The sequence below is a fragment of the Sciurus carolinensis genome, chromosome 3 (assembly GCF_902686445.1).
Source record: "Sciurus carolinensis chromosome 3, mSciCar1.2, whole genome shotgun sequence".
NCBI classification, from domain to species: domain Eukaryota; kingdom Metazoa; phylum Chordata; class Mammalia; order Rodentia; family Sciuridae; genus Sciurus; species Sciurus carolinensis.
Genome location: NC_062215.1, coordinates 21,622,839 through 21,694,927, shown reverse-complemented (window position 1 = coordinate 21,694,927; position 72,089 = coordinate 21,622,839). Strand labels below are relative to the sequence as shown.

At 40.1% G+C, this 72,089-nt stretch overlaps 2 protein-coding genes across 2 annotated transcripts; both read right to left on the bottom strand.

The window, feature by feature from the left end:
* Positions 1-23,140: 23,140 nt before the first annotated feature.
* Positions 23,141-37,081, bottom strand: Krt23 (keratin 23). Its single transcript, XM_047542885.1, has 8 exons — positions 36,638-37,081; positions 31,803-31,885; positions 30,862-31,018; positions 29,606-29,767; positions 29,398-29,520; positions 26,444-26,664; positions 25,233-25,264; positions 23,141-23,528 (listed from the first exon to the last, which is right to left on the bottom strand). The coding sequence occupies exons 1-8, from the start codon at positions 37,031-37,033 to the stop codon at positions 23,434-23,436; spliced, it is 1,269 nt and encodes a 422-aa protein (XP_047398841.1). The 5' UTR covers positions 37,034-37,081; the 3' UTR covers positions 23,141-23,433.
* A 21,544-nt stretch (positions 37,082-58,625) lies between these two features.
* Krt39 (keratin 39) lies at positions 58,626-65,977 on the bottom strand. Its single transcript, XM_047543789.1, is given in 8 exon segments — positions 58,626-58,884; positions 60,590-60,810; positions 62,293-62,418; positions 62,524-62,685; positions 63,320-63,476; positions 64,136-64,218; positions 65,237-65,736; positions 65,974-65,977. Coding segments are annotated over 8 exon segments (1,512 nt in total).
* Positions 65,978-72,089: the final 6,112 nt, after the last annotated feature.

Genomic DNA, 72,089 nt, shown 5'->3' with positions numbered 1-72,089 from the left:
ACTTTTTTTGGATGGTATGTGAAGGGAGCAAATGATTAGCTATTCAGTTTTATAATGTACTTCTATATTATTTGAACAACCCAAACTGATTATTTTTGAAAAAGACTAAGCCAGCGGCAATGACTGTGTATTTTTATTTTTCATTGGGCCCATTTTAAAATACAGAGAATTTTATTGGCTCTCATATCTGGAAAAGACCTTGAAAATCTCACAGGTCATTCTTCTTATTTTGTAAATGAGAAGGCTGGGGCATTCATGGGTTAATGACTTGCCTTTGGCAACAAAACAAATATAGAAAGTTGAGATTAAGCAACATATTTGCTCTCTAAATTGATTTTCACTGTTTACTTGACTCAGGAAAACGCTCTTGCAAACACCACCCTGATATAGAAGCAAAACTCTCATCAATTAAATTACTGCTTAATAGGCTAATATAAGGTATATGCTGTATGCATTCTATTTCCACCTGCCTCTAGAGGCCTACTCTTTGGACATCTTCCTTGATTTGTTCCTAATAGCACAAAATTGAAATGGAAGTGCTAAGATGCACAGTGATCATTGTCCCAGAATCCTCCCAAGGCAAGGTACAATGTACTCAAATACATCAAAGGAGATGAAGACATGTATTATTAATTAGTTTTTCAGAACACAAATGGCAGATGTGTTCATATTTCAGCTTGGTGGGATGCCATGTCATTACTTTTTAATGTGCACATGTGGAAGTAAAAAAAAAAATGCTATACAAAGCACCACAGTGAGTAGAAGAAGTTTATATTGAAAATTTGTTACAAAGAATGGGATGGAGGTTGAAATGAGAAAGAAAGGGAGGGAGAGAGAGATAGGGATAAGGAAAGGGAGAGGGAGGAGAGAGAGGTAGAGGGAAGGCGAGAGGGAGGGAGGGAGAGGGAAAAATAAGCTCTCCCTAGAAGTTGTAGACAGGTGTTAGGAAAACTGCTCACGAAAATCAATGCTATGGTTTGAATGTGATTTGTCTTCTGTGAAACTCATGTTAAACTTAATCTCTATCATGAGATTTTAAGAGACAGGGCCAAGGCAGACCTTTAAGAGGTAATTAGAACTCTGCCCTTATGGTGGGTTGATCCATTCATTCAATTTATGGACTCATGGGTTAATGAGCTATCTGCAGAGGGATCTGCTATAAAAGCTAGTTTGGCTAGGTCTCTCTCACTCCCTGTCTCTCACTCTGTGATATCCTGTCCACCTTGGGACTCTGCCAGCAGGAAAGACATCATCAGATGTGGCCCCTCAACCTTAGACCAGATCCATGAACCAATATAAATCTCCTTTCTTTATAACCTATCCAGGTTGTGGTGCTATATTACGAGTAACAGAAAACAGACTAAGACAATCAATACCTTCTGGACCATGCAGTTGGTAAAACATGAAAGGACTTTCTGACAAGTGGCTTTTAAAGACAGAAAAATAGAAGAGGAGTTTATCCTTCAACAAGCATTTGCTGAGTGCTTCCTGGGTGGCCCATGTCTGGAGGAGATTGTGGTGCAGCAGAGGAAATACTGATGTGGGCATATACAAAAGGAGGAGGCAAGAGTCCTGAGAAAGTGCTGCAGAAACTCAGAGCACGAAGCCTTTCAGCTGAAGAAATCAGAGAAGGCTTTGTGGAGGGCTAGGATCTGGGGCAAGACGTGAAATATGAATAGGATTTGAAATCCTGGAGAGTGTGGGGAAGAGCAGGGCACTTACCCACCCGAGACCATGACCGACTGTCAAGAAGGGAAGGACCAGCATGGGCAGGGGCCTGGGGAAAGGAAAACAAGCTGAGTGGACTGGAAAGGAAACGATGAGTGGAAAAGGGATGAAATGAGGCTAAGAAGTCACCTTGATGAATCTCTTAATATCCTAACATCATCATCATCATCATCATCATCATCATTATTAGGTAACAGGGATTGAACCCAGGGGCGCTTAACCACTGATCCACATCCCCAGCCCTTTTTTTTTTTTCACTTTTATTTTGAGACAGGGTCATGCTAAGTTGCTGAGACTGGCTTTGGACAGGGGATCCTCTGCCTCAACCTCCTGAGCCGCTGGGATTACAGGTGTGCACAATCGTGCCTGGCCTAGCAACCTCATTTTAGTGTGAGTGGCTAAGAACAATGAAGAAGTGTGGGATGTGGGAACAGAACATTGAGACCAAGTCACCCTGAAGATAAAGAATTGGTGAGTCCCATAGTCTACCGGCTCTGCGGCCCAGTTATGCTCTCACTGCACACAGTGAAAGCTAGCCTAGAATGCAGCATCCTTTGATGATCCAGCTCCTGCATCAGAGGGGAAGGAGGAAGAGCTCTGTTGTCAGGAGCCTCTGAATTAAATTTAGAAAAGTGAAGTCTGAGAACCAAAACCCCAGAGTTCCCTTGAGACAGCTGCCCTTGCAGATTACACACATTTTTGTGATTGGGGGTTTTTGTTCCGTGATGTGCTTCCCAGTTTTCTAAACCAAGGACTTTACACCTTCCCCGGACTCACTAGGTGTCAGAGGGGGCTTGGGTTATGACTTCTGTTTTCCAGAATGACTTGCTTCTATTCATCTCTCTCAATGTAACTTACATTTTTGATGCCTCATTGCTTGGTGTTTTCCAGTCTTTCTAAGCAACCAAAAGGTGGGAAAGCCGAGGGCAGTTTCTTCTGTGTTAGATGTGTGCTGTTGAGAGATATTAAATAATTACAGCCCAGAGCAAAATGGAGCAGGATTTTATGACCAAGTCTTCCGTTGATAGAGTGAATAGGCTGGTAGCCATGAACCCTTTTTCCAAACAAATACATCCCTGTGAAATGAACTGTCAGGAGAACCACGGGTTTTGGAAGCCTGGAGTAAATAAGGAATAACATATGGGTCCTGAGGAGCTGAAGTTAATGTTGACACATGATGTTTCTGGGCAATTTGATCCATGCCAATAACAGTTTGTTTCCTGCTGCAGGATTCATTTTGTTCCTTAGTCATCGGAAGCTTTATTAAAGATTTACCGGGTGGTCTTTTAAAAGCACAGCACTTTCTGTCATATGTGTTTGGTCACCATTTGTGTTTATTGAACATTAGTCTGACATTGGACCAGAGCTTTTTAAATCTCAACCAGAGGCTTTAAATGTCTAATTCAGATCCTTTTTTCCTCTCCCTAATTACAGTGACATAGTTCTTTAGCAATGTCAAAACTGAAAAACTATATGACAAATTTGACCTAAGGTACAAGTGTCAATTAATCTAAGAATAAAAATGGAAACCAGTTATTTTGGTCTGTCAGGCTCTTATATTAAAATGATAATTCTTCATCTATTTTGTTGTAAAGATTATGACCATTATGTGTCTGTCATGTTGCATCTGAGTCATCCAGAAATTTCATCCAACATTTTTAATGCAGAATAGTGCATGAAACCTCTTTGGTGGAACTACAATAAATCCTTCAAAGAATTTGCTTTCAGCAATTCTATCAAAATGGAATTAGTAAGTAGTTTGGGTATTATTTTAAAGCTTGGTGTTTTAAAATCACACTTCAATATTTATACACAGAGGCGATAATTCCCAAAGTAAAACTGCTGCCATGAAATCTTCCTTTTGGGATGAATTTGCTTTTTTGACGAGGAATGTCATTTAGAAATACAATGCTTCAAACCTGAGCCTGATTAAAAAATTTTAAATCTGTCTTTCAAAGATTATTTCACACTTAATAGCTTTAGCATAAAAAAATTCATTGAAAATTGCTTCTGAATGACTCTTCCACTTTCTTTGTGTGTTCTCCCGTATTATACTGAAATGCAGAGTGCACGCACAGTGTGTGCAGTGTGCACACCTATGTGTATACATGTGTCCTCAGTGTTCTGGCAGAAAGGATATGCCAGATTATGTGTTCTTTGATTTTCTAATTTATTGAGAAATATATGCATTTTTAAAAATAGAAGAAGAAGAAGAAAGAACAGTTCTTTGTGTGGATATTCACTCACTATTCAAAATGGTTCCACTTTCCTTTTGCCTCTCTGCGGCACCGGCACCGATGATCCTGAGTGCTGTGCTACATTGTAGATATTGAAGGTGGAAACACAGACCTTGGAGATCTGCATTTGAATCTACCTCTGCCACTTGTTTGCTGTGTGAACTTGGGCAAGGATCTTCACCTCTACGAGCCTCACTTTTCCCACATATAAGGTGGAGGATGGTGATAATACCCAGCATAGTAGTGTTGTAAGGATGAAATGAAATGCCGTCTTTGAAGTGCATGTCATGACACCTGATATGTAGGAAGCACCTAGTGAACTGCAGCCACTCATAGCAGCTGTGATCATAGGGGAAGTATGGCAGTGTAAGTGTGGTGGCATAAGAAAAGGGCCACTAACATTCACCATTCAATTTGTACCAGGCTGGTAGCTCTGTCATTGGTGTTGGTGGAACTCTTGTAACCAGTATTAGCTAAGCTGGAAGACAGCCTGTTGGGGGCAAATGTAATTGAGTAAATGTGATTACTTTGAAGTACATATATGTAGTGACCCAGAAGTACTGCCAGTGGGAGGAGCTATGAATGATTGACATAAGAGCTGCAACATCAGGTATTTATGGAGCACTTGGACAATGGACTGTGCTGAGCATCGAGGTCAGAGAGATGCATAGACAAGCTCCTGTCCAAAAGTCTACTGGCTCCTGTGTGAGTGTGAGTGTGTGAATGTGTGAGAGTGTGCATGAAAGTGTGTGAGTGTGGTCGGGTGGAGAGAGCCTGAGAAGGAAACTTGGTGTAGTGAGACCTTGAGAGATGATCTCAGCTATCAAATCGTCCTCCCTTGGTGACATCTAGGGGTGGTCCTGTGTTCCCACCCCATGGAGTTTGCAATCCAATGAAGATGGATAAGCAGAGCTCAGATCACCTTCCAGAACAACGGCAGTGAGCCCCATAGGAAAATTGAAATCTCCTACTAAGACACATAAAAAAGTTAAAAAAAAATCAGATGGATCTCATTTTAACTATTTATATATACATATATATATATTTATTTATTTTTTTAACCCCAAACATATAGTCAATATAAAATTCTTAATGAGATTTTTTTTTTTTAAATTTTGGACCAAATCTTCGAAATGGGATGTGCCTTCTGTACTCACAGCATGTCTCCAACTTTTAAGTGTGGTCCTTGGCCTCTCAAAATGGTTATACCCGGCTCCCATCTGTGCCTTCCAAACCCGGAGGATTGAACAGGATCCATGGTGACTCATCCTCCGTGCCATCTGATAACTTTAAAAGCTTGTCGTTTGAGGAGATTGCACACCCTCCCCTCTAATCATATTTGTGTGGTCCGTTTCCTTATCATAGGTTAGATAAACCATCTTATCACAGTCAGGCCAAAGGTACATCTCAGTTTAGCCCTCGTTGGAATCAGTGACCTCTACTGAGGTTTTTCTTAATCACAAGGTTGAGCTACTTAGCAAAAAATGAAGAAAGGCAAGAGCAAGAGGAGACAGGAGCCAGTTTTTTTTTTTTCAACCATGTAAAAAGAATGACCACGACTCTTCTCATCCTAGCTCTTCTTTCCTGACACAAAGGAAATAGGAAAGGGAGAAGGAGAAAGAAGAGAGGAGGAGGAGAGTTTGCAAATTCATGGGTTTTCTCTGTCTGAGCTCCTCACCTCGGGTTGGCCTTATGGACATCTAACCTTAGAGGGGCTGGTTCTTCATTTGATTCTCTGCTGTCACACGGTTGAAGTTCCTAGCAATTTTTTTGGATAAAAAAAAATTTCCATCAGGGCCCCACAAATTATGTAGGTGGTGCCCTCCCCTACAGGTGTAAGAGAGAGTGAGTGGATTAGGTAGGTTTTTGGAGGAGTTTATGCTCTTTTTGATTTCTCCATCACTACAATCTCTAGCCTAAGAAATAGTTAAAAAAAGAAAAGGAAAAAGAGAAGAAAAAGAAAACAGAACACAGGTCTGGGGTAGAACTGGGCTTAATAATACATTAGAAGCAGAGTGTCAGTGGGAGGCTAAATGCTGAATCTATGTAATAAAACACCATTTATCACAGGACAAAGAGCGAGTTCCTCAATCAACACCTATCAACAGCTCCACCCTCCCAGCCGCCCTAGGGTCCTATTCTGTGTTGTTTGAATAGAGCTCCAGTACTTCTGGGCAGTGCCAGTGAGTCAGCTGGCCCACTGATAATGAAAGTTTTATGTGGATGAAAGTTAACATGTTAACTTGTTTCTATTTTGTCAACAATTTAAACAAAGTATAAAAGTATATTCATAGTTTTAGTGCTTAGACTTGAAATCAAATGTTTTGACCCTTCTCAAAGCTTTCAGATCCAAGAAAGTCACTTCGCTGTAGTGCTAATCTACTGGGTACAATCTGTAAAGCTTTCAATTCAGAGTTTGGTCCGAGGACCAGCAGCATTGGCATTACCTGGAAGCTGGCTTCCCCGCCACCTGCCCATAAGCATCTGCGTTTTAGTAGGATCCCCAGGTGGTTTACATGTGCAATGAAGTTTGAGAAGTGGTTTAACCACTGGTTGTCTTGGTGAGGGAAGGGGAGTTTAACCCATTCGCAGGTGCATCTGCTTTAGTGCCTGAGCCTCTTGGAGGGTTATGAGAGAGGAAGGGACCACCTCAGGGTGTGGTCTTAACAGCACCAACACTGTGGTGACTTGTTACAAATGCAGATTCTCAGACCTTTACCTCAAATCCTCTAAATTGGAAATTCTGGGGTGTGGGCAGGGCCCAGCCACCTGCATCTCTGTCCTAACAAGATTCCCAGGTGACCAGGATGCATGGCAAGATTTGAGAACCCTGGCCAGGAGCGGATAGTGGTGGTGGTGTGGGAAGGGGTTGCAAAAGGTTGTACATTTATTTTGTTGGAGCACTGTGAAATCAGGTTTGGTAATGCTGTAATCCAAGCTTTGAAAGAGGTTATGATGCTCTGACTGATATGACTCTTATCTGAAATTTGTTATTTTGAATTTTGAGGAGATAGAAAGAAGCCGAATAGTTGATTAAATAAGGTACATGGGATGACAGGGATTAATTAATTGGAGGAAGTGAAGAGTTAAAGAAAAAGCAAGGGAGCAACTTTATACGTGGTGGTGGTGACTTGCTTTTGGGCTCACCTAGGACAGGAAGAATCCTTTCTCTCTTGCTTTAAAGTGTTATGCAGGACTCCATGTCCTTCATTTGGGCTGCTTGGGTATCTACTGCAATGGGTCTGTTGTGTGGCACAACTTAAGAACAGACCAATCACCACTGAGAAGTCCAAATTTGAGAGTCTTTATTAGCCGGCTGCTGACTGTCTCACACAATGCCGAAAATGGCTCTTGGGAGAACAGTCCTGAGCATGGGGGTGCAGGGGTTTTTATACCATAAGTAAAGCATGTCAGTACATTAATCGTTAGCGGCTGTCGCTATGATTTAAAACTACAGACTAACATCATGAAATCTAAAATCATAAGCAGAAGGGAAAGTGGGTCAAAGCAATCTTAGTCGGGTACAAGTTAAAGAATGGTTGTTAACATCTAGACAGTCTTTCTCTGACAGGTTACATTGTCCAAGAAAAATAGGAGCCAAAAAGAGAGAACCATTTTACATTATATAAGAATTGCCATTTTGTGTTGCCAGACATATTATACTAAGCAACTGTTGGTGGGTACAGAGGTGGGGTGTTCCCACAGGAGAAGCATGATTTGGAGTCTCAGGGTAAAATGGAGTCTGTTTGGTCATTGTGCACATAGCTTGGCCCATAAGAGGTCTGATGCTGTGATAGACAAAGGGGCTCCGGAAATCTCCAAGGCACAGTCAATGATGCCAAAAGGCTGCAGCCTCATGGGAGCTGTTGATTAATAAATCAGTGATTAGAAATCAGTATGTGTTAGTGAAAAGATTGGGGATATAGAGATGGGATCCCCAAATAAAGCTGGGTAAGAGTGAGCCATGGAAGGCTTCCAGAAGGTGGCGATATGTCCGTGCAGTGCTCAAGGAAGAGTGACTAGCCAGGCAGCCAGGAGGAACATGGGGGTAATGCATCCTTGTGGGTAAGTCACGCCATAAACCTGAGAATTCAATCATCCCATAAATATTTACTCAGTGTCTGCTGTGTGCCTGGCACTGTTGTTCAAAGAGCAAAACAGAAAAACCTTCCTGCTCATGGGCTTCATTCTAGCAGAGGGATGTAGACCCAACACACACACACACACACACACACACACACACACAGAGGATAAAGTGATATAATCACACTGGTATGAGGTGAGGTGGTGTAAGAATCTGTATTGTCATCTCCCACATTTAGGCCTTTTGAGTCTTATATTATGAATTGAGAAGTAGCAGAATACATATATTGTTTAGAAATATGCAAACTTATACCAGAAGAAAGAGCTAAAATAGTCTGGAGAGAAAGGTTCAGGAGTGGGAGAACAGGGACTCGTATTTTTCAGGACAAGCTTTGTCAAGCATTTCATGTTTCATTCATTCATTCATTCATTCATTCATTCACAAATATGCATAAATATAAGTGTGTGCCAGGCCCTGATTGCAGGGATACAACAGTGAGAAAACACAAAAGTTTCCACCTGGGCAGAACCTGGCTTCATGGGCCAGAGCTAGAAAGGGTGGAGGTGGAGGGTGTCCTCACATTTAGAGTGAGAGCTGGTTCTCTCTGGGAATGATATTTGAATAAAAACGGAAGAGGAAGAGTCATATAAAAGTCGGGTGGGGGAACTTCCAGGAGCAAAGATCTGGGGCGGTGAATGCGGGTGGAGCCACAGGGCCCTGTGCTGTTGCCCAGGGTTGGGAGGGACATGGGGGTAAAAGAGGGCAGAGGCAAATGTCCACAGGCGGCAGATGGCTGATGTCCTGCAAGGACTCTGTACTCTGTGTGACATGGGAAGCCACTGATCTTTAAAAACAAAACAAACAAAACAAAACAAAACAAAAAAACACATAGACCACCATGATAAACACTGAGTTTAAATTAACGATATAGGCAATGTAACACTTTTTCAAATGTATATTTTTCCTTTCAGTCATTGAGAGGGAAAGTAGTATCAGTGGCAACACACACACACAAATTTGAATGCAATTAAAATTAAAAGTTAAAGAACAAACTAGTGATGATTCAGGGTGCGACCCTAACACTTCCTGAGTGGGGTGGCTGCTTATGGCTCTGGTAACACAGTCTGTATGATTGTAATTTCCTTTCCTACATGTGCCACCCTGCCCAGCTCCCCTTCCACAAGCTGTTCCCAGTCATTAGAAATTCCTAGGGCCTCATAAAGATGCACAGTTATTATGTGTTAATCAAAAATTTAAAAAAACTAGTTTAAGGAGATGGAAATGTTAACTACCCTGATTTGATCATTACACGTTGTGTGCATGTATTAAAAGATCTCATGGTAGCCCATAAATTTGCATGATTCAAATAATAATTAGTAAAAAGGAGGCTAAAAGAAAAAAATGGTTTTTATTTGTTATATGAATTTTACTTCAATAAAAAAAAGTATGAGAGCCTAGAATCATCCAGGTACAAAAATAGATAAGTCTCTCATGGATGTAAATGGGACATGTGGCTAAAGGAGGGACCAGGCAGAGACAGGAGGAGGCAAGAACAGATCCCATCTGGCAGACTTAACATTGTTATCACAGGAGGTTGTTATTTGGTGCTTGAAATGGAAAAGAACCAAAGTAACGCCATTTTGTTCAGACCTGACTCCATTGTATGCTTGCTTGTAATGCTTTCCTTTCAGCCTCCCGAAGCTGTGTCTATGTTGACAGTACAGTAGGACCTTCCCATCTCCCTATGACCCTGATGTATGACAAAAATGACTGAGAAATGTATAATCAAAACTATTTTTTCATGTACCCAAAATATCTGTCTCAACAAGGTCTTTTCTGACCTACGTGTGCCTCAATTGTTCTTGTGGTTTTGCCTTTATGAATCCCTGTTCCGCCATACTCGGGGGGCTGTATGGGCTGTAAATAGCCATTTGGGGCGTTGTGGGACAGTCAGTGGACCGGTTAATAAAGACTCTCAAATTTGGACTTCTCAGCGGTGATCAGACTGTTCTTAAATTGTGCGGAAGTAGCTTTCATATCCCTTAGGAGAATGACTTCCAAGCCTTCTGCCTTATTTGATGCCCGATTTTCTGACATCTAATTCAGTTTGTCCTGAGACAAAAGTGCACTGGATAATGATAACATTAAGGACTGTCAATAGGTGTGTGTTGAGTGAGTAAGCACAGGAAGTGCAGTGACTCAGAAGGCTCATCCCGAAATAGTTCATCCATCTTACCTATGCACAGGTGTGAGACCAGCAGCCACTGCATGAACATAGAGCCACAGCATCCAATGGTGCCTCCTGTGGAATGGGCTCTCAAAGAATGGGTTAAAATATTCCCAACCTCAATAAAGGACTGCAAAGGATCTTAGAGGAGGTCTGGATCCAGAGTCCAACATAGTGAACACACAGTTGATGGTTAATAAGTCAGTAAAAGCAGGAAGGAATGATTCCAATTTATTTGTTTTCAAGGGGAAGAAAATCCTTTTTCCTTAAAAATTCTGTTTTTATGATGTCTGTGATCAATCAGAATATATCTTGACACATTCCTTAATCTAAATAAGAAATTTGCATGTTTTTCTAGGTAAAAGTGAACATAAAAGAATCATATCAACTTTGTCCTGGGGAAAATTTATCACAGGATCTGGCTGGGGTCAAAAGGCACAAGGTAACTGTGACCTTTGGGGAAGTCGTATCAATGAGATAAATGAGTCATTTGGGCTTTCGAGCTTTTTTATCCTACTTTTCTTTTTATTTATTTATTTATTGGAGGATTATAGTTGTAAATACAGGCTCCCAAGTCTTAAGATTCTGTCATGCTAAAAAAAAAAAAAAAAAAAAAGCATTTCTCTTTGGCTCCCTCTGCTGGATGATTTTCTTTCTGCTTTGGCTCTTGTTACTGATACCATACAGCTATGAGGTTCTCACTTTCTCTTCATCCACAAGATTATGTTGAATTATAATTAGATTTAGAAGAAATCCTTCAGCCAATCATTCTCACTCAACTTCAGTTATTGGTGGAAGTTATAATGGCTTTCACTGTGTGCAATGGTTCTGTCTTGGAGGATGGAATTTGGTCACACTGTTTGCAGATCTGAGAAATAAGAAGTCATGATTCTTTGAAGCTTTTAACCTAGGGACCATTGTATCAAACCATCATGGACATTTTAAGGAACATATCAAAGTTTATGTGTCACGTGGAGCAGAGTGGCCCAAATGACAAAATAGATACCATAAACTCTCAGTGTCCACTTTCATCAGACAGAGGAGCTCAGAGGAGGCACCGGGGAGACTCGAGAGGCTGGAGGGTTTGTGTCCTGTATCCCCAGCTTCCAAACACCGAAGCCTGCCACAACTGCACACCTCTGGATTCTCCTGGGTGTCTTTGTCCCTTGTTGATGAACTAATTATGTTCAGGTTGAGCCATAGACAATTTCCATCTTCATGGTTCAAAAGTGGAATATTGGTAACTTCATATGAGTCAATTTATTTTGAACAAAAGCCCTTGGCCAGCATTCTATTTCAAATGAGAAATAAAGTTCTTTGTTCATTGTTAGAAGATTTCATTTGCCATAAGGTGGCATTAAAGGTTGTAGTTAAGATTTTTTTTTTTTAATTGAGCAGGGAGATTAACAGAGGCAAGTGAAAACCCAGTGACCCCTGTTTAGGTGGTAATTCTTGATATGATTCATGTAATACAAATTTCAAACTGTTAGCATCCTTTGGGAATGAATTATGAATGTCTGATACTCCTCTATTCCTCATGAAACTGTGGACGTTGATCTTTGTCCAACATGCTCCTGGATCAGAAAATGTAGAGTCCAGGCCTAGGTTGTCTCTGCAGCCAGCAGGGGGTGCTCTTGCTCTTTATATCTAATAAGGGCCCAAGCATCCCTCCCAGGCTTTTGATGAAATTCAGGTTTGTGACTCATCAGGGTGCGTGTATGTGTGTGTGTGTGTGTGTATGTGTGTGTGTGTGTGCGCTTGTTTTAACTCAGTTCAAATTGGCGATTTTGCAAAGGACAGCATGACATATTTCTTAGTGAACAACAATTGATCATTATCTGAAAACTATTTGAGAAACAATTCAGTGTTTAAAGTAAAAAGCAAAATATTTCTTTTGTCTTACTTTTAATATTTGCCATAAACATGAATTACCTGAGGGGAAACAAACAGTTTTCAATCATTTAAATGATTACACTGATCCTAAACTATCCAGTTCAAATTATCCATGTTCAAGATTAGTAGCAAGTGAAGGAATCAAGACCCCCTCCCTCTACTGAAGATTTAATCGTCTGTCCACTTTTTTGAGGCAGATATTAATGGATAGTTTCTACTGTAATTTTCATTTTCTTTCTTTCTTTCTACTACTGGAATTTAACCTGGGAGTGCTTTACCACTGAGTCACATCCCCAGCTCTTTTTATTGTTTTATTTTGAGACAGGGTCTTGCTAAATTGCTGAGGCTGGTCTTGCACTCTCGATCCTCCTGCCTCAGCCTCCTGAGTTGCTGGGATTACAGGATTATAGGCATGCACCCTGGTGCCTGGCTGTAATTTTCATTTTTCTCCTGCTCTGTCATCTGTAGCAGAGGTTGGAAATCTTTTTTTCTGTAAAGGCCAGATGATAAATATGTACAGGTTCTGTGTGTCAGAGAGACACTGTTAGCTAAGCCCAGTCATAGGAATGTGAAGACCGGAGGGTGTGGCTGTGTCCTATTGAAACGCTCTGTGTAATCTGGCTACCTCTTGACCCATAGACATCCGTGGAGATTGAAAGCACAGTGAGTATCTTCCATCTACCTAGTATTAGAGACTCGTTGTAAACGCAAACTCTTTTCTAATGAAGAAGAAAATAATCCAATCAGAAAATCCTTCTGGTTCGACTCCTTTTACCATGCCCTGTTTCTCTTACAACATCCCTGACAGGCACCTTTGCCCTCTGCTTGGAAATCTCATATTTCTGTCTAACTCTGTAAAGAAGGCAGAGGCATGGGCAAGCAGCACAACAGTTGAGAAACCAGGGCTGCTGACATTGTAGACTTTTAATCTTTTCATTCGACACATGATTTACTCCATAGTTTTGAAGAAAGAGGTCAGTATAAAGTAACAGGCATGACTGGCCTGAAATATCCCAGGAGAATCTGGTTGAAGATTTTTCTAGGAGTTGATCCAAGAACAATTTTATTTTTCTCTTTTGTTCTGTTGGGTGATACACAAGGTGTGTTTCTCAAATGCCTTGGAGACACAAATGCCAAGATGGAAATAAATCCTGACAAGTTGTCCTGGAAAGCACTTAGGGAAGGAATGATTGTTAGGGTAGAAACTGGGACATTTTGTCCACCGCTTGACCTTGAGATGGATTGTTTCCTTCGAGTTTGAGTGGGAGGCGGGGATCCAGATGGCTGAGTTTCACTGCAACCAGATGGCTGAGTTTCACTGCAACTTCCCTTGTTGATGGTAGCAGTTTAGATAGCCCTTTTCCTCCCTTATTAGGAACATTGTTCTGGGACTGAACATGGAGGAGAAAAAATGACAAGTGATCAAGAAAAGGAAAATCCTGGAGGTAGAGGAGATATATCTTTCTCCCTTTTAGGGTGAGATGGTTTTATGTACATGTCAGAAGTTACTGCAGGCACCAGAAAAATGCTGGAGGTTGGTGAGGAAGTGAGTGTCTTCCCTTTTCTGTTGGGGGACCCAAATGAGCACATAGGCCCCTTCCAGATATCATTGGATTGGATTGTTTAAGAGTAGCAGAGACCACATAAAAAGTTTTATTTCTTTTTTATAAAATATTTTTTTAGTTGTTGATGGACCTTTATTCATTTTTTTTTACTTTTTTATTGTAAACAAATGGGATACATCTTGTTTCTCTGTACATGAAGTAGAGGCATACCATTTGTGTAATCATACATTTACATAGGGTAATAGTTTTTGACTCATTCTGTTATTTTTTTCCTTCCCCCCACCCCTCCCACCCCTCTTTTCCCTCTATACAGTCCCTCCTTCCTCCATTCTTGCCCCGCTCCCTCCTCCATTATGTATCATCATCTGCTTATCAGCGAGCTCATTTGTCCTTTGGTTTTTTAAGATGGGCTTATCTCACTTAGCATGATATAAAATTATGGCATTTGCAGGCAAATGGATGAAATTGGATCTTTATTTTTATTTATTTATATGTGGTGCTGAGAATCAAGCCCAATGCCTCACACGTGCAAGGCAAATGCTCTACCATTGAGCCACAATCCCAGCTTCCAAAAAGGTTTATTTCTATAGGATCATTGAGTCGGCTCTGCATTCTTCCCTTTACACACTTATGGTGGGGCAAAGGAGGGAGGATCAGATTCCTGGCCCTACCAGGAAGACACTGGAAATGGACCAAAACCCTGGACTCCCAGCCCCAGACTCCATTGGCACAACTCCCCTACTTCAGGTGTCTGGGTCCCTCCTGTTCAGACTGCCCAGTCTGCCTAGTCTTTGGACCCTGAGATGGATCTCTAGCTTGCCCAGAGCTGTGTGTCCCCAGCATCCCTTGTCCAGCTTCTTGAAGACTCAACAGAGCCTTTCTGGAAGGTGTGACTTTAACCCTTTGCATTGAAGAAATAGTTAGTAGACCAATGCTGAGATAGAGAAGGAAACTGACTCTGCACGTCTGCTATCCTAAGGCAGCCCCAGTGTGAACTGAGACAGAACTGGGTCTTGGTCACGTTGGCCTCTTAGTGACTGAGAGATCATGGGGGGTGGGGTGAAAGAGGGAGCACTTGAGTGCCAGCATCTTCTCCCTTGGGCTGTATTGATTTTGTTGTATTTACACTTGATGTGGGGACAGAGGAGGGACCCAGAAAATGCTTTGCCTCCTGGAGCAGGGCTTCTTCTGGAACCTTCTAACCACCTAACACTGTAGGGAGAAGAGTGGGAGACTGAGTGAGAAAGGTAATAATTTTTGTACCCACAAAGCATCTCTTGCCCTTGGCTCAGCCTCCTGTGGTGCAGGGGTAGAGAGAGACCCCTTCCTGCTGCAGGGCTGCCAACCTGTAAGTGTGCCCCTCCCCCATTCTCAGCACTGCAGCCCCGTGCAGTCCAAGACTGTTGATGACTATCATTCTCATGCACTGTGTACAAATAACCTTTTCTTTAGCCAAAAAAAAAAAAAAAAAAAAAAAAAGATTTTCCATGGCCTCCCCTAACATTTGTAATAATGCATTTTCTTGGAATGTCCTTCATTGGTCTGTCAGCTGATTACTGTTTTCAGAGGACACTAATGACAACCCGGATGTGATGTCTACAAAGCCCCACATTAAGGCAGCTTGCTTGGCAAACCTGCCATTCAGGTAATGACTGCTGCTCTCTGGAAAAACAAGCTGATCCTCGTGAGGGGAAGGCCAGGTGTCGATGCCTGGATGCTGGAGAAGCGGGTGAGGCCAGTCACAGGCACTGACGAGGTGGAACTGGGCATGGGGTCACGAACAGCTTTATGCAGTTTTTGTCGAGGGTGGAAGAAAGCCTCCAGTGGGTGAAAAGAGCTTTGCTGAAGAGACATGTTTTCTTTCTGCTTCCCAACTCAAATCAATTTCCTTATCATAACAAGTGAAGGTCGTAATTATCAAGATGGCATGTCATGATCGCAGGTGACAGCAATTGTGGCTGGGCAAAGGGACTATTTTGCATACCTTAGTTTCCTTCTCTGAAGCTCTCTGACTTCCACCTTCCCTATTTTTGTCTCCCTAGTGGCGACTGGCTCCATAGTAGGCACAGGTAGGTGTTTAATAACTACTCCTTCACTGCTTCTTTACTCCGACTCCATCCATTCCCATGTGGATTTCTGGAAAACAAAGAAAAATGATATTGATAACAATCATCAGTGCGATCCAGAGCTGATTTAGTTTAGTGTGGAACAAGACACCATTTCACAGCTTTATTTATTTATTATTTATTTTTAATTTTTTACAGACTGCATTTTGATTCATTGTACACAAATGGGGTGCATCGTTTTGTTTCTATGGTTGTACACAATGTAGATTCACACCATTCTTGTAATCATACGTGTACATAGGGTAATGAGGTCTGTCTCATTCCACCATTGTTCATACCATTTCCTTCTATATAATCTAAAGTTCCCCCATTCTTCTCTCACTCTCCACCCCCCCACCCCCATTATATATCATTCTCCACTTATTTTTTTGGACTTGTTTTTTTCTTAAAACTTCAGCCTTTGTTTGGCTCACTGAATAAAGAAATTGTTCTTGAAGATAATTTGGGATGATTGTTATAAGTGAATCCTCCTTCAGATGGGAAACAGAAACACACTTTTTTTTGGTGCTGTGCTACTAACACAATAGATGACCTTAGACTGTTTTTCATTCTCTCTAAGGGAACTGATTTCTGGTGTGCTTCTGATGGCTTGTGCTGTGCACGGAGTCTAGGAATAATTTTGAATAGGGTGATAAATCTCCTTAATTTTCAAAGTACACTGTGTTTTCTGTTGGTGAGAATGGAAGAAACACGCTCCTTCTAGGTCTCAATCAGTGCTCCTGCAGGTTTAGCTTGCTTTGAGTGAGACTGTGCTAATGGCATTCTAATGATGCCACCTGTCCTGCTATGTCGTTCAGCCAGCTCTCTCTGTATTGAATCTATTGAGACTGGCTTATATAAACGACATTCAATTGAGGGGCCCTGCCACCTGACTGATGGAGAGAGATCATCTGTAATCATCCCTTTGTTACTCTAACTATGGTCCATGGATTGGCATCTTCAGTGTCATCTCAGAGCTTGTTAGAAATGCAGATTGTGGGCCCCAACCCAGAGCTAAAAGATCATAATCTGCATTTTTATAATATCCCCAGGTTATACGTGTGCATATGAAGATTGGAGAAGGACTGTACCTAAGACCTGGGTCAGGGTGGTGACTCGAAACTATTGCATCCCAGGTCGTTGGAGATGATGAATGGAAACCTTCACAATATGTTTTTGTGATAAGACTCTGGATAAAATATTTCTAGCTAATGACTGTTGAAAATATTTGGTGTAATGGTGGCCTGTCAATTATTACTACCTTCTCTTCATCCATTTCCTCCTTTCATGTTCTCTGAGTGTGTGGGAGAGAGAATTTTGGTAGAACTAGGAGTGAGTGTAAAGTCCAGCTGGGCAGACATTTAAGGTGTGAGATCCTCTGAGTTTGAAATGTGCCGTCAGCACTTCTGGTGCTGATTGGTATAGCTTTAGGATGATTACAAGTTAAGAGATCACCTCTGTGCACAGAGCATTGAAGACTTCCAGGTTTGGTTAATGACGATAAAGTTCTTGGTTGTAAAAGCTTGTGCCTTGGTGATCCTGAGTGACTATTTCTGGCCCATGTATATTGCTCTAGTACCATGTAATTGAGATCACACAATCAATTGCCTCTGAAAAATATGAGTTCTGGTTTCAAAATAGAGAACTCAAATTTCTCATCCTTGGATTCACACTTTAGACAAATCCATCAGCAAGTATTCCTGAGAATGTCTAGTCTGTGATGCAACTCTTTAGCAACTATTTTTGACTTGTGTGACATGAAGCACAAATATGTTGGCTACGGATCCTGGTTCCATCACTTTACAGATGAATGATCAGAGGCAGGATAATGTACTCCACCTGAGCCTCAGTTTCCTTAGTCATAAAGTGAAGATAATAATGCCCTGTAGGGTTGTGACAAATGTTAAACGAGATCATGATGTAAAGCTCAGTCAAGGATAGTTGTTATTTTCGAATTTCTTCTAGTATGTGTGTATACGTATGTCACATGCATGAGGGCTATGTTGTGTATGCATACCTTGAAATTAGCATAAGTAGACGTGTAGTTTTTATGAGATGACTCATAATTCTGTTAAATGGATTCTCATTTAAATTTCAAAGAGAAGTTTTGGTGAGTAGGACAGTTCAGGTACCACAATGATTAGTGTGTACACACACACACACACACACACACACAGGCATGCACAAGTTCTTCAGTAAAACTACCAAGTATAGTTAGGTCATCAGATGGTTAAGTATATCAGAGGCACTGTCTTTTACTTTTTACATGACCTCAATGCAAATGTATTTTAGAAATTCTCTAATCCTCATCAGAAAGATGGTGACATGTGGATGTTGTAATAGAATAAATGAGATGGGGATGAGTCACACGTGGGGATGAACTGAGGCATGTAGTTAAGTTGGAAAACCAACATTGTTGTGATAAACACTCCAGGGGATGTATTGACACCTCCAATCTTAAAAGCATGTATGGATTAAAGACAATATAAGAGTACAACATTTGAAGTAGAGCTTTGTGAAGAAACATGCCTATGATGCATAAGTTATAGTCCAGGGTCTCAACATCTTCCTAAACATTGTAACCGGGAGCTATCTGATAATCATGATCATCTTAACCTGGAAAGGACTTATCATCTTGGGGAAGGAGAACATTGCTTACCTGTGTTGAAACCTGATCATCTTTCAGTGAAACTCTGTGTGATACTGTAAGCATAAATATTTAAAAGGAAATTGTTAATGTCTCTGGAATGAGGAACTTACATACAGGGCCAAAAGGAATTGAAACTCAAAGATAAAATGAATGTACCTGGGTATCCCCGTGAGCTCTGGGTTGGAGCTACACTGGTTGGTAGCCTCTGTGAAGAGGCAGAGGAAAGAGCGGTGAACATACCTGATAACTTTACTCTCTGCCATCTTTGAGGAGGGTAGACTTTTTGATGCTTCATCTATGGTTATTGGACTAGTCCATCTCAATATTAAAATAACTGAAAATACTGCTCAGTTCGATGCCAATCAACATTTTAGCCTTAAGTCAGCTAGGGTCACTGGACAAATAATAGACTCTTCACTCTGCTTCACTTATTCCCCATTACATAATAAACTATCCCCAAACTTATTGACTTAAAACAATCTTTTGTTCACATTTCTGAGGATCAGAATTTCAGATTCAGGATCATGGGGATGGCTTATATTTTCTCCATGATGTTTGGGGCCTCAGCTTTTTGGTTTGCATGACTGAGAACTAGTTGGAATGGCAGGACCTGAGTCCTATGTCTGTAGGCTCAGTTATGGCTATTGGCTGGTTCCTCAGCTTTTTTTTATGTGGCCCCTCCACAAGACTAACTTGGACTTTCTCACAGTACGGTAGTCTCAGGGTAATTGAACTTCATGCATGGCACTCGGCTTTGTAGAGGGAGCATTCTACGAGGTGAAATCCCAATATGCAAGCATTTATTAGGCCTCTGGTTGTGTCATGCTTTCTGATTTTCATTCATTTAATCAGGTCACATGTTCAAATCCAGAGAAAATTTGGGAGGGACTACACAGAAGGGCATAAGTACAGTGGTATGGATTCATTGGGGCCACCAATATCTATAGCATACTCAGAAGATAATGCCATTATTTAGTGCCATTTTCTATTGTTAAGGATTAAATAGGTATATGTGTAACTATGGTATAATATTGCTTAATGTCCATAAGGTAGTATTGGATTTATGTTATTTTTATCTTAAAGAAATGGTGTGCTATAGTGTTTCACATAAAGTAAACTTTTAAAGACTGTATGTTAAATTTAGGCTGTGTTAAGTATTTTAAGAGCATCTGTAAAGAAAACAAAAATAATTCAATCTTTAGTACTTACCCTAGGCTTATTTTATTCTTGCAGTTTTTGGTTTCAGCTGGAGTACATACTTCGTTTTGGCTTTACAACAGTTCATACATTAAGAGTTGTTATTTTTAATTTGCTATGAGTTTTAAAAAATACATGATGCTTTTTTCCCCCCAATTCTGATGTTTTCATATGCTAAAGATGCTGGTATGGAGTAGGGTTTAGTTAATCTTTCTAAACTTTAGGCTTCTTATCTCTCAAACAAGAAGGTTCAATCAGTTGATGTCTACATTTTCTTCTAAGTTCAACATATAAAAAAATTTGAACTTACATGTGACGCCTAGATTAACTATTAGAGAAATATAAAATACACATTTGGAAAATAATAAAACAACCTGATATTTCTTTAAGAAAATAATTGCTTATTATATAATCCCCTAAATTAATTTTTTTTAGTCACCTGGGTTAGAAATGTTTTCCTTAATAGTTTCTTATTTGCAAATGTTATTATTTTACTTTCCCGGGGGAAAAAATCTAAGAGGTAAAGGAATTGAGGAGGTTAAAACAACACAGAAAATTTTCATTATAGAAACTGATTATAGGCAATGGAATATTACTCCGCAATGAAGAATGATAAAATTATGGCATTTGTAGGCAAATGGTCGAAATTGGAGAATATCATGCTAAGTGAGATAAGCCAATCTCAAAAAACTAAAGGACGAATGATCTCGCTGATAAGCGGATGAGGACATATAATGGGGGTGGGAGGGGTTAGCATTAGGTTTAGGGTTAGGTTTAGAGTTAGGCTAAGGAGAGCGGTAAGAATGAAGGAAAGAAGGACTGTATAAAGTGAAAAGGGTGGGAGGGGTGGGGGGGAAGGGAAAAAAAAGAAACATCATTACCCTATGTAAACGTAAAAAAATAAAAAAAAAAAAAAAGAAACTGATTATAGGAATTTTCATTATAGAAACTGATTATTACCTTAACCAAATATTTGATTATGCACCTGGAAGAAATTTTGCTAAAATGAGTTTGAAAAATGTTTGCAGAGTTTTGGCTAAGTTTTTGGAAGTATTTGTCCTGCTTCTTTGAGCTTTAATATTTTTTTCCTTTTATTTTGAGACAGGGTCTCTCTATGTTGCCCAAACTGGCCTTGAACTTGTGATTATCCTGCCTCAGCCTTTCAGGTAGCTGGGATTACAAGGGTGTGTCACCACGCCTAGCTCTATTTGTCTTACTTCTAAATTTTCATTCAGCTGTATTTCCTGGAATCAATTCTCTATAAATTTGTAAAATGAAACGCAAGCACTTGAGAGTGACATGACACAGAGATTCTTACTTTTCTATTAGTTTTATTAATTCTTACGGGAAGCATTAAAAAGTTAGGGATGTGAGGAGTATAATAAAGAAAAAAGAAAAAGCACTTACCTGAAGCTAGTAAAGCAGTAGTTTCCCAAACTTCAAACTTGGTTATATGTTATAATTACTTGTGAAAAAAAATTTTTTTAAAACTGGGGATCAAATCCAGGTCCTGGGAATCTATATTGAACTATATTGATACCTGGGCCCCAACCATTAAAAAAATTATCGATTTTATTGTCATGGACTATGACCTGGGCATTAGATTTTTCATCTCCCCAGGTGATCCTTGGTGAGCCAAGTGTGAGGATGCCTGAGTTGAAGAAATACCCCTGGGCTCCTTCCAGTTATCTACCTTTGAGTCCTTGCTGCCTTTTTGGTTTTATTAGCTCTCCCCCAGCAAGTCATTGTTATATCCCTTAATAATCAATTTTTATGAAGTTTAGTTCCCAGTTTCACATGTCATTCACAGGGTAGGTATAAAAATAATATTCCAGGAATTAATCCATAAAGACATATATTTGATTGGATTGAGCAATATCAGATGGATCCCAGGCATTGTAGGTGAATATGTTGACATAAACATTAAATTCCAAAGTAATAATACTTTATGCTTCTTTAGATTAGCCCACTCTTTGTTTAATTGGGTTTGGGTCATAGAAGGATAATTGCTATTTATTCAAAGTATATCTGGAATGAAAACAATAGAATTTATTACCATCTCCTTTATGTATGTGGGTTAGGTGCATGTTTGTTAAAACCAAATATAAACAGAAATTTCTTTGGTTGATAGCTCACCTGAACATACAAGCTTTAATCAATTTGTAATGGGTATTTTGAAAGATTTTTTAGAGGCTGATTTAAACATGGGAAAGAGTATTCTAGGTTACCTAGAGCCAAAGCTCACACAATTGTTTCTTTATTTATGTAGTTCAATTTCTCTCTACTTCCCTCTCCTTAGTGAAATAGGGGACAGACTTTACCTATAGGGTGACCACCACTCCAACTTGCTGGGACTGATGAATTTCCTGGGAAAACTGTGATGAACTGTCCACTTTAATTGATACAATGAAACTTAATAGTAAGACCTTAAGGAGATTTTGGTCATTGAATAAAAATTATTCACTTTATGATTTACTATTACTAAGTCATACATAAACTGTGATTATAAATGAAAGCTTATTGATTGCATTCTGGGTCTGGAATTACAACTCTCTCTTTAGTTTGTCATATTCTTTTTGAATATTCTCCAAGGGATTTTTTTAGTCATATTCACACGTCACCTTGAGAAGAGTATGTGAAGCCATCCATGGTATTTGCAGGGGATTAGTTCCAGGGTGAATGCCAAAATCTGTGAATGGCAAAATGGCGTAGTCTTTCCATGTAACCTGCACACTTTACATCATTGCTAGTTTACTTATAATACCTAATACAATGTACATGATACAATTATATTACTTATAATGCCTAATACAATGTAAATGTTATGTAAATGACTGTTAAACTATACATTTTTAGGGAATAATGACAAGACATAAAAGTCTGCACATGTTCAGTACAAATTCATTTTTTCCCCAAGAATTTTTTATCTGTGGTTGGGTTGAATCTATGGATATGGAATATGAGAGTACTGAGGGTTGACTGTATATTTTGTGCACATTTTCTGGATTTTAAGAAAGTGATAATAACATCCAAGATAGTAGAATGAGTGGGTGCTAAAATAAAGAAAAATCAATTTTTAGATCTGCTTGGAAATTGTGGAATCTCCTTTCATAGCTTCAATTCTTTCTTAGGTCATTCAGCTTGTTTTCTTCTTTTAAAGGGGAGATAGAATAAGTTCTGGTCATCTCACACACTTGGTGAAGTTTTCTGGGTCTCCTTTCTCTGTTTCTCTCCCACTCTTTCTGCTGACAGAGTCCAGAGAACCTTGTGAACTGTCTCTCATCCCTGGACTGCACAGCATCAGGGTAGCAATTTTGCCTGGAGTTTGGCTGCTGTGGACACATCAGAATCTGTAAGATCCCCAGGGATTTTTCAAGGACAATGCTCTGAGAACCTCCCCTTAGAATGAGACCTTGAGGTCTTATCTTGCCTTGGGACATAAGAAAAGACAGGATGCAGCTTGTGTGGAGTTTTATTGGCTACAAACCAGATGCACATTGATGGGAATCTGAAGATGGTAAGTAGAAAAGCAGAGTTTTCATCTCATAAACTCATATTTTGTTTTGTAAAGTTCAGCAGTATATCAAGAACATTAGGAGAAGTCTGGTGAGATTATACAAAGAAAAAAAAAGTTTCTGGAGTTTGATAACTCCAAGGATACTGTTTAAGACTCACCCGTTAGTGTCTAGGCAAGGGCTTTCCATTGGGGGGGAATAGTTTTTACAATGGGCAGAAATTACATTGGCTTCACTCATGCTTCTGGATCTCATTCACTTGAGAAAGAATTATTCTTCCATTGATGCTCTCCTGTGTGATGGCCTTGATCTTTGGAGCTGCAGATGCTGAAGGAGAGAGCACTGAAGAGGTCATTGCCACGTTTCCCCCCACCATCTGAACTGTATTAATTTTTAGTCCCCTGCACTCAGTTCCCGAAAGCTTTCTGTGCCTTCCAAAATGATCACTGAACAATATGGTGGGCTCTGCTGCCGTGAACATGGATCTTCCCAAGGAGTGTTTTCCCTCCGCCCTCTAGGACCCATATCACTTTCTGGAGATCAGGACTTTCATCCTGTGTGTACCCGATACAGAAGCTGGTCTCTGGCCACAAGTACCTGAAGAGTGGTTTCTGTTCATGCAGGTTTTGTAGTTCTCTGTGAGTTTACAGAGCACTCGATGCCATTTTGGGATCCCTCATTGTCAGCTGTAGGCAGTGTGCCATGTGACAGATGAGTGAGAAACTAGGGATGTTTATCATGGCATCCCTTCTCAGAGATATTTGAATAAGTACCTTGTTGACATTTCAAGTAAAGCAATTCTAGACCACTGGGAAGAGCTGAAATTATTAATAGGGGTACAAGGGAACCTTTTGCTAAAACTGAACTTTTCCTACAGTGGATTGGATCATTCCCTCAAGTACTGAGTTTCCCATCCCTGGATGTGGGTAGGGAGAAGCGGAGGGACCATCTATCAAATATTGTGGAAGGGTAGCAGTTTGACCAACCGTTCTGAGATGGTTAGTCCAGCTCTTAGGTGTCGCTAGCATCTTAGAACAATTTTATCATGAACTAGTTAGAAAGTGCTACTTCTTGCCGACTGGGCAGTCCTGGAACTTTTCTGTGAGATGTTCATGATAATCTTTCCAGGTTAAAGATGTTTGGGACTATGGAGCTAGAGTAAAACTTCTGTTATTTATTTTTATTTATTTTTCTTCTTTGTTCCTTTTTTCCCTCACAACAGGGCTTGTCCCATCTTTAACATCCTGAAATGCAATCTGACTCTTCCAGAGGGTAATGGTCCATAACACTCCCAGCCTTGTCTGCCATAGGTCATGTCTTTCATAACACACCACTCAAATGTCATGGAGCACTAATGTTCAACAGAAGTGAGTTTGGGAGAGGGTGACTTATCTTCCTAGGAGTTTAGTATACAGACTCCATGACTTAATAGAGACACAATACTCTTAATTATCATTTTAATCTACTTCACTACTTATAAAGAGCTTTTCATATACAGATTGAGCATCCCTCATCTAAAAATCTGAAATCTGGAATGCTCAAAAATCTGAAACTTTTTGAGCATTGACATGGTAGGATAATGGAAAATTCCACACCTTAAAATGTCGTTTTGTAAAAATTACTTAAAATATTGTATAAAATTACCTACAGGCCATATGTGGAAGGTATATGTGAAACATAAATGAATTTAGTGTTTAGACTTGTTCTCATCAACATATCTCACTATGTGTATATAATTATTCCAAAAAAAAAAAAATCTGAAATCTAAAACACTTTGGTTTCAAGCATTTTAGATAAGGGACACTTATCTAAAACTGTGAGCTGTTGAGGACATATGAGCATTCACTTTGTTCTGTATTACTTAATTTGTTAAGTTCTTTTATAATTTCTGGCTATTTGGGAGCAAAATAAAAATTGAACACAGGACACTTGGGAATACACCTGAGGATCCTGACAACGTACAGAGTGAATAAACATACAGGTTCATTTTAAAAAAAACCAAATTCAAACAATGAAAAAAATTCTTTTTACCTTTTGTAATTGATTTAGATTCCTCCGTCGTCCTATAAAAGTGAGAAAGGTTAAAGCGCACATTAGTATTAATAGTGATCATAAAACCTCGGGATGAACCAACTTCCTTTGCCTGCTTGTAACTTCTCAGCCCTTTGATGAAGGTAATCGAGCTCTGCAGTCTCAGGGTCATGAGTTCATGGGAGAACCCTCTGCCAATCAGAAGGCAGTGAGGACTGCCTCCCACCAACCCTGGGGTCAGGACAAGTCTTCTAAACCATCACCTCCCTCCTTTCAGCCCACGAAGTCTTTGCCTCCACCAGGGTCCCTCCCAGAGTCTCAAACCAGGAACCTCTGAACTTCTCAAACTGGTCAGTTCAGTCCAATGACATTTTACTTATGTATTTTGAAAACACCTCTTTTTGGGGGTTCATAAAATGTATGAGTCCCTCACCTACCTTCCTTCCTTCCTTCCTTCTTTCCTACCTTCCTTCCTTCCTTCCTTCCTTCCTTCCTTCCTTCCTTCCTTCCTTCCTTCCTTCCTCTCTTTCTTTCTTCTTTCCCTTCCCTTTCCTCTTTCCTTTCCTTAATTTTGTAGTACCAGGGATAGAACCCAGGAGTGCTCTACCTCTGAGCTACATCCGCAGCCCATTTTATTTCATTTTTGAGACGAAGTCTAAGTTGCCCCAGCTGGCCTTGAATGTGTGATCCTCTTACCTCAGCCTCCTGTTTCTGGGCTACAAGTGTGTGCCACCCTGCCTGCTTTGTATGTGCCCTTTTTATAGCCAGCTATTGTTTCCTGGAACTGTCAGCTATATCAGATAGAAAATCTAGATGTCTCTCTTATCAATCTTTTCCTGCTTTTAGGCTAAAACATTCCCAACATCCCTACTTCCCACTCCTGTCCTTTTAAGCCAAAATGTGTGCCTTCCCACTGGGAAACACAATAGTCCAAACCTTGGCTTTTATTTATATATATATCCTAGATACTTTAACATTCTCATGTAAACTGTTCTGAATGCAAATCTTAGCACCCAGGGAGCATTAGCTGACTAGTTCACATTTGTTGCTCAATAGAAAGAACCAGACATAGGTATCTTCCAGAGAAGGTCAGCATCAGCCCTTTTCCTCTAGAGTGACCATTGCTGACAGAACCCATAATGTGCACATGCGTTTGCACACTCGGGTCCTGTGCATGCCATTTGCACATTTCTCTCCCGCCTTTGCCTCACCCTTCGCTCTCCCCATCCAGGAGCTGGCGGTAGGTGGCGATCTCCTTCTCCAGGTGGGTTTTGATGCCCAGGAGCACCTTGTATTCATTGTTCTGACACTCCAGGTCATGGCGCAGCTGCATCAGCTCCTGCTCATAGTGGGAGATAATCTGCTGCATGTCCTGCAGTTGGCAGGAGTACCGAGACTGGGTCTCCGACAACATGTTTTCCAAAGCAGATTTCTGAAAGAGGAAATGATAGTTCTTTTGCTCATTGACTAATGGCTTGATAGGTTCAGTAGCATGGGCTTGTTGATTGTTTAGCATATGCCAACCACTCTGCTAGGTGTCCTGGTGGCTGCTGGGGATGCTAAGGTGAGAAACAGTTTGACTTACAGGTTTAGGGCTTGGGTGTCAGTGTTGGGACTTCTGAAGTCATTTTCTGGCTGTAAAACAGGTCAGGGAGGTCCTGGCAAGTCCCCGTCACTCCTGGAGTGGTGGTGGTATCCACCACACATTAGGGACTGGACAGGCGCTGCCTGGCTCTGAACTGTTCTTTGCTGCCTTCTGCTGACCTTCTATCTCTGGTCAAACAGGAAAACTTGCAGAGAGAGGCAGCAATAGGGACTGATGTTTCCTTGATCTCCAGAGAAGGGAGCCAAAAATAAAATAGAGGACACCTTGTTAAGTTCAAATTATGGACGAATGACAAATTACTTTTTAGGATGGAACACGTCCCAAATATTGATGCAATATTACACGGGACGTGCTTCTACTTAGAAAAAACGGTGTTTATCTAAAATTCAAATGAAATGAAGTGTCCTATATTTTAACTTGGTGCAGGTAATAATCCTGGTGTCAAACTTTTTGATTTTGACGGGTGTGGAAAATTGTCATTTTCGAGGAAATTCCAGAGATGCAGAATGATGTTTCTGGGCCAGGATACTAAAGACTGAACTCAAGTCCCTTTTCTATTTGGATTTAATACCTGCTTTTTGGAGCACATAAAGTTAGCCTTGGATGGAAAATTATAACTACATTGGATACTCCCACTTTAATGGCTGCTTACTTTTCAGGGGGGCCCTTCATGCTGTCTGGATAAGAAACCATAGGTTCCTGATGTAGTCACTCTCTCTTCTCCCAGAACGTCATTTCCTTCCTTCTCTGTTCTCAAACTTTCCTTCTCTGCAACCTTCCTCTCAGCCCACGAACTCACTTCCTAAAGTCCTTAAGGAGATGAAAGCACTCAGGAGAGCACTCCCAGAGGCTCCCAACATTACTTCCAACCACAAACTTGAATCTGTGTCCAGGGACTCACTTTCCTCCTGTTATGATGCATGAACTGTTCATGCTCCATGATCTCAGCAATGGCCCACCATCTTGCATCATCCCTGTTCTCTGCTCTGTAAGATTATTTTCACCTTATTTTTCTCTCTCAGATGTCGGTCTTCCTCCAACCACCATCCAGTTTCTCTGTTCTTCTTCACTGACAGCAAAGTTCTTCAAAGAGTTGCCTGTACCAGCTGAATTAAATTTTTTTTGTCCGCCCTGCTCCAAAGTAGCCTACAAAGCCCTAAGAGTCGGGCTTCATTGTGATACCATGGCCTCCCTCCCTTTTGCCCTTCTTCTTTCCGCTCTCTTAAATTTCTCTTCTCTCTTTTCTTCCTTCCCTTCAGTCACTGTAGCCAAATTGACTTCTCTATTATTCCTCCAACATACAGGACATACTTGTGTCTTTTGCATTTGTTGTTCCCTTCGCCTGGGATACTGACCCCCGACCCCATCCCATAGCTACATAAAGTACCTCCTTATGTCTTTTAGGTCTTTGCTCAACCCATCACCTGAAGAGTAAAACCTTTCATGACCACCTTGCTTAACACGGCAGCTGGAAACATGTAGCTCTGCCACATCTAGCATGCTTGATTTCATTGTTGCGATTTTGTCCCCCTAACAAGTACCGACATTGATGATTTGCTCATCTATTGTCTGTCACCATCACTCCTCCATTACCGAGTCCTCAGATTTAAAAAACAGTGTTAGATAGAACGCATAAAAATGGGTATGAATGCCCTGCTGAACTCACGGGGTTGTTGTGAAATAGTGTGGGTTAAAATATCTAGAAAGCTGCAAAGCACTGTGCCACACATACTGCTGAGCTCATTATTGGCATCTCAACAGTGGAGATTTTTAACGTCTGCTCACCATCACTGATTCATAAAACATGACTTCATTTACCATATGAACCTGTGAGACAAATGAACTAGGTAGGTGTTCTTGACAGGCGAGTAGCACTCAGAAGTACTACTGATGAATGATCAGACTTCAGTAGGCTATGAAGGGAATCATAGAATGTGTATAATGAATTTTGAATGAATATGACCCCCATACAAAGCATTTTACAAAACCATAGAGATGATAGAAATGACTTAGACATAATAACTTATAATTTGCTGGGTGATAAGACAAATTCATAAATAATAGAGCAGTACTTTGGAGTTGCCAAGCCTGGATCCACTACCTACCTTGTTGGCATTTCCCTATATTGGAGTTTGGGGGGTTGGCTTTGTTCTAGGTGGAGAGAGCACTGACAGAGATTATGGGGATCTAGAGTCTGTCTCTACCTTTCCAACACCACATGGTTTCACCACTGTCAATTTAGTAGTTGTTGGATAACTTGCTTAACTGCCTAGAGCTTTGGCTTCCTCATCTCTAAAATGGAGACACTAAGACCTACCTAAAAAGGCTAATGTGAGGATTAGCAACATTTAAAATATGAGTCACCTAGTCTGACAGCTGGCACCATCGGTACACTCTAAATGAAGCTCTTATTATTCTCATCATGAATAATTTGGATGGAAGATAGAGAGTGAGAGGTGTCCCAAGGGGAGGTGGGGAGCTGGGGCCCAGGAGAGAGGTCAAGGAAGACATGGAGGAGGAGGTGGTACAGGACCCAGGGTTTTCCTGGCTCCCACTTACCCTGTTGTGCTGTGTCTGCAGGTCAATCTCTAGGGCCTGGAAAGTGCGCCTCAGCTCGTTGATGTCACTTTGGCTGCCCTGCACAGTTGCTGGACTGGCTGTCTCTTGGGATGTGACCGTTGACTGTGAGACCAAGCATAGGCAGAGACATCAGTATTGGGACCACACGGAACTGAACCTCTGGGGAATCTGGCCACCTTTCTTTTACCTGCTCTTTAAACCAAGTATCCAAGTCTTGATGCTTCTTCTTTATTATAAACTCATATTCCTGCCTCATATCCTCCAAGACCTTGATCAGATCTTCTCCGGGAGTTGTATTCACCTTCACATTGACCTTGAAGTCATTTGGCACATGATGATCCCCCAGTTCCTATTTAACAATAGAGGAAAAAAAAAATCAGCCAGCTATGTCAACCAGAAGGCTGGAATGTTGTGTTGATTGGCAGAGGTAAATGGGTCTTGAAAACATTCAGCTGATGTGGTTGCTCTGCTTTTGCTGGTGTGGTTTGATTTCTCAATTATTGTTGATGACAAAACACTATTTACTTTTTTCCTAATACTTTTATAAAATAAAGAATAGCTCAAGACAGATAATCAAATGTCTTCTGTAATTACTGACTTAATCCCTGGTGGAAAATATTTCAGAAACAATTATGCCCACATAGAACATCAATTCCTTGGCAGAAATTGTTCATTGGTGAAGTGACTGTACAGCTAAGCAATGGAATATTCTAGGTTTTAGGTCAAAGGTTTGGGGAAGTAGTTCAGTAACCAGAAGGTGGAGTTCAGTAGTTGAAAGGTGTATAGGCTTCTAAGATCTCTGCGTTATGCCTCTGTAGGGCTGATGCTGGTAGATTTCCTAAAAGCCAAGCAGCTGCAGGAAAGGTTTAATTAATAATCATCATCTACCCACCTCTTAGGAAACTGGACTCTTTGATGTTCAGAAGCAATTTTGTTTTCCAAAAATGGGGATTGTTTTTCTATCATTTTATCAGTCTCAGGGACTTGAAATGAATGGTAACTCTTTAAAAGTTAGCTAAATACTTTCAGAAATTGTGATCCTTAATTGTTGCCACTAGTCATTTTACCTTGGTTCATAGCAGATTCTCTTCTTTCTACCCTCCCCCAGTTTGCTGCATGTTTAGCCAAGGAAGTTCAGTCTTACACATTTATTCTTACAGTATCATATTAACAAAGAGGTCGAGGTAAACATTGTGTGTTAACAAAACTGTTGGTCAATTCATTGTTAATTCTTCTTGCATTTTGGTGGTTGTGTTTGACATCTGAGTAGGTAACCTTGATATTGGAAAAATGAGATACTTATGTGATTCTTTATAGTTATTTGGGTGGAAGGACAATAAGGACTGGCATTTGGGTGACGATTTCTTCTGTGGTTATGCAGTTACCTCCAGCTGTGCAGGGAGAGAGCTGAGCTGGTCACTGGGAGTTACGAGGCAGGCCTACCTGTTCATGGTGTTTCTTCATGAGGATGAGCTCTTTCCTCATTCCCTCCACCTCCTGTTCCAGGTCTGTTGTGACGATGGTGAGATCATCTAAGGTCTTTCGGAGGCCCTCGACTTCAATTTCCAAGTCTTTCTTAAAGGAGTGTTCATTTTCATACCTTTGGTTGGAAGGAAGGGAAGAACATGCCTGTTGTTGGAAGGCCATGGGCTTTGTAAGGATTTGCAAACTTTGCTTAGACATGAATATTTACTTTTTAGGTTTAACAGGAACAAATGAATGCCCACAGGATGTCCTTTTCATGTCTAGTTCATACTCTGCTTTTCTATGATGGTGGCTCAATGTCCATTTTTTAATTGAGTAGAGAGAATAGAATAATAAAAAGCCACACACCCATCTCTTAGCTTTAGCAATGGTCTTTTACCAACTTGCTTCATCTATATTAATTGCTGTAGTTTTTCAAAGTAAATTATAGATTTCTAGACATATGACATTAAAAAATTTTTAAAAAAATTTTTACAGACTGCATTTTGATTCATTGTACACAAATGGGGTGCAACTTTTTGTTTCTATGGTTGTGCCTGATGTAGATTCATACCATTCATGTAATCAGACATATGACGCTTTAACCCTATATACTACAGAATGCATCTTTCAAGAAAAGGACACTTAAAAGTAAGCATAATAACATCATACCTAAAATGAATAACTCTAGCATCATCTAATTCTTGGTTCATATTCATATTCTCCCATGTATGACATGTGTTTTATATCTGGTTTGTTTAAACAAGGGTCCATTCAAGTACTGCACATGGCTTTTGTTGTCGTTTTGGCTTTTAATTATAACCCAGTGAGATTTCAGGTGTGAGTAATGGCAGGGTGAGTTTTCCTTTTGTAAAGGAAACAAACAAAACCCCACAAAACCCTGTGGAAAAGGAACTTACTTGAGACTGAAGTCATCCACCGCCATTCTGGCATTGTCAATGAGAACAACCATCTGAGCATTGGTCATCTTGCCGTCCACTATCTGTAAGACATGCACCGAGAATTATTTCAGTTGGGCAGACCACAACTGACTGCTGAATTTTCTTTTCTCTTCCCTTCCCTCCCTCCCTCCCTTCCTCTCTCTCTCTCTTTCTCTCTCTCTCTCCCTATCTTTTTTGGCACAGGGGTGCTTAACCACTGAGCAACATCCCCAATCCTTTTTATTATTTTTTTTAGTTTGAGACAAGGTCTCATAAAGTTGCTTAGGGCCTCCCTAAGTTGCTGAGGCTGGCTTTGAACTTGCGATCCTCCTACCTTAGTCTCCCGAGTTGCTAGGATTACAGGTTTGCTCTCCTGTGCCTGGCTCTGACAGCTGTATTTCTGCCCTCTAATTTCCTGGGCTTGTGACTTGTCAGCAAAGACAACTTCTCTTTTCCTCAGTGGACCAATGAGAATCAAATCAGTACATATTTACTAAGCACATACTAGGTACAAAGCACAAATGATTTTATAGTAAGAACATAATCTGCAGCCAGTTTTACTGCCTTTTTTTACACTGAGTTTTTTCAGGCTGGGATTGATGCAACTGTTTAAAGGATAATTTCAGAAGAGGAAGGACAGTGATCTTTCAAAATGCCTTTTAGCTTTCAGTGAGATGAACAGGTCCTATAGTTTTGCTTCAGGTCCCACATCGGAAGATATTAAAAGAACTTAGGTTCTGAGTTTCTTATTGTGAATATTAGCTTGGCTCTCCTGAAGCACAATAATTATTATTTTAGCTGAGCATCATTATTACTTGTGATATAGTCACATTTCTGATCAGTGTTATTGAGCAATACTAACCTGATTTTAAATGCATTTCATTTTCATTCTCAAATAGCACAATTTTTATTTCCCAGGTGCTAAGGCCATGTACATAATTCACAGGCATGTGGGTATGTTTGTAATGTATTTCATCATGAGAACACCCCATTGGTAGTTATTAAAACATTAGCTGAACTATTTCTTTACTGTCTAACGAAGGTGCTTAATAAGCTTCCACAGTGCTAACGCCTCCAGTTAAAGACTTTCACTAGACATTTATATAGTTTTTGTTTACTTTAAAAGATGCCATTGAAAGTGTTTATGTGGGCAATTGTGTATTCAGTGTTATGATCAGAGAAATAGTGAACATTTGATGTATGTCACTGTCCTTGGGGAAATGGGATAGAAGATACCTCATTTCCCCAAAGAATTCTAATATTTTTTTTTTATCAAGCAGTGTGCCAAAGCTGTCCTTTGGTTCTGGCTCTTTCTGACCATTCACGAGGTCTTGGGCAAGACATTCCACTCCCTATGCTTCAGTTTCACAATTTGTTAAATGAGAAGTTTGCACTACAAATGAGTGACCGTAGAGGCGCTTGCTCTAAACTTCTACAATTTAGTTGGAGTCAGAGAATCCTGTGATATCCCCCCTGTATTTTTACAGTTAATTCCTTTATTTAGAAAGCATTTTCTTGGGACAGAACTATACCGCGATACAAAAGGACCTTTAAAAAATCTGGTCCTATTTAAAGGTCCACTGATTACTTGGAATTTGGGATCACGAATGCACGATAGTTGCCTTCAGAAGTGGTGAGGACCCTGGATCTGGACTCCAAGAGCAGTCCTGGGATTCCACTTCAGCATTTGCTAGTTAAGTAAGCTTGGCTGAGTCTCAGTTTCTTCATCCATAAAATGGCAATAAGAATAGCCACTTCAGCAAAGAGTCATGAGAATTAGAAGGTATTAAACAGAATAATGTTATCAAATAGCATATTCCTGGTATACTAGAGATACTGAAAAATTAGTTGAAATGGAATTAATTCAGAAAAATGTCAATTGTATGACTTTCTTATTATAAATCTACAACTTTCATAGTTAGAATTGATGTGCACATCAGATAAAGCATCAGGTTTTATGCGTTGAGACACATTCTCCAACTGTTTGCTCATGGTAGACCCTGCCAGGCTGGCGGCCTCACTGAACTTCTTTCTTCCCATTGTGGGATTCCAAATGGTCCTATGATTTCTTCCTTTGCTCTAAAAAGAGAAACTGCAGGCCTTTCTTTGTTTCCTGCCCATTGTGCTGCTTTGCTGACTTCTTACCTGTGCTTTTTCTTCTAGGACCCTTATTCTCCGCATTCTCTAAACTCATGCAAAATGAAAAGTAGCTCCATCCCCCAAAGCCTGGGATTCTGGGGTAAGCCTTACTTTCTGTGTGCTGATTTATGCTATCTATCTGACACACACCTAGGACAACTAGGAAATCTTGTACTATACAGAACACAGCATCAGAAAACCAAAAAGACCATAGGCAGGCTTATTTGACTTTTCTGAGTTAAAGAAATAATTTACTCATTGCAAAACCCACCAGCTATAGCATTCTCATGGTTCATGAATGTAGGCTCTGAAGTGTACTTAATATAAAGCAGATTTAAAACTATTTTCTCTTTATGTGCCACTATTTCTGAGACATCCTCCATGGTCATAAATGGACGAGGATGGATTGAGAAATAATATAAGAGACACAGGTTTTACTTTATATGTTGTAATAATCACCTGGCTTCTCCCCAAAGCCCTGGGTTCATTCTTTTAAAATATAGTTGATGTGCTTCCTTAACATTGTTGCTCCAGGGTATGTCATCTACCAGGGAGAGGAAAATAGAATTTTCATCCATAAAACAAAATGCCAAATATAGCACCATTAAGAATCACTCAGGGAGTTTTATGTGGGGCATTCCTAGGAATATACCCAATTTTGTGTTTCAAAAGGACTGGATTAATTTTTGAATTCAACTTCTTATAGACTTTTTGAGTAATATTTAACACTCCAAAGTGGGGCGGAGGGCTATATCTACTTGGAGTATTTCATTAAAACCCAGGATGGTGCCAAACCCACATTATTGTGGGACCTCTTTGGGCCAGTTTCCTCACTTGCAAATGGGAGGTCAGGACAGAAAGAGTTGCTTTCTTCAAAGCTGGAGAAAATACATCTTCAGTAAAAGTTCAGAAAAGAGTGGATTTTGAAGCTGAAGAGGCTTCCTATTTCATCTCAAAACCCAGAATTCTGGGCCATCTGGAGAGTGGATAAGTTGCCCTCTCCTGAAAATCACACCCACTCACTTTTCTTGATTGTATTCTAAAGAATTTAGACACTCAGTCTCAGTCTCCTTCAGTTGGGAATAAAAATACTTGCTTCACCCGGTTGTGAGGATTAAATGAGATGGATATAAAAATATGTTTTGCATGAATAATAATGCAAATGTGATGAATTTTACTTCTTAATATCAGTTTTGCATGAGGTAGGCTAGTCAACCCCAGGATGACATGGAAATCATGAAGCCTTTGATGCTTCTTGCCAGCGGCTCTGGATGGCTACTTCACTTTTATAAGCTTGAGTTTCCTAACAGAGATCTGTCAGAATTAAATCAAATGACCTGGAACAATCCCATCATAGCAGAAAGCCCTTAGCAGAGATAGGTATAGTGAACACTCAACACAATGCCTGGAGAACAAGAAGTGCTCACTAATTGTTTCCCTCTCTCTTCTCCCTTTCCTCCCTTCTCTCTTCCATTGATCAGGTATAACCTCACATTTCTTTGGGGACTCATGTTCTCAGCTCTCCAATTGCGAGTGTCTTCTGTTCCCTCTATTCTCAAACCAAAGCAATTTTTTTAAATGAAAAACATGAGGAGGACTGTTGACTCACCTTGTTTTTTTGGTAAAGACAACCATGTACTATATAGTTAAGGTAATTACACAGTCAGTTATTAGGCTGATTATTCAATAATTAGGGTTCATTACAAGGACAGATTTATATTATCTTGATTGGTCCTTCCTACATGCTTGCAAGGATGGCTGAGTGTTGGGAAATAATATGGTATAACTATTAGAAGCCTGTGATGCCCTTTCTAGGGTAGGTTAAGTCATGATCTTGCAGGGATTTTCTAGGACTGCTTTATGTAAGAGGGAAGTTAAGTAGCTTCAAAAAGTAACTGGTGAGATGACTGGGTTCCCTCTACTTTTAACTGAGTGACCCAGAATATTTGAGCTTTACTTTTTAGATGTATGTATGTTATTTATTTATTGAAGAATGTCCATAACCCACCCAACTCTCATATTTAAAAAAACTATGCTCATTTTACTATTTTGTTCTAGCAATATCCTCTTCTCAGAACCGTGAGCAACTTTATCATCTAGCAACCCCCAGAAAGAATATTCAGGGATGTCACAATGATATTATTGGCTAGTGCTTTTAGGCATGAGCTCCAAAATAGTGTAACTCAGCTTTTGGTTGATGGATTGTCACACTGTCGCCAGGAGTTTGAGGTGGAGCAGAACTGATGTAATGAGAAAGTAAATACTCTCCTGTGTCTTGTGTACCGAGCGTGCAACATACATACCAACCCTTATCATAACCGTGACATTGTTGATCATAAGTGATACTGTGCTATCTCGCATTTTTTTTTTTAGATATTTTCTTGTGTGAAGTATCAGAGTCTCCCTTTAAAAAATAGTCTATAATACTTCTGTAATGTTGTCTGCCTTCATTGTCTACATAGCTGACATAGAGGAGATCATTTATACAAAACAGACTTTCCTGAGTCCATATTTAAGGTGTAATAAGAAGGCGGCCTCAAATATCTCTGTGAGCAATTACTAGGAAGTTCTTCTGTCACTGTCTTGGAAGTTGTCTTTTGTACTGATTTTTCCTTCCCAGGGTCCCCTGGCAGTGCAGCCCCTCCTGGAAGCTGCAGGGTCACTCAGCACCTTACCTGTTCCTGCAGGTGGCTGATGTTTTCCTCGTATTTGGAGTAATCTTTCTGGCTGCCCGGATCTCTCTGCTGATGCCACTGCAGGATGCGGTTCTCCAGCTTCATGTTGGCCTCCTCCAGGGCGCGTACCTTGTCCAGGTAGGAGGCCAGGCGGTTGTTGAGGTTCTGCATGGTCTCTTTCCCATTTCCACTTAGGAGGGACACACCTCTTCCAGACCCCCAAGACCCTCCAGGGGGCAGACAGCTTGGTGTGGTGAAGGAAAGGGAGATGCGGACACCCCCTGCGCCACCGTGCACGCTGGGGGCTCGGGGGAAGCTCCTGGGTTGAGCCCTGGCACCTCTGGGGCCATGGAGAGCAGCTGAAGGGGTTTGGCTAAAGCTGTGCCTGGAGTTCATGGTCCCATCTGTGTTTGGGGCTGGACTGGGCTGGCCTCTGCTCCACTCCCTGGAACCACAGAACTGAGCCGCCCCAGACAGCTCTGGATGGTTTTATGCCCTTTGCTGTGGGAGTTCCCTTCTCTGACAACTGTACCAGCAAGATCGTATCATTGTGCAATGTGTGTTTCCTCTTGGTCAATCCCACAGTGCCCCCAGGCCAGCACACATTGTTGTTGTTTAGAACCACATCAATATGCTAGTTTGCTTCCTCCCTTCCATCTGAACCTGGAGGTGTGGCCCACGACATCAGGTGGGTATTCGTCTCAGGTGTCTTTCTAATCTCCCTGAGGAATTTTTCCATTGTCCATTCATCTGAAAAAGCCCACACTGAGGTTATTCGATATGGTACAGGTTTTCTTTTTTTAAAGGAGACATTAATCTCATACACACACACACACACACACACACACACACACACACAGATATACAAATTACCTCTAAAGCAAGGGTGAGAGAGATTCATAAAGGTGGAGCCAGATCGGAACTGAATCTCAAGTCCTAGAAGAAAACTATGCATGCTGAGGAAATAGAGAAGGTTCTGAATATCTGATTCCTTTGTGCCAGTTGCCGTTTGATGGAAAGTAATTTCAAAGGAATCACTCTTCAGAACAAGCCTTCAATTATACTTGTAATTAATTAATGAATGACCGAGCCTTCCTCTTCCAGCTGCCTTTTATCCCAGCACACCTCCAAACCAAACAACTCTGGCCTCTACCCAGGATTTCCCTTGAACCCTGGGAGGAACAGCTGACGGCAACTGCCTGATAGGCCTGTCCCTGGCTGAGCCCTGGAAAGACTGGCTTCTGTGCATTTGTGACTTGCAGAGGGGATGGTGGAAAGCAGGAAACATGCCTTGGGTTGTTTGACACGCTTGGTGAATTTGCCAAGGTAAAGGTTAGGAATGAACAAAGATAGAGTCTGGAGGCAGGCGCAGTGTGCTGGTGACTGGTGACTAGATTTAAAAGGGACCTAGAAATAAAGTGTCAGCATCGGAAGAGATGAACTGAATTTTACAGAAGAGGCAAACTGCAGTCTGAAGGGGAAAATGGCAAGGACAAACCTTGAGTTAGTAGTAAAGCCAGGGTAGGATTCTGCCATATGGCACTGTTCCTGAGTTGAGTCACTATGGGTTCCTGTATGACCCTTTCTTTCATGATGATAATGGGACTTCTCAGTCTACAGAGCCCTTCGCTATTCTTTTTTTTAATGGTTACAACTCTTATTGTAGCCAGGCAAGTGTTATTGTCCCTGTTTTACAGATAAAGAATCAGGGCTCATTGAGGCAAATGATTCAGAGCTGATTTGCATATACAGTATAATGAGCATACCAGTTTGTAGGTGTCACTGCCTTGGTCTGTGCTGTCCCCTTAGCCTTGAAACTCACCTGCTTTCCCTGTAGTTCAAGGGTTACCTCCTTCAACAATCATTTTCTGAGTTCTCCTGCATGAGTTGGGTGCCCCTTATAGTAGGAAACTATCTCATCTGACTCCAAGACCCTCCGGTGGAGCAGATCCACAGGGCCCAGCCACCTTCTGTGACTGGACTGGGTCCAGCCCTCCTCTTTACCTACCATATTGTACGCCACATTTGTTACAAACCTTCTGGAAAGACTTCAGTCTTCCACCTTCCAAGCATCCAAGTCTAGTTTCTTGGGGGCTGTTTTATAAATGGTTGCTAACTCTGTCATGTACTTTTTATAGTTGAGGTTTTTAACTCAGGACTTTGAATGCCATCACCTCTTACTCCTATAGCAGTGTGAGTTATAGAACCAGAGGGAAAAGTCTCTCTCTGGGGTTCGCAAGTCATTCACAGAGGCCATTTTTCCAATTGTAAGTAAAGCCATCAAAACCCACCAACTCTGCTTTCCCTGCTGCTGCAACAAAACCTTACCAAGGAAAGTCCTCTGGATTGTCCTCGTCTCACTACATACATGCTGGAAAAAAGTAACCAAGGAAGCTTGGGGAGTGACTGTGGCCACCTGCATCTCTGACATGAGAAAAAGACCAAAGGGTGTGGTTTGAACTGTGGTTTGAACATCCCCTGCAAAACTCATGCTGAAATTTAATCCCCATCATTAGGTGTTAGGAGGTGGGACCAGGTGGGACATTTAAGAGATGATTAGGTCATGAGGGCTTTGCCTTCACGGATGGATTAATCCAGGAATTAATGGATTAATTGGTTAGTGGGTTATCTTGAGAGTAAATCTATTATAGAAGTCAGTCTGGCTCTGGCTCTTTATGTGTACATCTTTCCATGTGATACCCTGAATTGCCTCAAGACTCTGCAGAGAGTCCCTATAGATAAAAAGGTCCTCACCAAACATGGCCTCTCAACCTTGGACTTCCCAGTCTCTGGAACTGTAAGATATAATTGTCTCAGGTATTCGGTTATAGCAACAGAAAACAGAATAAGGCAGGGAGACATGATAAAAGTAGAATAAGTGAGGGAACCACAGAGATTGTCAAGAGTCTGGCAGGAAGTTGTGTTCTGATGGATGTGGATGATTCCTGATTGTTGATTTTGTCTCAGGGTTGTAGTTGGCTCTGGTTCCTGTTGCCATGGTCCTGCTTTACCAAGGAGAATAGACACTCCAGTACGAGCAGGGTCAGGCTGAACTCCTTATTCCTAAACTCTCTCACCAGAATCTACAATGAAACCATCACCTCCCTACTCATTTCAGGTGTGTCTGAGAGGCAGTGACTTATTAGCCCTATAAATTTGGCCCATGTCTCATTTTATGTTAGTGTGTGGGAGTTTAGATTTATAGGAGTAGACCTCGAGCAAAATGTTTCTTGTATTATACAACAGGACCAGGGTGGGGAAAAATTAGTGGTGAAATTTGAGAGGACAGGGAGGGGCAATTTTTTCTAGTACTATTGTATGATGATTTTCCTTGTAACTTCTGATGTGTGGGATTCCATTAGATTTAAAAAAAGATGCTTTTTTTAAAAAAAAATGATAAAGCTTATTATAAAAATTCAAGTAATATATGAAAGTACAAGAGAAAAGACTTAAAAACAAGCACCCTAATTCCCCTACACAGATGTAACCTTTGGCAAGATTTGGTGAATATCATTTTGGAGGTACTCTATGTATGTATGTTGTAAGACACATGCAGAGCTAGAATAACTTTAGAAAAATGAACTCTTACAGTTATTTTATTCTAGAAAGAGTTAATTAAACTTTTTAATTGACAAATAAGAAATGAAAATGAATTCACTTTAGTTACCTGTTTACGAAAGACAAACTTTCATCACATTCTTTTAAATTATACATTTTTAAGAAGAGTAAAATGATCTGTAAATCTCAATATTTGTCAACTCTTAAAACAGGAAAGAACATTAACAAGTTATTTGTTGTGCATTTTCATGTTTACCAGCCTATATTTAAACTGATGTTGAAAGAACTCAAGGGATGAAGACTCCCACTGGTTTTCAGTGGGTGTTCAACCTTTAATCATGCTTTTGTTCAGTGAGCATTTTGCCTGTAATATGGTTTCAGGATTTTCTTTTTTGTATTTCTGAGGAGTTCTAGTCGTTCAGAATCAAAGTGATTTCTCTTTGCCTGACTTTCCAACTAAAAGATTGGTAATTCTCACATTCAGTTCATTTTTCTGATGAACTGAGATATTGTCATGAAAAGGGAGTAGGTGTTTTGTAGGAGAGGAGAGGTGGTGAGGGAATGAATGGGAACATGAACAGGTGTTTCAGGATCCAGCAGGGAGTCCTGTTGACAGTTAGCTGTTATTTCCTGGAGCACAGTTTGTGCCTTTAAAAGACAGTAATCCCATCACAGAAGCATTTTATAAGCACCCTGTTTTTTATAGTGACAGAAGAATGGCCAAAATAATCCCCAAATATATTTTTACTATGCATGACATTTCAGAACAGATGAGTAGTAGATCTTCAGGCCAAATTGCTATGTCATTATCCTATGACTTGGAGAGTTACATAAAAAGATAAAACGTTTATAGGAATAAAACATAGTATCTACAGCAATACCAGATTGAACAGTTTTAAAGTGCTTCAGTTTATCAAACTATGGCCAAGTTAAAAAAAATAACCAATTTTCTCATATTTATATTTGTCCAGGAAAAAGGGGATGATGGACAGGAGAAGATTTGAGTTGATTAGTGTTTAGTATAGTATATTGGACTAGGAGGAAAAGAAAGGTCAACTTAAAGTTGCTTCTAAATAGTTCTGGTATATAGTGACTTATATACAAGGAAATTATCATCTAGATTTTCCATTTAATTGGAGTATAAGTTTTCAAAACAGTTCCTAACGATCCTCTGGATTTTGGCAATGTCTGTGGTGATACCTTCTTTTTCATCTGTAATTTTGTTGAATTGCGTCTTCTCTCTTTCTTTTGGTTAGTATGGCTAAGGGTTTATCAATCTTGTTTATCTCTTCAAAGAACCAACTCTTTGTTGCTTTGATATTTTGCATGAAATTAGTTTGTGATTACTTTTCTAAGGCCCTGAGAGATAAAATTAAACTATTTGGGATCTTTCTGTTATTTTTCTTAGGCACTCAGTGCTATAAACCTTCTTCTTATAAGTGCCTTCATAGGGTCCCTGGGATTTTTATATGTTGTATCTCTGTGTTCATTTGATTCTAAAAATTTTAAAAATTCTTCCCTGATTTCTTCTCTGACCCATTCCTCATTAAAAGTATATTACTCAATCTCCATGTGTTAACGTAGTTTCTGTTAGGATGCAATTTTGATATTTTTTGTATTTGCTAAGACATGCTTTGTGTCCTAAAGCATAGTATAGTATGAAGTGACTTTCCTTGTTATCCCTGTGACATTATTCATATAACTAGAAAATAAATTCTAAAATTCATATAGAAGAATAAAAGCCCTAGAACAGACAAAGCAATACTGAACAATAAGAGTGATGCTGGAGGCATCTCAATGCCAGATCTCAAATTATACTACAGAGTTATAGTTACAAAACCAGCATGGTATTGACATCAAAACAGACAGGAAGATCAATGGCTAGAATTGAAGATACAGAGAAAAACCTATGTAGTTACAAGTCATCTGAACCTTGTCAAAAGTTCTGAAAACATACACTGGAGAAAAGACAGCCTTTTTAACACATGGTGCTGGGAAAACTGGATGTCCATATGTATAGAAATGAAACTAGTTTCCTTTCTCACACCCTGCACAAAAATCAACTCAAAGTGGATCAAAGGCCTAGTAATTAGACCAAAAACACTGCAACTGCTAGAAGAAAACGTAGACTCAATATTCCAACATAGTGACACAAACATCGACTTTCTTAATAAGACCCTTAAAGCTTAAGAAATAAAACTAAGAATCAATAAGGGGGATGGCTTCAAATTATAAAGCTTCTGCAGAGCAAAAAAAACAAGAGTGTGAAAAGAGCCCACAGAATGGTAGAAAATCTTTGCCAACTTCAACAGGAGATTAATATCCAGAATATTCATAGAACTAAAAAAAAAACCTTAACACCCTCCCCCAAAATAACCTACTCAATAAGTGGACAGTGAACTAAATAGACATTTCTCAAAAGAAGAAATGAAAATAACCAAGAGATATGAAATAATGTTTAAGATCCCTAGCAATTAGAGAAATGCAAATCAAAATTATACTGAGATTTCATCTCACTCCAATTAGAACAGCAAACATCAAAAATACAAATATTAAAAAATAAATGCTGGGTAATATGTGGAGCAAAAGGTACATTTATACATTATTAGTGGAACTGCAAGTTAGTTACAACCATTTCGTAAAGCAGTTTGGAGATTTCTCAAAAGACTAGGAACGGACCCACCTTATGACCCAGCTATTCCTCTCCTTGGAGTTTACCCAAAAGAAAAAAAATCAGCATATTATAGAGATATATGGATATTGATATTTATTAGCAATAGCCAAATTATGGAACCAGCCTAGGTATCCCTCCATAGACGATTGGATAAGGAAAATGCGGTATATATACCCAATGAAGTTTTGCTCGGCCATAGAGAAGAAGGCAATCATGTAATTTGCTGGTAAATGGATGGAACTGGAAAACATGATGCTAAGTGAAATATGCCAGACTCAGAAAATGAAGGGTTGAGTGAAAATTTTCTCTTGTGTGCAGAAAGAGCTAGAGAGAAATAAGAAATTAAAGAAAAAGGGAAGGATTCCATAAAAATAGATGGGGCAACAGTGGAGTAGAAGAAGGGGAACAAAGGGTGAGGGAGGAGGGATGTGAAAGGGGAGGAATAGCAAAACGAAATGAACCCAACGGTGTCATGTGCATGTATGAACCTATCAGAGTGAATTCCACTCTTATGTAGAATTATAATGCACCACTTAAAACAGGTCAATCAAAATGTTTTTAAGACCCTAGGAAGAAATTTGATCAAATGGTAGGTAATGATGCACCAATAGTAGGAATTTTTCTTAGTTTGATTTTTAAAAGCAAGAAAGGATTTGAAAGGAGGCAGAGATCAACAAGGCTTTATAAGCTTATAGACCACCAAGGAATAGCATTTGGGACTTCAAGCGTCCAGAAATTAGAAAAGTCTAAGATATTAGAATAAAAGAAGAGAAAGCAGATCTCAATCTAATATGACCTGTAATCATAGGATCCAGTAAGTGAAGTCTTATGAAGGTCCAGATTAGTATAGTTCTAAGTCACACACACATGCACACACACACACACACACACACACACACACACACACTCCAGAAAGATGCTGGCTGCACAACCACATGGCAAACCTAGACATCTCACCACTTGTTCAAGGCTCTGGGTGACTCATCTCCGATTTTCTATCATTTCCAACCTAGGGCAGGTCCTCTGTAAATGTTAGTTAGACTTGGTTTTAGAAACTATATCAAGCAGAGGTGGATTGTGTGGATTAGACTTCATGAGATAGAAATGAGAAGAAAATTAAGATGAGTAGGGTAGTTAAAAAAAAAAAAATCGGCCCCAAACCAATATTCAAGGAACTCTGATTGGGAAAGACCTAGGTGGCTCTGGGAAGAGCCAGGAAGAACAGCTGGAAAAGAAAGACAGATCCCACACAATCTCTCCAGTTTTGGATTTTGCTGATTGTATCCCTAAGTTATTTTTAAAACATATTCTTCTGACCCCTGTATTTTTTTTGTAAGGTAGTAAATAGATCTAAAGACTTCATTAGGTTCACATTGGACTTTTATGGTAAGAATACCTTACCAGATACAGCCACATCAATGTTCATAGCTGCTCAATTCACAATAGCCAGATTGTGGAACCAATCTAGATGTCCTTCAGTGGATGAATGGATAAAGAAACTGTGGTATACATATATACAATGGAATATTACTCAGCTATAAAGAATAATAAAATTATGGCATTTGCAGGCAAATGGATGAAATTGGAGAATACCATGCTAAGTGAGATAAGCCCAATCTCAAAAGACCGAAGGATGAATGATCTCGCTGATAAGCGGATGTAACACATACTGTGGGGTGGGAGGGAGGCAAGAATGGAGGAAGGAGGGACTGTATAGAGGGAAAAGAGGGGTGGGAGGGGTGGGGGGAAGGAAAATATAACAGAATGAATCAAAAACTATTACTCTATGTAATATATGATTACACAAATGGTACGCCTCTACTTCATGTACAGAGAAACAAGACATATCCCATTTGTTTACAATAAAAATTAAAAAAAAGGTGCATAAAGTTAGCAAAGGTCCTTTTAAGCAAAAAAAAAAAAAAAAAAAAAAGAATGCCTTACCGAGAATGCTGTGTATTTCTTGTTGTTCATGTGGGAACAAAATATCCAGAAAACTTTTTCATATCTATTAATGCATAAGTTCTTGTAGCATCTCACTCAATGGGAAAATTTTCCCAACTGAAAAACTCAAAACAGTGCTTTAGTATAAGCTGAGGTTTTAACTTGGTATCCAATGTGTAGACTTCCAGAAGTTAGTCAGATCTCTAAAATTACATGCAGAAATTGTTTGTGCATGTTGCTCCTTTCCTGGGATTTCATTGACTTTTCAAAACAGTGTAACATTGAAAAAGTTAGCTTATTTCACTTTCATGCTAAGTGAAACAAATTAAACCCAAAAAACCAAAGGTGGAATGTTTTCCCTGATAAGAGGATGATGATATATAAAGGGGGTGGGGGGTAGGGGTGAGAGAAGAATGGAGGAACTTTAGATTATGTAGAAGGAAATGAGAAGGTTGGTATGAAAAATGGTGGAATGAGACAGACATCATTACCCTAAGTACATGTATGATTACACGAATGATATGAATATACATTGGGCGCAACCATGGAAATGAAATGATGTACCCCATTTGTGTACAAGGAATCAAAATGCAGGCTGTAAAAAATAAAAAAAAGAATAAGAAAAAGTTAGGATCCAAAGATGTAAACTTTAAAGGTTCCTTTCTTCTGTTGACTTTTAATGACCAATAAAACATTCAGGATTTTCATGTTTTATAGGAATATAATATCGATCCCTGAAATAAACCACATTTTAAAACTCTGTTTCATGCACTTCATTTCACAGGCAAATAAACAGTAACCAAAAGGGGAGAGGCAAGAGCAAGTTGGTAGAGCTGGGATGTTTGCATCATGTTGTGATTGAGCTCCTTACTCCCTCTACCTTTTTTTTTTTTTTTTTTTTTTTTTAGCCATAGAAATGATACTTCAAGTTCACCTAAATCTTTACTCTTATGGGATGTTTATTCAAGCGTCCATTTGGTTACACATGACCAGCTATGTTTATATTATTTTACTTTATTTTTGGTACCAGGGATTGAACCTAGGGGGACTTTACCACTGAACTACACCCTCATTTCTTTTTATTTTACTTTTTAAAATTTTGAGACAGGATCTTACTAAGTTGCCGAGGCTGGCCTTGAACTTGTAATCCTCCTGCCTCAGCCTCCCGAGTCTCTGAGATTATAGATGTGTGCCACCACGCCTGGTGTGGCCAGCTATGTTTAAAATATTTTTGTTGTTTTTTTCTCATATTCCAGACTATCCATTTTGTCTCTAAATCTATGGTCAACTAAACTCCATAGCCACCCATAACTCAATTAAAACCTTCTAACTTAGTTCTTTTAATTATTAATTTAACTGAGAGGTTCTGGGAACACAGAGGCTAATAATAAGATGCACCTGATTTTTTTTTTTTTTTCAGTGTTGGGGATTGAACCCGGGCCTTGTGCTTGGGAGGCAAGCACTCTACCAAATGATCTATATCCCAGCCCCATGCACCCAATTTTTAAGGATTCTTTAGTGTCTGAATTGAAGAGTTTTGCTGTTTTTCTTTTCACCCTAGTTTAATATTTACCAAATGACCTGTCACCTGAGGGTTTGGTCTGGGGTGCTCAGCAGCAGCCAACAGGTCTTTGCCTCAAATTCAGAATTCAACCACCACCATCATCAACCGAGAAAGGCTCCTCTTCCTGGTTGCCAAGGTCTTTTTGCCTGGTGATGAAGTCATCAGTTGAGTGACATGCTTGTCACTCAATACTGGGACCTACGCCTAGGAGGAATAGACGGGCCTATCCCATGATACTGGGAGCTGAACCTCTTTTTTCATCGTCACCTTCCTAAAAGGAGACCCACTCCTTTCCCTTTCCAGCTTTCTTCCCAGCTGACACCAAATTCTTCCAGGAAGACAAGCCATGGTACAGTTGAATGACTTCTTTGAAAGGACTGCCAAGACTCTCTGCCTTAAGCCTGGCTTTAGAAAGACCCTTAAGTCCTTTTGTGCTACTTTGGCCTGTTGGGGTGATTTTGTGCATTTGCAGAGGACAGAAGAAAAACAGATCCCCTACTAGTGGGTGGGGAGTGCTGTTTGGCAAGTCTGAAATAGTTTCACTCTCATATGGTCTTAGTCCAATGTACAAGATAGGTAATCAAATAAATCCGAATACAAAAGCTACTGTCATTCATAATCCTTGAATCAACTTGCATGTTACCTTTAGTGCTCACTTGGTGTTACTTTCCTTTTATTTTGTCACATTTTGAGTAACAGTGACGTTGGTTGGCTAAGGTGTCATCTCACACCATTCACGGAAATCTTGTCCTTGTAGGTTTTGCCTTTAACCCGACATTTCTGTTGCAGCAGGGTCAGTGTATCCAGGGCTGTGGGTGGTCCTGCCCCCTCTGCCCTGCCATTCTTCCCTAAGTGACAGTTGTTGGTATCTGGAGTTCAACCATTCATTTGTTTGACTCACCAAAATATTGCTTCTTATGAGAGATGAAACCTTGATCCATTGTTCACCCATTCATTTATTTGTTCAGCAAATGTTTTTTGAATATCCACTCTCAGTGACTGTGCAGAAAGAGCAAGGAGAAAAGCCAGATGAGATGAAGCCAGGGACGTGCGGTTGCTCCAGGCTTTCTCAGCCCTGTTGTGTACTCTGATCTTCAACAGGAGCACCATGGAAAATCACAGAGAGGTTTTGAGCAAGAGTGCTGAGCCACCAGCATACTGATTGTTCAAAAGATAGCCTTGGGGAAAATGAAGGAGAGCAGGAGTACACATGTGGAGACAGCAAGGAGGCCACTGTGCCTGTCCCGAGGACAGACCTGCTGGTGTACTTATCGTTTTTGGTGGAGGAATGATTTAATAAAACATGCCGGGGATATGAGAGTGGTAGAACCACATTAACTACTTTTCTGCTGTAAAAAAGATGTCATAATAGAATTCAATTTATTATTGATTTTATGCACCCATAGTGTGTGCCTATTGCGACTGTCTCTTTGACAGGATTGTATAATAAACACAGTGTTGATTATGCTGCTGAAACTGTACCCATTTGATACAGACCCCAATCAGTATGCTTTGAGATGAGAAGTAATCAGCTCTTTTGCTGAAATGTTCTTTGGTTCAAGGTTCTCACCTTGTTTTATGGATAAGTAACTATTATTATAGATTTTTTAAAAAAATTTAGATGAGTGAATTAAAACAGTGAAAAGAGAAAACCTTTCCTGAGCTTGTCCTATGACGCAGTGATAGGGGGTGGTGGAGCCTGACTACCAGGTGACTGTGGGCTTTGTGTTTTATCCATGTGTTTGTGGAGGTTCTGGTGTGTGTGTGTGTGTTTGTAGTTCTTTGCACATTTGCTTCTAGGTGCATCTTTTCTTTCTGTTAAATGCAGTGATGGAGTATGGGAGAGCAGTTACTGAGGTCAGGGGTCTCTGATGCCCTCATGGCTGTGGCATGCCTGGTGCCTGGGAATGTTTCTGTGCAGGGGCACAGGATGCCTGGCTGCTGTAGCAATGCCCTATCATCTCTGGCCTTGATCTCAGGCACACAGCTCCTGGAAAGGAAGGAATTCTTATGCTAGACGACCACAATGTTTCACCCAGCTCTACTTTTCCAGTTCCTGCCTGCCTTACAGTAACTTTAAACAATGAACTTTCTTAAGAACTACACAAAGCTCCTAATATTGCACTTTGCAACTGTGGATTGCAACTGTGGAAAAGCTACATAAGTGTCCTAGTTTCTGTAACTTTCCTGAATACAAAGAATAATGGTTGCATAGTCTTTAACCTGATAATGAGATGTATATAAATAAAGATTGTTGGTGTTAACTCTTTAGACCTGTATCTCCATCAGGAGCAGGCTCTACCTGATCCCAGCTTAGTCTTCAAAATCTGTGTCTCTGAATCTTTATTTTCCAGTCCCCCTTTGCCCCTCGATGGACCCAAGAGATTGGTCGCGCTGGTTGCGACATCTTGAGTGTACTCTTTTGTTACCTATTTCACAGCTTATAAATTACTATTCATGGCTTGACATTTAGTTCCATTGCAATGTAGGCTTGTGGAAAGAATATGGAACTGGGAGTTAAAGTTTCTGCTTTGCCATTAACCCACCTGGAAAACTTAACCTCTTTGGTCTCAATATGCTTATCATAAAAATGACACTACTAATAATATTCCCTGTAATTTATAAGAAAGCTTATCTGTAGGAGTTTATGTTTTATAAACACAGTTCATGTAAAGGTCAGTCTAGATTTATGTTGATGAATGTTCTGGTTACCAGACTTAAGTTCAAATCCTGACTCTGCCATCTGCTACCAACTCCTTAGTCCTGGATTTCTGCAACTGTGAACTGACATTTAACCTCATCTCTTAGAATTCAATGGTAGAGCACTTGCTTAGACTGCATCAGACCCTGAGTTCAATTACCAGCACCAAAAACCAAAGCAAAAACATAAATAGTCAATTTTAATTTCTGGCAATGTTCACTGCAAGCTTCAGAAACAAAGCAAACAAATAAACAAGCAAGCAAGTAAACAAACAAACAAAAAAGACAAACACCAAAACCTCACCCGGATGGTGGGAATTAAAGCAGATAATTTATGCATTATACTCAGTGGTTGTTTTAGTCAGTTTCCTACCACTGTGACAAAACACCTGAGATAATCAACGTAAAAGGAAAAAAAAAAACGTTTATTTTGGCTCATGGTTTCAATCCATGGTCACTTGGCTGTGTTGTTTGAGGCTGGTGGCAGCACAGTATGTGACAGTGGGAATACATGGTGGAGGAGGCTGTTTAACTCATGGTGGCCTAGAAGCAAAGAGAAAGAGACCGATGACCTAATAGTTTCTTTAAGGAATTGCTCCCAATGATCCAAGTACCTTCCAGTGGACCCCAGAGGTACCACCATCTCCCAATAGCACCATAAGCTGGCAACCAAGCCTTTAACACATGGGCCTTTGGGAAAATATCTGGATCCAAACTATAGCAATGGTACTATTATTAAAATACATATATGACTGCATGAACCATGTGATCCTACAATATGTATAATCTGAAAAATGAGAGATTATACTCCATCTATGTATGATCTATCAAAATGCATAAATGCATTCTACTGTCATGTACAACTAATTAGAACAAATAAAATAAAAAAAATAAAAAAATACATGTGTGTGTATTAGAATATCTATTTATTGTATTATATATTTGAGAAAAACAAGAAGAGAGAAACTTGATATCTCCAGACATAAAGTAATGATAAAGTGGTGAGAATGCTGACTATTCTGACTTGATCATTAAACATTGTATATATGTATTGAAATATCACAGTGCAACCCACAAATGTGTATACTTATTATGTGTTAATTAAAATGAAAGGAAAAAAGCCCATATTTCTCTTTAAAACATTTTTTTTAGTTGTAGATGGACACAATACCTTTATTTTATTTTATTAATTTTTTATGTGGTGCTGAGGATTAAACCCAGTGCCTACATGTGCGAGGCAAGCGCTCTACCACTGAGCCATGATCCCAGCCCCCCATCTTTCTCTTTGATCTGGTCTTGAGTATAAATTGCTGGAAAGTTATATATATATATATTTTTATAAAATGTTTATTTTAATATTGTTGGAGTTGTTTGAATTCTCACTTTTCTATATAAAATTGTATCCTAAGTATAGTTTCAAATTTCTTTGTTTTGGTGAATTTTATTCTTATGGCTACTATGTTCTCTGTTTAAAACTATTTATATTTTGGGATGAGTGCTATCTCCACTCAGAGAAAATTACCAGAGCATTCCACATGGTATCCTAACTGGGGCTTAGGGTGGAGTAGAGCACAGTGAACCAGCCCCACAGCTCTTCCCTAGGAAGATTTGACTTGGCCTTATTTCCTCTGAGCAGGTGAAATCCATTTCCATGTGCCCTTGGTTAGATCTTACTCCTCTTCTTTCTGTCTTCCTCATTCTCCCATGGACATACCTCTTTCTTTTCCTCCCTGAATGCTCTTTCCTTTCTGTCCCAGAGTTACAGGAGAGCTCAGCAGAAGAGTGGCCAAAATTGGCCGGAGGGACAGAGTCCTACCAGCTAGTGGTTCTTCTTCTTTCACGCTGAGATGACAGTCAGTCAACCAGTGAATAAATTCTTCCAAAGTGCATATTGGTTAAAACAGAAAGTGGTGGTTTTGCATGATGGTTAAAAAGCAGAGTCTGGAGTCCCACAGGCCTGGACTTGAAACCTGCCTCTGTAACTAACTATTCACATGTCCCTGGTAAATTATGCACCCCTTGGACCTCTTGCTCCTCATCTGTAAAATGAGTAACTGTGTAGAAAATGCACACAGAGAGCACATAACACTTTGGTACAATGTAAGTGCTCAGTAAATGCTAATTGTTGTTTTTGTTGCTATAAGGAGATGATCCCCAGAAAGTTATAAACTATGTTTACTTCTTCAAACTATCAGTTAAGGTATAGTCTAAAATCTCTCCTACCCTTATATCAGTTGTATTCCCTGAGGCTTGAACTATAACACCGAAACTTGATTGGATGGTGGATTTAAATACCCATGACCTTGTTACTATGCATATCAGTCTTCAGATTGGGTCTTTGGTGTTTTACAAAGATATATATGGGGTCTCCCTCTCTCTCTCTTGGGCTTTCATTTGGTGTATTATAAGCAAGTGCATTAGGTAGAATGACGACTCTCCAAAGACATCCACATCCTAATTTTCTAGAACCTGTGAATAGGCCATGTCAGGTGACACAGGAGAGTTAGGGATTTTAGAATTGAGGTTGCCAATCACCTGACCTTAAAATAGGGGGATTACTCTGAATTATTCAGGTGGGCCCAGTGCAATCTCAAATGTCTTTAAAAGTCGAAGAAGAAAGTGGAGGATTTGGATCGTGTTGGAGGAGATGTGAGGAAGGAGGAGATGTGAGGAAGCAGAGTGCAGGCCGCTGAGATTGCTGACTTTGAAGATGGAAGGGCACTGTCCCTGAGCCCCAGGAACAGCCCCTCCGAGCTGGACAAGGCAAGGGAGTGGACTCTTCCTCTAGGTCCTCCTCCAGGAAGGAGCACGGCTGTAAGGATTTCAGCCCTGTGAGCCGTGAGTCATGTTTCTGACACAGAGAACTGAAGGATAAGGAATAAATTTGTGCTGTGTTGAGCCACTAAGTTCCTGGTAGTTTGTTACAGCAGCAGTAGAAAATTAACAGAGCAAGTGTGTGTGCGGCATGGAATAGGAGCTCCAGGGACTGGTTTTTGCTGAAGATGAAATGAAGATGCATAGAATATTTTTCCATGTCATTTGTAAGATGTGTTTTCAACACATCACATTTAATAGGAAACTTCATGAGTAAAGCAGCAAAGATAGTTATAGTGAATATAGTTCCTAAACCCTAAGTGAGCCAAATTATAGGCATTTTTAAATTTGCAAGTTAATTTAGTAATGGACTCCATAAAATTGTAGAGTTTTAAATCACTTGAATTAAGCACTTAATTTTTTTTGGAAAGAAAAAACATTACATAGAATTAAGAGTGTTTCTGACAGTCCAGGATGCCCCTGAACCATTAAGGTTCTAACCTTAATCTACTACTTTCATTTGTTATTAGAACAGCTTTGGATGACTCTTGCTATTTACAGTTAGTTCGTGTGAAATAATTCATTAGCTCAAGTGTGATTCTTTTGCCAATTGACTGTAAGCTTCTCTAAGCAGCACAATGGCATCTCACTACCAGTGTTACTGGGTGCCAGGCATGTTCTCAGAGCTTTGCAGTCATTAATTAATGTCATCATCTCAACCCTATGAAGCAGATGCTATTAATAGCCCCATTTTACAGATGAGGAAGTGGAGCTAGAGAGGTTCAGTCCAAGATCTTACAGCTGGAAATCAGACAGTGTTGGTCTAGATTTAAGTATTTGCTCTTAATCAGTACATGATTGTTTTTTTGGCCAGAAATGGCCAACGTTCTCTTCTTTTACTTTTATTTATTTATTTTTTGTACTGGAGATTGAACCCAGGGATACTTTACTACTGAGCTATATACCCAATCCGTTTTATTTTTATTTTTATTTTTATTTTTTATTTTGAGAGAGAGAGACTTGCTGAGTTGCATAGGGTCTTGCTAAGTTGCTGAAGCTGGCCTCAAACTTGTAATCCTTCTGCCTCAGCCTCTCAAGTTTCTGGGATCATAAGTTTGTACCACTGAGTCTGGCTTTTTCTAGCTTTTCCTAATGCTTTAGTTCTGGACTTTCTGGACCACTTGGTGGAGAAAAGGAGAAAATTATAGTCTCCCCTCAAGTGAAAGAGTCCTGTTTGATGGGTTGTAGTCTGGTGCCTTCTACCACCAGACTTCTCTTTGAAACCATAGAAACCATGCTGGAAGGTGGGAGCAGGTGTTTCTTGGACAGTGACAGTAAAGGAGGAATTTACTTATTATTCTTTTTCTCAGGTGGGATCAGTGAAAAATGAGCCAACAAACAACCCCCGAATGACACAGAGAGAAGACATTTGTACCCTTACATAGAGTTGGGAAGAGGTAGTTTTCTACAGTCAACTGCACAGATCGAAAGAAATTAGCTCAAATTGTGATCTCTCTCAATGTCTTCTGGGTCAGGAGATTGACTTCTTCAAGTGTTCCAGATACCAAATGGGTACAGGTAGCACAGTCCTGATCACCGTAAGGAGCTATGATGTCAGAAAATTTTGCCCCTGGCTTAGAAGAAAGACCTTCTTGAGTTTTTTTGTTGTTCTTCTGAGTAGAATACAGAGAAAGAATCCCCAGACCTGCTTCCTTCCTAGGAAAGAGTAAGAGAAATTCATTATCTAAGACATTTTCTCTAAGGTACCACATGTCCATCTGTCCAACTTGATTGTTATGTCATTTCAGAGATAGAGAGAGGAGAAATAGGAGAGGGAGAATGGAGAGAGGGAGGGAAATGGATAAAGAGAGTGAGAAAGAGAGGAGAGGAGGGAGGGAGGGAGAGAGAGAGAGAGAGAGAGAGAGAGAGAGAGAGAGAGAGAGAGAGAGAGAGACTGTCCTGCTGTGACTATGGAGAAATTACTAAACACTGGCATTTTACACAATTTTCTTATGTGAATGTTAAATGATGGCTTGTGGCTTAAAAATATTGCCTAAGAAAACTCCCCAAATATGACGCTCAACCTGAAAGGTTAATTCCAATTAGAATAAACCTTTTCAATGTTGCCAAACAGGGTTGTTCCCATTTGAACTGGGTGCGTGGGTTGCCCCATGAAGCTTGTGAATCATGTATGAACACAGTGACCAGATATTTCCAGCCAGCCAAATAGGCCAAGGATTCATTTCCTATAAAAGACATTTGATTGCAGTGTTGAAACAACGAATGCACGCCAGGCCTGAGTGCCCCGATACTAACCCACATCTCCTCACGGCGGATGCCTCAGCCTACACCCTGATATGGGTGGATGGCGCTATTCCCTTCTCTCCAGGACACTTTCCTTTTCTCCTGAAACTTTGCTTTTCTTCTTCCCTTTCATTTGAGAGGATGTTTTTTTTTGAAAAGGATTTTTATTATCAAAACTTCGATTTAAAATCAAAATGGACAGAAGGAAGATTAACCTACTCAGGCCAGAAGTTCATTTCTGCCTAGAGTAAGATGCATTCCCTATTGCCTCATAAGTGGAAATTATGGGAATTAATAATAAAAACATACAGTAGTTAGCTTCTAAAAAAACATACAGAACCCATTGACCCCGTTTCACTGCCTTGGCACCAGGGTGAGGGATTTTGAAGTTGTTACTTTGGTGTCATTTCATATTTATGGATGTAGAAGACTAGACACAATAAGGTGAGTCACATGACATTAGCACTCACAAGGGAAACTGAGGATATCAGAGCTGAGGAAGTTGGTGATGAGTACTCAGTGCCCACGCACAGGGAAGCCAAGTGATGCTCCTGAGAACTAGAACCCAAGGCCACTGTCCTGTGGTCCAGTGTTGGTTTCATTAAAACTTTTTCCACTGCTGTCCACTACAGATGGGGTGGGAGAGAGAACAAAGAGAGCTGGATTTTCTCATTGGTCATCACAGTTCAATTACCTTTCTCTCTGGGCTCTGGTTTATCGGTGTAGGATGAAAACGGCTATTTGCTGCCATCAAAATACCTTTCTAGTTTTAAAACTCACTTGGCCTCTGCATTTAGGATGAAGAAAATGGTTAGTGGCAATAGCATAAAGACCCCTTGATGGTATCTTACTAGAAGTAGTGATAAGCAACTGCAGAAGGGTGCTTTCAAAAGCAATCATTGCTACGTGGATCATTTCTGTTTTGGGAGATTGATTATATATCAGGTGTTAAGGAAAGCAAAGTACTTAAAATTCAATCTCATTATGGTGTGGCATTGGATGAATTATTGAACTTCTCTGTCTAGCAGTTTCATCTGTTTAATGGGACTATTGATAGTAGCTACTTCATAGTGGTAGTGTGAGGGTTGAATGAATTAATAATGCTTGTTAAATTATTGATTATTATTGATTAACTCCCTTTCATAAACAGGTAGACTGACATGGAGAGGAGGAACTATCTGTAAATGTGGTCATCTGTGAGGCTAGTGACAAAAATCTAAAAGAAATACTTGAAAGGAAGGGTGGATGGATGTGACCAATGCTTGCTGTGTGTATATATGGAAATATTATAATGTATCCCATTAATGTGCACAATTTATATGCATTAATAAAAAAGATGGAAAAAAAAAAAAAGACATGGAGTCATCCAGATCTTTAGACCGAACACCACTTGTCAATTAGGAAGCAGTGGCTTTGAATTCAGTATATGTACTTCTGCTGGGGGTTTAGTTAAAAACTGGATTCCCAGGTCCCACATCTGGAGATGCTAATGCAGGAAGTCTGGCGTAACTCCCAAGGATCTGAATTTTATAAGCTCCCCTGCGAATGTGACTGCAGCTGGCTCCTGGATTGCACTAGGGAAATCCCGGAGGGAAATCATGAAAGGGACGACGAGCTCTTGAGGAAAAGTTTCTAGACCACAGTTGTTGGAATTGAGGCTGAGAGGTAAGGATGGGGAGGCCACATGCCCTGTGCTGGTGGTAGGTGCGTGGAGCAGTTAAAAGGCAGGAAGCGAAGGGGAGAGGGAAGCGTGGTTATCTCTGCATTTGGGAGAGTTAAAACCAGCTATGACATTAGACTGAGTCGGCATGAAGAAAGACAGTGTAGAAAAAAAAAAAAAACATCCAAAATAACTCCTTTATTAAGAAATGTAACTATGAACTCTCACAGTGAGAAGCAGAGATCGGATTTAAGCTGAAGCTTCAGAGATCATGCTGTGTTTCCTGATTCATGGCTCTTTTGAGCTGTGTGCTAGAATTATACTGTTAGGGAATCCTTTGTCTCCAAGCCCCTTTTCTACTCCAGCTGCTGACCTATGCTATATAAAAACCCTTTAACTCCCTCCTGTGGCTGTACAGGATACTTATTTAGCTTCCTAGTAAAATCCAGACTCATATTGTCTTGAAAAGATGTGACCACATGTAGACAAAAACCTGCAGATGGGTTTATGTTCTCTTATACAAAGAAGACAATTAAGAAATCTATGAGCCCTCGAGTGGCCAATTCCCTCTCGACCGTGCAGTTCATAGTAACTTATTTTATCATGGAAGGGATGAGGGATACTTTGCTGTAAGTGGGTGGAAGGTGCTGTATTTCTGGGACAAACTGATAATGGCATTGCTGCATCAGCACAGGTTTAGCCTGAGTCCTTTGAACCTTCAATCTAGCTGGGATCAGAAGCTTGAGCAGGTCAAGCAGCTCTGACCTCTCGCCAACTGGTTTTCCAGTAAGTGTTAATGGTATGTATCGGGATCCACCTGGCTTAGCGCTGAATTAGAAAGGAGAAAGGTGTGGATGGAAATTTTAATTTAGGGAATAAGGACGCCTTTCTGCATACCACCACCACCTTGCAAGGCTCCATCACCATCATTGATCCTTCCAGCTCCTGGTTAGGTGGGGACTATGTTGTTAAGCCCCTTTTACTCAAGGTCACACACAAAGACTGGGTTGAGACTCTGTCCTCATGTTTCTAGTCCAAGTTCTTGGCTCTTTCCATCCTGTAGTCTGAGACAGTATGCACTTAAGGGCTGACGGGGTGTACTTTGCTCATTCGGATGAGAAATCGTCAATAGACAAGAATTCATTCTGGGAATTCTGCATTCCACTGGTTAGTGTGAGTTGCTACTTGTCTGGAGGAAGTAAATCTTTGAGCTTTGAGTTACTGTGAGCATCTGTGATGTGGGCACCAGGCATCAACTGACATCTGATACTCACCCTAAGAATTTGAAAAATGCTTTATTGAGTAGGATTGTAGGCATGATCACAGGACATCTTGTTCTCTCCCCTTCCCCCCAAAGCTAAACACTATTAAAACTCCCAAATCACGACTAGATAAATAATTCATGAAGAAACAATTTTAAGAAGATAATAATGAACAGAATTATGTCCAGAGCTGTAGCTAACAGCAAAACTCACTTAAAGATCACACATTTGTCTAGTGCTTTTCATCAAACAGCAGTATGACATAAGCAATTTCATTTGCTCTTCACAACAGCCCTGTGAAGTAGGCGATTTCTTTATTTAGGAAATTAAATGGATGCAGGCTAAATGTTTTGTTCAGGGTCACAGTTGGAAATGGCAAGTTTAGAACTTCAGACCTTTGGAGTTCACATTCTAGGTTTGATTTGGAATTATTTGCTAAAACCTCCAGAAATGTCCAATTTTTGCAGGGAATGATTTACATGCTCTGAGTTCTACTATTAAGAAGCCATGGTACTGGCTGGTACATAATGATGCCTTCGCACATGGGGATTCCCTTGCGCTTTCAAGTACAATCATTCACTATTGCTTTTCTGCAAAGCTTGTGTATTAAGTCCATTTCTCTCTGATGGAGAGATTGAAGCAGGAATCTAAGCTAGTTTTTCATGGTCACCCATCGGGGGTTATGTCTTGAGAGTTCCAGCTACATGTCCCTTCTCAAACAATCAGATCAAACTCCCATTCCCTAAAGAATAGAAAGAGAAATAGCAAACATTTAATGAGAGGACTCGGTTTCTTCAAAGTTATTTTGAAGAAATAGCTCTAAATTCATTCCCCATAACTATTCCTGATTCTCAGAGAAAATATTTGGAGAAGAGCCTCATGGTTCACAAAGTTTTAGAGAACATGGACATCTTCGAAAATATCCTCGGGAGGGTCAAGTCTGTCAGTACCAATAAAAAATAATTGAGGCAGCAGAGTTCAACAGGATCCAGGTCTGTGATTATCTATTCAAAACATCAAAGATCTTTTTCCTTGTTTACTCTGTTTCTGTATAGGCTTCCTTCTATATCCAAAGAAGGAGCTTGGAAGGGAAGGTTGGAACTTTTCACCTTCATATGCCAGTGGCCAAAAACAATCCTGGAACTTGTCTGACTGGCTCCAAGGAGGCACATAAGTAAATAAGGCCTGTGTAAACAAAAGGAAAACCTGCCAGCTCAACACCTGGGGAGTCAAGCAACAGAGGCCGGCTTCCTGGGTGCTTACTAATCCACTCCCATCCTTCAGATAAATGCAAAATGTCCTTCAGGAGAAATGTAATTTATTATCACATTGACAGCAGTGACTTAGGGAAGGAGTAGAATAAAAGACATTCTGTCTAACCATGGGGACCCGCTGTAGTAGTAAGAGACTAAGTACCTTAAGGGCCCGGGGAGTCCTTAAACCTCTCTGGCAGGAGCATGTATTGGCCTCTCTCTCATGAACGGGGTCCTTCACATCACCTTGGGATGTTAGACTTTGGCAAGTCTGGGGATGAAGCAAGGCTGCACATGTTCATGAGAAGAAATGACCTTCCCATCCTTAATCTCCTTGGTGATGGTGCATATTTTAACCAGTATCCGGGATAGGGGTCCACAGACACTGTACGGCTTGAGTATTCCATGGGGGGCCGAGGATGTGAAAACAGGGGCAGTGCATTCCATGGCCCTGGGCTTGGAGGATGTGCAAGTGGAAGACTCGCATTTGGTGGCACACGGATTACAGGGAAGCCTAAGGAGAAAACAGAGTTTAACCTGTGATTGAGGAAGAGCAATGATGGCCATGAAGGAAAATGGGGGTGGGATAAACTTTCAACACTTGTCACTCAAAATCAGTGCTTCCAAATGTCTGTCTGTTCACTTCGTATTGTAGTTAGTAGAAGAAAAAAGAATCAGGTCAGATCCACGGGAAAACAGCACCGTGTCTGAGGAGTATTATGTTAAGTCAGCTTCCACTAAGGTCAATGTCAGGGCATCGTAGGAACCACACTGCGCCAGAGTCAAAGACTGCCGTGGAGCCCAGCTCTGTCATATACCAGTCAGGGACCTCAGGTAGGTCAGTTAACCCTCCTGAGCATTAGCTTTTCATTTGCAGAATGGACATAATGGGAATTAAAGTCACAGGATCAACAGTGATTAAGGAGCAAGTTGATGAATGGAAATGAATTAGATATTTTTCTCCTGGGAAAAGCAAGTCACATTACTAGTGGTCATCTGCATCCCATCTATGGAAGAATATTTAGATGTGGAAGTTTCAGAGTGCCTATAAATGAATGGTTAACAACTAAAAGTAGACACTTTTTGTAATACATGATCTTTCTTTTGGTAATGGGAGGCACTTTGATATATTAAGGTGACAGCGTCAGTTAACATCATGCTAGCATAATGTGGACATACCTATTAGGAGAATGCTGCGAGTTGGGTGCAGTGGCACATGCCTATAATCCCAGCAGTTTGGGAGGCTGAGGCATGCGGATCAGAGGTTCAAAGCCAGCCTTAGCAACTTAAGCCCTAAGCAACTTAGTAAGACCCTGTCTCAAAAACAAACAAATAAATAAATAAATAAATAAATAAATGGGGTGGGTTGGAGATGTGCCTCAGTGGTTAAGTGCCCCGGAGTTCCATATCCAGTACCAAAAAAAAAAAAAAACAAAAAAACCCAAAAACAAACAAACAAAAAAACCCCAAAACAAAAAACAAAACAAAACAAAAAAACCAAGAAACCAAAAAAGCCTCCTCTAAACCCCAGAGCAACAACAACAATAACAAGCTGTGAACAGAGCTCACTGACGTGACAATTGGGGCAGATTGGTGTCCTTTGCAATTGCAACTAAGATTTCAGCTTGAGTATGCACTTGTGTTCTTCTGGACTGAGTGATTTCAAAATGTTCATATTCTAGGTGAGTTGTTTATGGGTTTGTTAGCTTATCATCATTTAAAAAATACAACTTAAAAAAAAAGATGCTGAAACACACATGAGAACATAATGTTATTGGCATCAAGGACCAATAACTGGATGCAGTGGGGTTTCAACTAGTGCAGAGTTTCTCCAAAGAGACCAGGGTTGTCTTGTTTCAACTTGGCAAAGTCAGACATTCATCTCAGTGGGGGGAAATCTGTAAGAGTGGCTAGCCATGTACATCTTTGGGAAAACTCCTTTTTCTCTAATAATTTTTAAAACGCTAAGAAGCTGAGCAACTTATAAGGAATTGGTATACTGGCTTTACAAAGCAACTCAGTTCAGCCAACACCTCAAGTTTGAACTAGGTTATAATTGTAGGTCTCCCAGGGCACAGTTTAAGACAGCATGCAGATGCCTCCATTCAGAGCTTCCCAGCAAGAAGCTCAAAGTGCTGTCCCCTGGATATCAGTGGCAGAACATACATGTGTGCCTTTTAGCATTTTTTCCTCATACAAGTTGTTTTTATTTTACGTACTTGCAATCTGAGCTCTCTAGAAGGCTGCGGTATGTGGCAATCTCACACTCTAGCCGGGACTTGACATCCAGCAGAATCTCGTATTCCTGGTTTTGTCTTTCCAGGGCACTGCGAATCTCTGTCAGCTGAGCCTCCAGGTTATGGATCAGACTCTGGATCTGGGCCAGCAGGGCTGTGTAGCGGGCCTCAGTCTCTGTCAGGATGCATTCCTGAGAATCTCTCTGCCACGGAAGAGGAAAGTAGGATTTACAAATGATGACTCCTTTAAGCCCAGGCCATTGTTTAAGACATTTAAAACAATGATTTCTTTGTGACACTAGTAAGCCCTTTTATTACCTCCTAACCAAATAAACCCAAAAGCAAAATGATCAATTATATTAAAGCTTTCTTTCCTTTATCACCATTCCTCCCCCCACCCCTTCATGTTTACTTCTCTTCCTCTTATTTTTGGATCACTGATAATCTCCTACCACATTACTACTTAGGGGAGAAAAAAAATCATTACACACCCAGGCATTAAAAATACATCACCTCCCAGTGGTTTGGGAGGCTGAGGCAGGAGGATCATGAGTTCAAAGTCAGCCTCAGCAACTTAGCAAAGCCCTTTCCGAAAATAAAAAATAAAAAGGGCTGGGGATGTGACTCAGGGGTTACACATCCCTGTGTTCAATACCCAGGACCAAAAAAAAAAAAAAGCATCACCTTGAGACCTCATTCAATAAGTTCTTATACTGAAAAATGAAGTGAACAATGTTTAACCACAGATATTTTCCCACACTGAATGGATTCCTTATGTAAAACATAGGAGTTGAAAGTCTGATGAGTAAAGTTCTTTCCTGTACTATCATTCTGTAAACATGTGGATAATGGTGGGATTTTCAGTTTTAGTAACCAAATATTTATACTCCAGGTTTTTTTTTTTTTAATTCAGAAAACTGAGGTTCGAGAGGTTAAATGAGTTGCCCAAGATCATATGATTCGCTGATTACAAAACCAGCTTGGGGCAAGGTCTTTGTAATACCTTTCCTAGTAGGTCATTTAAGTAATTTCCTACATCAGAGAGGCAGCGTAATGAAGCGGAAGTGGTATTGGCTGTGGAATCTGAATTGTGGCTCAGACTCATTTCTTTTGTGACTTTGGACAGGTTACCTAACGCCTGAGGATCTCGGTGTCTTAATATGTAAAATAGGTGAGATGACACTTATTTTAGGTTTGGCTTGGGAAAAATCACCTTAGTTCTTAGAACCTCATCTGTAAAGTCAGATAATGATTATACCACCTCCCTCATAAGATTGTTTTGTAATTCTAATATTTTAGCTTGTAAAAACACTTTGCATATAATAAAATGCTTTCCTACTGTTTCCCAAAGTGTACTCCATCATTACCATGAAATGCTTTAAAAAAAAAAAAAAAAAAGAGGGTCCATAGTCAAATAAGTTTTGGAATGCTCAATATCATACACCCCTTTCTTGGAGCTTCATGGGGTATATCAGCTTATTAAAGGCTTGCAGGAAGCCACTCTGATTAACCTTTGCTTAAGTGAGCATTTCCCACTTATTTGACCATGAAGTCCTTTCTTAGTCATTGATCCTTTAACCCACAGAGGAACTGTTCTAAGGGGCACAGTTTGGGAAGCAGTGAGGCACATAGGTGCTCTTGCCATCATTGTTGTGCCAGGTATGGTTAGCATGCATGCTGGGTACCATTCGGTGCTGGGCCTGCAGGTCCACCTCCAGAGCATTCAGGGTGCGTCTCAGTTCTATGATCTCCTTCTGGGAGCACTGCTGCTGCTGAGAGCTGGTCACCACTTGTTGATTCAGTTCCTCCATCTGAAACACAAATGTCCATGGGAATTTTGGAAGGAAAACTTAACGGACTAAGAGCCTCTGGAAATGCATCAGCTTTTTTCTTTTTGACTTTTCTACCCTCCCCACCTGTGTGTTGAACCACTGTTCCACGTCTTTACGGTTCGTCTCCATGATGGCCTCATACCGACATCTCATTTCTTGTAGAATCTGGTTTAGGTCAACTGAAGGGGCCATGGTTACTTCAATGTTGAGTCTGTCCCCAATTTGGCCCTGTAAGGAATCAATATCCTACGAAAAGAAAAAGAATGTGAAGTTACTTGGTGAATAAATGACCTGCTTATGTCTTTTTTGGTCCGAGAGCAAGAAGTCAGCTAAACTGCCTTGATCTAAAGTACAGTCCACAATAAAGGAAGACATGACTTATAGGTAGTATTTGATATGCCATAAAACAGTTTACAGCTATTTCAAACATGACTATATATTCAAATATGGCCAAAATTAAAAGGAATTGACTAACAAGGTTATAGTTCCAAAAAATCTAGATAATTTCCAGGGATGGGTAATGGAGGAAGCAGCAGAGAGGTGGAGTTGATAACGAGAGCCCATGGTCTCTATGATACCTATGTGAGTTTGTGCCAGTTAGGTTTGTACCAATGAAAGGCAGCAGAACTCTGTTCAGGGATATCTATATATGGGGAAAGGAAAATTGCAACAATAGAGGATTTTCTATCCAAGGGATTTCAGATACTGTGCTGCAGCTGGTGAGTTTGAGGTACACTGAACCCGTGGTACAGTTGGGATGATCAGGGCTAAAAGCCAGAGTAGTATCTACTGGGGATGTCCTTTGTCAAGTGCAATCCAAAGGAACTCATGCTAATGTTAGAGGCTCAGTGTGTGGCGACTCTCTTGGCCTTTTTCTAACCTCTTGGTGACTCTTTTTGAGACAGAGGAGCTCCTCCTTCAGAGACTGCACTCGCGCCTCTAGGTCAGCCTTGCTCAGGGTCAGCGCGTCCAGGATCTTCCGTAGGCTGTTGGCATCTGCCTCCACGAGCTGGCGTAGGGACACCTCAGCTTCATAGCTTCAAAAGCCAGACAGGAAAAGAAAGGCATTAAAAAGCAGATGGTGCAGATCCAGCCAGGCAGAACTAACTCCCTTCCACGTCTTCCTGGGCTTCTCATTCACTCTATTTCTAGGGAGAGTTTTATTCTCTTTAGAAGTGATAAATATCATTGGGTAAATGTCATAACTTAGTTATGATGCCTAAATTAGCTGGTTGGAGTGATGCTACAGTGCTATTCTTTGAGATGAGGGAATTTATCCTTCCTCCTCTGCCCCTGCAGGCAGTTCAGTGTTAGTGAGAAGAGTACTGAGTTAGGAATCAGGGACTTGGCGTCTACATTTCGGCTGTGTCTTCCATTATTTGTATGTCTTTGGATAGGTAACTTTCTCATGAAACCAGTTTTCTTACCTTAAACTAGAGAACAGCATATTAACTACCTATTTTACTAAGCTGTTACGCAGGTAATCCGATAGTTCTTGTGTTAGAACTGTAGGTACTACATATACATGTGAGGGTTCCCAATCTTAATTATTTACTGAATTTGAAGGTCTTTTCGGGGCTGGTGCCTATATGCTCTGGAGTAGGAGTCTTAGTAGACCCAGGGATAATTGTATTGGGAGTATTTAGGTCCGACTCAGGGTGAATTCTGTCACCATGACAGTGCTGGGTGGGCTTACTTGGCTCTCAAGTCATCTGCAGCCAGTTTGGTGTTGTCAATTTGTGAGACCAGTCTGGAATTCTCAGCCTTGGTACACAAGATCTAGAATTAAGAAATTGTACACACAAATGAGACAAACACCAGGATCTTCTTCTTTTAAGAACCAAGGGGTTTGGGTGTGTTTCAATTAACAGGGGAAGGCAATTTAAACTTTTTCTTAATCTCCAGAGCTATGTTCAAGAAGCCTGAGAAATCTGGAAAACCAACATTTTTGTTGTTTTCTTAAAAGATCAGCAAAAAATTACTTAAGTAAAAACTTTTGCCTAGAGCTGAAGAAATAGCTCGTGTTGGAGAACACTCGCCTAGCATGCACAAGGGCTGAGGTTCCAATCCCTGGCGCCTCAGAGGAGAATAAAAAAAAACCTTTTGCCTATGTTTTTCTGTTAAAATATAAAATCTATCCTAAATATGCGTAATATACCAGATCCCATTAGAATGTAAATTCCACGAAGGGAGGGATATTTTCAGTTCACCAACATTTTCCCCAGAACCTTAGAACAATGTCTGGAACATTGTTGGTGCTCTGTAAATATTTATTGAACAGATAAAACTGAATAAACCCAGATGTGTAGTAACAGCAGCATATCACTTTGAGTAAGAAACTTAGGTGTTGGAACAAACTATTTGAATAATGTAAAGATGATAAAATGAGCACAAGAGGAGAAAAAGGTAGAATGGTCCCAACATGGATTAAAAACTAAACTGTTTAGAAACTAACTAAGGAAAAAATTATTTTCTAAGAGCCCTGCTTTTGTATTTGTATTAAAGAAATGATAACCACTGGTCGTTTGCCTGATTGGGTCCTAAGCTATCTAGTTATAATGGTCAAGACTATCTCTGGAAAAAGGAAAAACTCTAAAATCCGAATGTTATCTGAAGATGACATTTAACTCAAGGGCTTTTCTTATTCTTGAAAACAACTTTTTTTTTTTTTTCCCTGAATAAAAGGAACTAAAAAAAAGCTTAAGCAAATAACCAAATAAGCGAAAGCTTAGCAAATAACCTTTGCTTGGAGATCATCCCTTCACAACTTGGTTAAACAGATGGTTGAGAGTCTTACCTTCTGCTGGAGCTCCTCGATTGTGGTGTAGTAGGACAGGTAATTAGGACATAGGACAGGGAGCTCTTTGTTACACTCTTCCTGGATTCTGCACTCCAATTCAGAGTTCTCTCGTTCCAACATTCGCACCTTTTCCAGGAAGTTAGCAAGGCGGTTGTTCAAGATCTGCATGGTCTCCTTCTCATTACTGTTGATACCTTCACCGACCCAGCTGCTGTCTTCCAGAGAGGGATGGACACGGAAGTTGCTTATGAGGTAGATGGGGGTGCGACAAAGGCGAAGAGTGGATTGGCATACCTGGCTCTGGGAAGTTCTTGGAACATGGCCACTTGATTGGCAGCTGTTGGCTTCAAGACCACCACGATGGCCGCTGTTGTTAGAAGACATGGTCCTAAAATTTGTAATCCCGGGGCAGTTTTGGGGTGGGGTGGAAGAAGAAAGAATTGTTCTTCAGCCCTTGGTATCCACAGCGTGTGTCCAGCTTCGGTTTGTTTCGCAGACTGTGGTCACCAGCTCAGGCACCCTCGACTGAGTCTAAATTCCAAGCTGTTGGCTTTTCCTCTTTGAAGTGCTTATATAGCCTTCCCTAGAGGTGGTGTCACAATAGGTGGGATGTTTTCCTTTCTAATGTTTATATCAAATCCCATACGAACATCTCATTAGTCTGCTTTTTACTTGCCTGAGAAGAGTTACTTGTCTCATAAAATTGTGCATTTAGGCGGTTACTAAGTTATTACCCATCGCAACTACTACTTGTCATTGGATCCAGAGCTTCTCATTGTATCTTCAAAAGGAACTGTCGTCACAGTCCCAACAGCTTCCATTATTAAGCAGGTGTGAGCATATTAAGTTCATTAAATCCTTGTTGACCTCGCCACCTGGAATTGACCAGGAAGAAGTCCATCCTTCTTTTCCTTTCTTTAGCAGAAAAGGGAAACTAATAATATCTAATAATAATTAGTGAACTTAGAAAATAGGATTTTAGTTTGTTCTGCCTGGCTGATTTTTCCATTTTCATTGTTAGGACATGGTAAATATGGATTAAAATGTTAATCTTAAATAGGCTCTTAAATTTTTTTTTTTTTGTTGTTGTCTTTGCTGTTTTCTTTCAATGCTGGGGATTGAACCCAGCACCTTACACATACTAGCTACCTTGCCAGCCTTTAAATTAGGCTCTTTTTAAAGGTCCTTGTCAAATTAGTGTTTTAACTTTCTAGGTAGGCTTTGAAGGTTAACAAGATATTTCTTGGAAGAGGCTAACTACTTTTTGATTGTCCAAAGCCCACATTTTATAGCACATTTAGTGCTCAGTGTTTGCTGGGGTATTCCATGAGCTCACAATTGTCATGATGTTGGTTTATAGTTGATGTTTAAATATGATCTGTTGAAAGGTATATGTGTTCTTTCTGAGCATTTTCTTTAAGAAATTACTTGATTCTGATCATTTGTGGGGGTTTCAGGCGGTCATCATTTTCTTGTCTTTTCTAGATTCTCGAGGCTGCCCATGTGCTTGGGTTTGGATAAATATTCCCCAAAGGCCAGCCTTTGGTGCTAGTGGGAGGTAATTCAGATGTGAAAAAATGAATCATCGATGTGTTCAGACAAAACACAAGATAATTATTTTATAAATCTGCAGTCAGAAGGTCTTACCAATAATGACTCAAAATGGAAACTTTAAGAGGTGGAGCCTACTGAGAAGAAGTAAGGTCGCTGGGGCCATACTGTTGGAGAGGATATTGGAACTCTTCCACTCACTCTTTTTTTTTTTTTTTTAACCTCCTGGCTGCTATGAGGCAAGTAGTTTCTTCCGCCAGACTCTCCCACCATAATGTACTACCTTACCTCAGGCCCAAAAGCAATGGAGGCAACTGACCGCAGACTGAAACCATGACCCAGAATAGACTTTTCCTTCTTATAAGTTGTTTATCTCAAGTGTTTTTTGACAGTGATGGAAAGCTAACACAAAGTCTTTGGCTTGTGACTCCCTTCCATCTCCTAAGCCAATAAGGACTCCTCCAGTCCTTTTCACATCACTTCATTCAGACACAGACAACTTCCGCTTCCCTCTTACACATTTCAGGACCCCTGTGACTACATTGGGCCCACCCAGATAACCCAGTATAATCTCCCTCTATTGTCAACTGATTAGCAGCTTTGCTTCCTCTTTGCCATGACCCCCACAATTTATGATTACATGCACACATATGAAATATGTAGGAATAAATGTAGTTAGAAAGGTCTAAGATTTATGCAAATAAAATGTTAGAATAGACTGAAGGACAGAAAACTAGAATAAATGGAAAGATATATCGTGTTCTAAGATGGAAATGCAGTATTCATCATTATAAAAATACCAATTGTCTCTATGTTAACTTAGGTTCCAATAACGTATTAAGATCCTCCACAAATAGATGTCATTTTTCAACTAGCCAAGATCATTCTGAAGTGTTATGAGGAAAATTAAACGAATAGGAATAGCCAGGAAAATTCTGATAAAATAGTCCTTTCAAAATATTAAAGCATATTTTGAAATTTCAATAACTAAAATAGTGCAATATTGATGCATGAATTGTTGGACAGATCAGATCAAAAGAATAGAGTGAAAAGTCTAGAAAAAGACTCCCAAACAGATTGGGATTTAGTATATGGTAAACAGAATACTTATAATCAATGGGAAAATGTAGACCATCATATGTGGTCTGGGGATGATTCCACATCACTCTCCAGGGTGCAGGAAATGAAAAGATCACACCTCATGCCTTATTGCAGGACAAATTACAAGTGGATCCAAGACTCAGATGTGAAAAAATGAATGTGTTCAGAGAAAATGCAGGACATTTATAAATTTACAGTCAGATTTTCCAATAATGACTGACTGAAAAGTAAGAAAAAAAAAACAGACAAATTTGACTACTTAAAATAACAAGTGATTGAACACAACCTATAAAGTAGAAGACAAGATGAAAACTGAGAAAGAATATTTGCAACTATATTACAGAGAGTGACTGGAAAGAAAATACAAAAGATGCTTAAAATAAGAAAAAGTGCTTGATGTCACTAATATGAAGGAAAATGTGAATTTAAACTATGCTGAGATATTATTTTATCTTTCACCTTTCATATTAGAGAAAATAAAAGGTTGTGAATGATCAAAATGTTTGGGAAAAATCAAAGTTTGGTAACAAATGTATTGCTTGTGGGAATATAAATTCACACAATTACTATAATGTTACTATAATTAAGAGAGTGGGATATTGGCATAAGGATTGGCAAATAGATCAAAGAGAAAGAATATAGGGTCGAGTTGATTTTTTTTTTCGTGGCAGTGAGAATAAGCCCAGGGCAAATTAGGCAATGCTCTATCACTGAGTTCCATTTCCAGCTCTTTTTATTTTTTTTAATTTTGAGACAGGGTCTCATTTGCCCTGATCTTAAACTTCTGGATCCTCTGGCTTTAGCATTCTGAGTAACTGAGATTATAGGTGTGTATACCTCGGGTCAGTCGATTTTTGACAAATTCTCAAAGCAAGTCAACGAGAAAGAGAAAGCCCTTTCAATAAATGTTGCTGAATCAGATAGGTACTCACATAGGAACAACTACATCTTTTATTTTTATTTTTATTTTTATTTTTGCGGTGCTGGGGATTGAACCCAGGGCCTTGTGCTTGCAAGGCAAGCATTCTACCAACTGAGCTATATCCCCAGCCCCAAAAAATTACATCTTGATCTCAACCTCACCAATGTTCAACAATTCTTTTAATTTAAGGTGGATCACTTTGGGCTGGGGTTGTAGCTCAGTGCTATAGCATTTGCCTAGCATGTGTGAGGCACTGGGTTCGATCCTCAGCACCACATAAAAATAAGTAAGTAAATAAAATAAAGATATTGTATCCATCTACAACTAAAAATATTTTTTAAAAAAGATGAATCACTTTAAGTGTGAAACTTGCAAGTTTAAAGTATTTATAGGAAAGTACAGAAGACTATATTTATAACCTCTTACTAGACAAAGATTTCTTAGCACAAGGAGGACACTGTTAAAAGCAGATTAGACATCATCGAAATTAAAACCTTTTGCTGATCCAAATAAACCTTTTGCTTTCTTTTGCTAAGAAAGCAAAAAGGCAAGACACAGACTGAGTTAAAGCATTCCTTTTCTATATATATATTTTTAATATAAAATATAATAAAAGTTATTATACAAAAATTGTTTTAAACCTTTTGCAAGCCTCTCAGTATATTCATATTCTATCATCTATCTATCTATCTATCTATCTATCTATCTATCTATCTATCTATCTACACATGCACACCTGACAACAGAAGACCTCTTCCAACACCCAGCAATTTCATTCCTAGGTATGTGGCCAAGAGAAATGAATATATTCATACCCCAAAAGACTTATACAAGAATGCTTATTGCAACTATGTTCTTAATAGCATCAACATGGAGCTAACCCAACTGCTTATAAACAGGACGATGGATCAACAAACTGTGGCGTATTTATATAATGTGGACTAGCACCCAACAACAATAAAGAAGGAACCACCGCTCTCACAACAACATGGAAGAATCTCAGGAACGTGCTAAGCCGAAGAAGCCAGGCACAAGGAAATACAGTGTGGTGTACACTTACACCAGCTTCGAGGGCAGGCAAGACTTGTCCGAGGTGTTGGACATCAGAAAAGTGGGGGAGGCGGGTTGGCTGGAAACAGAGTGGAGGAAGCTTCAAGGCCGATGTTCTCCATTTCCATCTTTTGTTCTGTCTCGATCTGTTCATGATTACAGCAGGGCTAGTGTGCTTCAGGCCTCACAGGACTGTGCACTTTCAATGGATGTATTTTACTGTATGAAAATTAAACCTTAATAAAGTATAGTTGACCTAAAAATTAAGATTTCATGCAGCTGGGTAGCTATGTGAAGCTTCACTACTTTGTTCCTAAGGTTAACTTCTAAATAGATCAAGCATTGTCATGAAAAATGGAAAAATCGTGTGTTTCTTTTAAAATTGCAGAATGAGACAGGTCTGTGCAACAGTGATTCGAAATTAAGAAACCATAAAAATTGAGGAATTTGACTCCATAAAATAAAGGACTGGAAGTAAATATGTAACAAGGTTAAAAGTTGAATTTTTTGCTTTTTATAGTTATTAATAATGATGGTTATTTTCTTCTGTATGCTTTTATGTGTTTCAGAAATTAATTGTATCACTTTCAAAATCAGGGGGAAAAAAACCTAAAAATCATTCATGTTTCCACATCTTTCTATCTTTTCACTTTTCTTCTCCTCTGGCATCTCACAGGAAGAGCTGTTCCTTTCTTCTGCTACCAACTTCTCTATTTGTACCATTGATTTGGTTCCCTATGATACCTTCAGGGTCATGTCATTAATACTAATAATACTAATAATATTACTAATAATTTGGTACTGGGGATTGAACCCAGGGCACTTAACCACCGAGCCATATGCCCAGTACCCCCATCTTTTAAAATATTTTGAGACAGGTTCTCACTAAGTTGTTTAGGGCCTCAATAAGTTGCTAAGGCTGCCTTTGAACTTGTGATCCTCCTGCTTCAGCCTCCTGAGTGGCTGGGATTACAGGTGTGCACCACCATTCCTGGCATGACTCATGAATTATATTCTCCTTTTCTTGCCTCTTTCATTTCTTCTTTACTCTTGATCAACTTTCCTTTCCTTATAAGCATATTTGTTTCCTAAGGTATGTCTTATCCTTAACTATGAAGCACATTCTGCATGAAGAAGCTTCTGCATTCTTTTCATTACTGAACTTTTTGATAGAGCAGTGGGTAACCTTCATTTTTGCACTGCCCACTCATTTGTTAATTTCTGGCAATCTGGCTATCCTGTGGCCATTCCACACAGTCTATCTTGAAAAGCTTTCTTTTTTATGTTATGATGCCCCCCTTTTCCTGCAGAGAACCTTCAATGCCTCCTATAGAGCCAGGTTCAAATTCTTTTTTTCTTGTACCTGGGATTGAATCCAGGGGTGCTTAACCACTGAACAACATCCCCAGTACTTTTTTTTTTTTTTTTTAAGATAGGATCTTGCTAAGTTGCTTAGGGCCTTACTATGTTGCTGAGTCTGGCCTTGAACTTGCCATCCACCTGCCTCAGCCTCCCGAGTCACTGGGATTCTAAGGATGTACTACTGCTCCCACGTAGTTTCAAATTCTCTCGACTGCCTGGCAATGAAAGCCCCCTGTAATCTTGACCCAGCCAGCTTCACCTTGTATCCGTGGATCCTGTGCCTGCTGTATATTGTTAGCAAAACTGCCTCCTTTGCCATCCATGAGGTTTCCCCGCCTTGTCCCTCCACTGCACATTGGTTGTTGGAGCTCCCTCCACCTGGGCTCCTCTGTGGGTTTCCAGGGCTGCTCTGGGAGAAACTGTAGAACTCACACTTACCTGGTGTTGCTCTCCTTGGGGGCACTTGGGAAGATGAGCTCTCTTATCCCCAGGCAGTTGGGCAGGGTCTTTCCCAGCCTTTCATTTTTGGTTTGAGATCCTCTGACTACTCTTTCCCTGCCCCAGCGACTAAGGAAACAGGTTCCAGATGCTGCAGTTGCAATGCTTTTCTCTGCTTTCTGAAATGTTATTTTGGTATTTTTCAGCTATAAAACTTAAATTCACACTCACTCCTAAAAGAGCAAGTTTAGGCGAGATAGAGAGGAGTTCTCTCTCTGACTTTGCCCTGGATAGAGCCTTCTGGAAATGGGACTGTGCAGGACAGAGGAAGAAGACTTTGGGCCCAGCCTGTCACTGATAGCTGAGGGTTAGGGAGGGAATCTTCTCCGCAGATGCAGCAAGGGTTCCATGAAGGGCAAATAGAGT

Bases quoted from the DNA above. Each gene is read 5' to 3' on its own strand.
- Krt23 (XM_047542885.1), bottom strand. From the start codon at position 37,033: ATGAACTCCAGGCACAGCTTTAGCCAAACCCCTTCAGCTGCTCTCCAT. The intron at 31,886-36,637 runs GTAAGGTGCTGA...CATGTCTTACAG, and splicing joins TCAGCCACCTGCAGGAACAG to ATAGTGGACGGCAAGATGAC. The intron at 26,665-29,397 runs GTAAGTGGGAGC...TTCCTCTTTCAG, and splicing joins TGCAGACACAGCACAACAGG to AAATCTGCTTTGGAAAACAT.